Raw genomic sequence first — 72,089 nt, forward strand, 5'->3', positions numbered from 1 at the left:
AGCATAAACCATACTTCCATTATGATCAATTCGATAGAAAAAGTAGCATGATTAAGGATTTGTACTTTTTGAAAAGCATGCTTATATACCATAGCTGGGATTTGAACCCAGGACCTAGTGTGTAGTAGGTATCTGTCTTACCCTCTAGACCAGGGGTCCCCAAACGTTTTGGGTTGAGGGCCGGGTCAACATACTTCAGACCGCTGGGGGGCCGGAGTAAACATAAAATGATGTAGAAGTCTTTGCGGACCAGACAGTGAAGCATACCCAGGTGACAATCTGCAAGCCAATTGGACAGCAGTGTCACCTGATGTGGAATTTGATTGGAAACCAGCAAAATTTCTGCTTTCTGGCTTCCATGTGGATGGGGGGTGCTGCACTGCTATTCCATATGTGGACCACCAATATTCAAAGATGTAGCTGACTGCATTTATAAGCAATACATTTTCTGTGTGGGGGGCCGGCAAGAAAGCCTTAGGGGGCCACATTCGGCCCGCGGGCCTTAGTTTGAGGACCACTGCTCTAGACCATCAACCACACTCAGGGCCAGGCTTTAGCATGTAGCTTTAGCATGTAGCATGCAAGGCTGAGACGGCAAAGTGCGTCCCCCCATCCCTCCCACCCCAGCTGTCACACACTGATTGCTATTACACTAAGAGGTGCCCCAGGGCCCCCCCCCCCACCCCCAACACCTTAATCTCTACTTATCTGGCTTGCAGTCGCTGCCATGTATCACCTTTTCTTATTTCTTTCTGCTTCAAACACAATTGGGAATGACAGCTGAATGAATTGTGCACCCCCTCCTACACTGCGCCCTGAGGCTGCAGCCTCTCCAGCCTCAGCCTTACTAGTGGGTAAGACAGGTACCTACTACCATGCAGTGTGGGTCATGGTCTAGAGGTTAAGACAGATACCTACTACACACTAGGTCCTGGGTTCAAATCCCAGCTATGATATATAAGCATGCTTTTCAAAAAGTACAAATCCTTAATCATGCTACTTTTTCTATTGAATTGATCATAATGGAAGTATGGTTTATGCTACCGCCAGCTTTAGCATGTAGTGTGGGTCATGGTCTAGAGGTTAAGACAGATACCTACTACACACTAGGTCCTGGGTTCAAATCCCAGCTATGGTATATAAGCATGCTTTTCAAAAAGTACAAATTCTTAATCATGCTACTTTTTCTATCGAATTGATCATAATGGAAGTATGGTTTATGCTACCACCAGCTTTAGCATGTAGAGTGGGTCATGGTCTTTAGGTTAAGACAGATACCTACTACACACTAGGTCCTGGGTTCAAATCCCAGCTATGGTATATAAGCATGCTTTTCAAAAAGTACAAATCCTTAATCATGCTACTTTTTCTATCGAATTGATCATAATGGAAGTATGGTTTATGCTACCGCCAGCTTTAGCATGTAGTGTGGGTCATGGTCTTGAGGTTAAGACAGATACCTACTACACACTAGGTCCTGGGTTCAAATCCCAGCTATGGTATATAAGCATGCTTTTCAAAAAGTACTAATCCATAATCATGCTACTTTTTCTATCGAATTGATCATAATGGAAGTATGGTTTATGCTACCGCCAGCTTTAGCATGTAGTGTGGGTCATGGTCTTGAGGTTAAGACAGATACCTACTACACACTAGATCCTGGGTTCAAATCCCAGCTATGATATATAAGCATGCTTTTCAAAAAGTACAAATCCTTAATCATGCTACTTTTTCTATTGAATTGATCATAATGGAAGTATGGTTTATGCTACCGCCAGCTTTAGCATGTAGTGTGGGTCATGGTCTAGAGGTTAAGACAGATACCTACTACACACTAGGTCCTGGGTTCAAATCCCAGCTATGGTATATAAGCATGCTTTTCAAAAAGTACAAATTCTTAATCATGCTACTTTTTCTATCGAATTGATCATAATGGAAGTATGGTTTATGCTACCACCAGCTTTAGCATGTAGAGTGGGTCATGGTCTTTAGGTTAAGACAGATACCTACTACACACTAGGTCCTGGGTTCAAATCCCAGCTATGGTATATAAGCATGCTTTTCAAAAAGTACAAATCCTTAATCATGCTACTTTTTCTATCGAATTGATCATAATGGAAGTATGGTTTATGCTACCGCCAGCTTTAGCATGTAGTGTGGGTCATGGTCTTGAGGTTAAGACAGATACCTACTACACACTAGGTCCTGGGTTCAAATCCCAGCTATGGTATATAAGCATGCTTTTCAAAAAGTACTAATCCATAATCATGCTACTTTTTCTATCGAATTGATCATAATGGAAGTATGGTTTATGCTACCGCCAGCTTTAGCATGTAGTGTGGGTCATGGTCTTGAGGTTAAGACAGATACCTACTACACACTAGGTCCTGGGTTCAAATCCCAGCTATGGTATATAAGCATGCTTTTCAAAAAGTACAAATCCTTAATCATGCTACTTTTTCTATCGAATTGATCATAATGGAAGTATGGTTTATGCGCTGTTTATATAAGCTGTTTTGAAAATCTGCAATTCCCTGATGGATGGATGGATGGATGGATGGAGGAGGAGGGGAGAGAGAGAGAGAGAGAGATTAAAATTTTTCCGACGGAATTCCACGGAACTGCCCCGGTATACCGTCGGAATGGAACGGTAACGGAATTTCTATATGACGGAATGCGGAATTGTGCCGGAAACGGAAATGGGCTATTCTGACCATGCCTGGTGGCGGGTGCTACTGTGCTTAAGCAGGAGGGGGAGCGCACATGGGGGACCCAGGTGAGGGGGAGGTTTCCTGCTGAGCTTAAGCTGGAGCGGGAGCACACATGAGGGACCCAGTTGAGGGGGGGTCCGACCCCCCTCCCCGCCGCTGTGCCCAATACCCCCTTCCTACCCCCTTATGCGGCGTATGCTACGTCGCGGGTCGGCTAGTATGTATATATTTAGAAATGTTACACACTCTTTGGCTGTCCTCCAACTCCTTCTCAGTGAGAGAGATGAGTCACAATAAACACTTAAGATACATTTGTGTAAACAAAAAGTATCTAACTCAAGTTCGGATGCGTCTGCAAAAATCTCCAGGGACTTTAAAGCCCTGTGTAACCCTTCCAATGCTGGTCTAGTAAAAAAAAAATGCTGGTTGCATATAATATACTGTAAATAATGTTTTAGAGCAAAGTTGAAATGCAGGGTTATATTCCGCTTTAAGCAGAGACCAGCCAATGAGCCGTTGACAAACAACCGTATTATTTATTAGGGATTCTCCAGGTAATGCAACCTGGAGAATCCCTAATAAATAATACGGTTGTTTGTCAACGGCTCATTGGCTGGTCTCTGCTTAAGGGAGGTGAATCCACCCACATCCCTCCTTTTTTTAAACGTTTTTAAAAGAATTCCTTTATACTTACTGGCGCCTCTGCTGTTTTACGATTACAACAACAGGTAGTAGGTATATGCAGTGAGCTGGGTTCACTCAACACAACAGGTCATAGGTGTATGCAGTGAGCTGGGTTCACTCAACACTACAGGTAGTTATATGCAGTGATGAGGTGGGTTAAGTAAACACAACAGGTAGTAGGTATATGCAGTGAGCTGGGTTTACTCAACACAACAGGTAGTTATGTGCAGTGATGAGGTGGGTTAAGTAAACACAACAGGTAGTAGGTATATGCAGTGAGCTGGGTTCACTCAACACAACAGGTAGTAGGTATATGGAGTGAGCTGGGTTCACTCAACACTACAGGTAGTTATGTGCAGTGATGAGGTGGGTTAAGTAAACACAATAGGTAGTAGGTATATGCAGTGAGCTGGGTTCACTCAACACAACAGGTAGTAGGTATATGCAGTGAGCTGGGTTCACTCAACACTACAGGTAGTAGGTATATGCAGTGAGCTGGGTTCACTCAACACAACAGGTAGTAGGTATATGCAGTGAGCTGGGTTCACTCAACACAACAGGTAGTAGGTATATGCAGTGAGCTGGGTTCACTCAACACTACAGGTAGTTATGTGCAGTGATGAGGTGGGTTAAGTAAACACAACAGGTAGTAGGTATATGCAGTGAGCTGGGTTCACTCAACACAAAGCTAGGTATATGCAGTGATGAGGTGGGTTAAGTAAACACAACAGGTACTGGGTATATGCAGTACTGGGTAGTACAATGTGCAGCTCCCTGTCACACACACAGGCAGTCAGTCACTGAATGTGCTGGGCTGCTGGCAGTGGCACACACACACTATCAATTAGCAAAGCTGTGCATGCAACAAAAGTGTCAGTTTGACACACAGTAAAAAAAAAAAAAAAGTATAGGATGAGCTCTGACAAGAGCTAGGGTGCTAAAAAAGCAATAACAATCAGCCAGGAGCAAACTCAGCAGCCAAGAACCTAACTAATGTGTCCCTAGAAGAACAAGTCTGCAGCAGCTGTCCCTTTCCTCTCACTAGCAGGCACACGAGTGAGTGTAATGGCCGCCGGACCCTGCCTTATATAAGGTGGGGTGGGGCTCCAGGGCTTACTGTAGCCTGAATGGCTACAATGTGCCTGCTGACTGTGATGCAGAGGGTCAAAGTTGACCCTCATAGTGAAGTATGGGGCAAATCGAACTTCCGGAAAAGTTCGCCTGGCGCAGGCGAACGCGAACCCCCAAGGTTCGCCTGGAACCGTTCGCCAGCGAACCGTTCGCTACATCTCTACTAATTGGCTACAATGTGCCTGCTGACTGTGATGTAGAGGGTCAAAGTTGACCCTAATGGTGCATTACGGGGGCGAATCGAACTTCTGCAAAAGTTTGCCTTCGGTGGCGAACGCGAACCACCGAAAGTTCGCCTGGAACCGTTCGCCGGTCAACCGTTCGGGCCATCTCTACTTAGGGGTAACTCTGGACTCTGAGCTCTCCTTTAAACCACATATTAACACTTTAACTACTTCCTGCTACTTTCATCTCAAAAACATTTCCAGAATCCGTCCCTTCCTCTAACAAGAAGCAACTAAAATGCTTGTACATGCCCTAATCATCTTCTGTCTTGACTACTCCAACACCCTACTATGTGGTCTACCAAAGAGCAGACTGGCACCTCTCAAATCCCTACTAAACTTTGCTGCCTGTCTCATCCACCTCTCTTCTAGATCCTCTGAGGCAGCCCGTTTCTGCCAATCCCTCCATTGGTTACCAGTTGCCCAAAGGATGCAGTTTAAGCTTCTCATGCTTGCATACAAAGCTCTACACAAGCTATCACCTCCATACATTTTCTCTTTAATCTCCAGATACCTCCCCGCCCGGACCCTTCGTTCCTCACAGGAGACCCTTTTATCCTCCAGCCTAGTCACCTCCTCTCACTCTCGCATCCAAGACTTCTCACAGGCTATCCCTTTCCTTTGGAACTCTCTCCCTCAGCCGGTTCGTCATGCCACGAGTCTGGAAACCTTTAAACGTACTCTGAAAACACACCTGTTCAGACAAGCCTATAATTTGCTATAGGCAGCACTGAAGGCACACTGGCTCACCCACTAATCCTTATGTTACCTTCCCTTTTGCTTCCTCCCCACTACCTTCTAGATTGTAAGCTCGCAAGGGCAGGGACCTCCTCCTAGTGTTTCTAATACTACTGTAATTTTACATATGTACATGTACCAACTACACATCAACTATATACTGTATGTATTTGTATTCATTCTATTCAATGTCATGACTGTACAGTGTCTTGTATTTCTTATGTTTATTTGTTCCCCATTATTAGTTTGTATTATGTACAGCGCTATGGAAGATGTTGGTGCTATATAAATAATAATAAAAAAAAATAATAATAATAGTATGAGGTGGTGTAACTTGCTTAATGCCTTCATGAAACAATAATGGCTGTGAATCAGTGAATTCCCCATCAAATAACTCCTGCGAAGTGTCAAATGCAACGGATGTGGTGCTAGTAGTAGCGCTGGTGGCTGCGGAAGATGAGGTGTTCTGTTTTAAATAGTCAACCACGTTCTGACAATCTTGGGAGTTGATGGGATGTGCCTTCTTCTGAGCACTGTACTTTGGGCCAGGGCTGCACAAAATCACATCAACACGACCTCGCACAGACCTGCCAGGTGGCCTTCCTCTGGGTCTGCCTCTACCTCTTCCTCTATCTGTTTTGTCCGTTTTGTCCATATCTGAGGGGATGAAGTGAAAGGTATGCACTGACTTGACTAATACAATGTGCAGTCACACAGGTGCAGTTAACAGGTATGCACAGAGTGGTATATCACACTGCATGCACTCACGTAGGTAGGTGGGTGCACTGAACACAACAGGTAGGTATATGCAGTCATGAGGTGGGTGCACTGGAAACAACAGGTAGGTAGGTGTATGCAGAGATGAGTTTTACAATGTGCACCTGTCACACACACCGGTAGTCACTGAATGTGCTGGGCCTGGCAGTGGCACACACACAGTATGAATTATCAAGGCTGTCTATGCAACACAAGTGTCAGTGGGACACTCAGAAAAAAAATAGATCAGCAAGGAGCAAGCTAACAAGCCTACTAATCTTTCCCTATGAGAGTCTGCAGCAGCAGCAGCTGTCCCTTCTCTATTTAGTATATAGTACAATGGCCGGTGGTGCCTGCCTTTTATAAGGGGGGAGTGGCTCCAGGAGGGAGTGTAGCCTGATTGGCTACAATGTGCCTGCTGAATGTGGGTCAATGTTGACCCTAATGGTGCATTATGGAGGCGAACCGAACTTCCCGGAAAAGTTTTCGGTTCTCCGCAAACGCGAACCACCGGAAGTTCGTGGGGAACCATTCGCCGGTGAACAGTTCGGGCCATCTCTAATCAGAGTAATAAAAATTCAGTCTGTTCTATTACTGTATTTTTCACTCGTTAAAGAGACACTGAAGCAAATGAATTTTGCCCATTTTACGTTATAATTCGCTTCAGTGCTCTCATCACAAGTAAACCGCTGCGTCCCCTCCACAAAATGAGGGCTGCAGAGCCCCCAAGGCCCTCTGCAAATATCCATGGCCAATTTGGTTGTGGATTTTGCTGCTCTGAGAGGCAGTGCTATGAGCTGTAGCTCTGCCTCTCCTGCCGTCAATCGCCCCACGGATTGTCGCCTCTCCCCACGCCTCTCTGTTAAGGAAGAGAGAGGCGACGATCCACCGTGATTGACAGCAGTAGAGGCAGAGCTGAAGCTGAAAGCTCTGCCCCTTCCAGGAAATGCCGGCTAGATTGTCCCCCGGGGATTTGGGGGCTCTGCAGCCCTCGTTTTTCGGCGAGGACAAGGCGGTTTAGTTGTGATGAGAGCACTGAAGCGAATTATAAGGTAAAATGGGCAAAATTAATTTGCTTCAGTGTCTCTTTAAGATGCACTTGACCATAAGACACACATAGGTTTAGAGGAGGAAATCTAAACCAGGTGCATCTTCAAAAGGGGCGTCTTCTGCAGCACCAGTGCAGGGCTGACCTAAGTTACAGGGGTTTTTTTTTTCGATTGGTTACATGCTTAAATTAAAACTCTCCCACAATTTGCAAACCCTAACACTCAAGGAGCAAAATACCTTCCCAAATAGGCACAACTATAAGCACATTGTGCTTCGCATTTTTTGCAAAACACTACACACACATTGCATACATTTAAGAAATTAGTCTTAGGCCCGTAACCCACTAGCATTGCTTTTCTAAACCTTTTTTTAAAGGACACTCAAGGCGAAAATAAATTAATGAAATAAACAATTGTAACTATCTTCCTTCTCTTTCTAAGATATTCCACAGTTTTATTTTATGTTTAAATCTACTTTTTAAGTTTTAACTGTTTTATTGTTTTTGCTCAATGACACATTCCTTGAAGTATGCCAGAGCTAAAATCTATGAACTATTGACCTTTTTATCTCTTTCCTGCTCTCAGAAGTTATTTTCTGCTAGGAAAGTGTTTTATAGTTGGAATTTCTTATCAGTCATACCTGATATTTAACTCTTTCAGGCAGAGAAATTAAAAAAAAGGAACACAGCCTAGTTATTTGTGTGCTAGGCACTGTACATACACATGTCTATCTCATCATGTCACATGTCACTTCGGGTATCCTTTAAACGCTGTGATTTTGTTATTATTTATTATTATTATTATTATTATTATTATTATTATTATTATTATTATTATTATTGATTTATAAAGTGTCAACATATACCGTGGTGCTGTACAAAGTAAGAAACAAACATGGGTTACATAATAATACAGACAATGGTGTACACCAATATACAAGATACATAATTAGTGACACAATGCAAAAAATGATACACAATACAGAATACAAAATACAGAAGTGGTAATGACAGTGATAAAAGTAACATGATAAAATGTATAATGATTTCCAAGACACAAAAGGGGGAGTGAGCCCTGCCCTTGCGAGCTTACAATCTTGCTAATGTAATACTACTACTTGAAAGATGTGATTTTTTTTTTTAAATACTCCATAGCATTACATTATTACATCTACCGTATATACTCGCATACAAGCCAAATTTTTGACCCCCCAAAAGTGGGTCAAAAGTTGGGGGGTCGGCTTGTATGCGAGCCATGTGGACCGCGTCCCCCCCCCCCCCAGCCTCCCAGCCACTGCTGCTATTATGGTCAGACCACCACACCATCCACTTCTCTCTGACAGCACCAGCGATAAAACACAGAGGGAAAGAACTCATAAAATACCGTCCACTGAAAGATGTCTCACCCCAGCACGTTCAGAATACCCTCAACTTTGACGCATTAACCAATCATTGCGCAGACCCAGACTCCATGGTCCTGATGTACAACCATGCAGTGTCATCTGCCTATGACGCCCTTGCTCCAGTTCGCATTAAACAGTCTACACCACTTCACCATGCACGGTGGTTTGACAGCTCACTAAAGGACATGAAGAAAGAAGTGCGCAGACTAGAAAGGAAGTGGCGAAAATCCCAGAATTCAAAAGATAAACACACCCTTGTCTCTCACCTGGAAAACTACCAAAATGCGATCACCAAGAAAAAATCCTTCTACCTATCACAGGAGATCGCAAAGGCCGCCAACAGACCAGCCCAACTATTCCGCACAGTTGATAGACTATGTAACCCATCCTGTCTAAAACCTACTATAACTCCCTCAAAGGAGCTATGTGAGAAATTTGCGTGCTACTTTGCTGACAAAGTATCCTCCATTCGGTCTCTCATTCAATCCACAGCACCCAAGACTCATGCAACTCCTGGAAATAGCTGCAAAAACAACCTAACACCCTGGACTGACTTCAAAAGTATTAGTGTGGAAGAGATCTCAGACATCCTCCGTCGCCTCCGCCAGACAACCTGCGACCTGGACCCTGGACCAACTAAACATATGCTGAAATGCCCTGACCTGCTTGGTCCAGCATTTCACAAAATAGTAAATTGCTCTCTACAAGCAGGGAGGTTTCCTACCTCTCTAAAAGAAGGAATCATCAAGCCCCTTCTTAAAAAACCTTCCATGGATCCAGATGCTATGAGCAGCTACAGACCTGTCTCCAACCTCCCCTTCTTAGGTAAAGTTATTGAAAAGGCTGTCTATCTGCAACTTGAAACCTGGCTGTCAGTAAACAACATCCTGGACCCTTTACAATCTGGCTTTAAGAAACACCACAGCTGTGAAACAGCCCTCATCCAAGTCTGCAACGATCTGCTCATGGCAAGGGACAGAGGGGAATGCTCCATCCTAATCCTGTTGGATCTCTCAGCGGCTTTTGATACAGTTGACCATGAAATCCTGCTTAACAGACTGCAGGAGTACTGTGGCATCAGTGGATCAGTCCTCCAGTGGTTCAGATCATTCCTGACTGACAGAACACAGAGAGTATCCCTAGGACCCATAATGTCCAAACCTGCACCTCTACAATTCGGAGTGCCACAAGGATCAATCCTATCCCCTCTGCTGTTTGCAATCTACATGTTGCCACTCGGCACACTTATCCAACGACATGGCCTGACGTACCACTGCTACGCCGATGACACACAGCTATACCTGTCCTTCAAACCTGGTGGAACAGACCCTACCCCAAAAATAAACTCTTGCTTAGCTGAGCTACAGGCATGGATGAATGATAACTGGTTGAAACTGAATGCTGACAAAACTGAGGTCCTGTTTGTCCAAAGCCAGTACCCGCCATCAAAACAGCTCTATCCTAAAGCAACACCAATCAGGATTGGGAATTCAGACATAAACAGCTCCAACTTTGTGCGCAGCCTTGGCGTACTAATCGATGGGGAATTGAGTTTCAGAAACCAAATTTCATCTGTAGTTAAATCCTCCTTCTTTCATCTGAAGAACATTGCAAAGATTAAACATCTGATTCCCCCAGAGGATCTTCCAACCCTAGTCCACGCCTTCATCACATCACGTCTGGACTACTGCAATGCCCTTTATGTTGGCCTCCCCAAAAAGGACCTGCGCCGCCTGCAATTAGTGCAGAATTCTGCTGCCAGATTGCTAACAAACCAGCCTCGCCACTGTCATATTACACCGATCCTTCGCTCACTGCACTGGCTACCAGTAGAATGGAGAATACTCTTCAAGATTGGACTGCTGACATTCAAATCCCTGCACAGTCTAGGCCCTGGATACATGAAGGACTTGCTGAAGCTGCACCACACCTCTCACAACCTCAGATCAGCAAGTTCTATAAACTTGGTCACTCCCAGAGTGCACCTCAAAAAATCTGGAGATAGAGCCTTCTGCCATGCTACCCCTACTCTCTGGAACTCCCTACCACACCCAGTAAAGACAGCACCATCCCTGGAGCTATTCAAATCCAGACTGAAAAGCCACCTGTTTAGCCTGGCATTTCCAGATTTATAAAATTTCTTCCTCTGTACCACGATGGTCTGAGCCATGCTTATGCGCTTTGAGTCCCACGGGAGAAAAGCGCTTTACAAATGTTATTTGTTGTTGTTGTTGTTATTACCTTAGCCGGCGCCGCTTCTTCTATTCCCCTCTCCTGCTCGCTCTGTAATTCACAGCAGTGCTCTTCACGGTTGCTTTCTGTTATGAGGCAGAGAGTTGTTCCCATAGCAACGACGATATACATCACCGCTACAGGAAGCTGCGCTCTCTGCATCCTACCTCATCACAGACAGCAGCCGTGAAGAGCACTGCTGTGAATTACCGAGCAAGCAGGAGAGGGGAATAGAAGAAGCGGCGGCCACGAGGGGGGGGGGGGGGGATGGGGGCATTGGGCACTATACTGGGCACTACCTACCTATACTGGGCACTATACTGGGCACTACCTACCTATACTGGGCACTATACTGGGCACTACTTAACTATACTGGGCACTTTACTGGCTATACTGGGGCACTTTACTAGCTATACTGGGCACTATACTAGCTATACTGGGCACTATACTAGCTATACTGGGGCACTACCTACCTATGCTGGGCACTATACTAGCTATACTGGGCACTTTACTAGCTATACTGGGCACTATACTAGCTATACTGGGGCACTTTACTAGCTATACTGGGCACTATACTAGCTGTACTGGGCACTATACTAGCTATACTGGGGGACTGCCTACCTATGCTGGGCACTATACTAGCTATAGTGGGGCACTTTATTAGCTATACTGGGCACTATACTAGCTATACTGGGGCACTACCTACCCATACTGGGCACTTTACTAGCTATACTGGGCACTATACTAGCTATCCTGGGGCACTACCTACCTATACTGGGCACTATACTAGCTTTACTGGGGCACTTTACTAGCTATACTGGGCACTATACTAGCTATACTGGGGCACTAACTACCCATACTGGGCACTTTACTAGCTATACTGGGCACTATACTAGCTATACTGGGCACTATACTAGCTATACTGGGGCACTAAGTACCTACCTATATTGGGCACTGTACTAGCTATATTGGGGTACTTTACTAGCTATACTGGGCACAATACTAGCTACACTGGGCACTATACTAGCTATACTGGGGCACTACCTACCTATACTGGGCACTTTACTAGCTATACTGGGCACTATACTAGCTATACTGGGGCACTTTACTAGCTATACTGGGCACTATACTAGCTGTACTGGGCACTATACTAGCTATACTGGGGGACTGCCTACCTATGCTGGGCACTATACTAGCTATAGTGGGGCACTTTATTAGCTATACTGGGCACTATACTAGCTATACTGGGGCACTACCTACCCATACTGGGCACTTTACTAGCTATACTGGGCACTATACTAGCTATCCTGGGGCACTACCTACCTATACTGGGCACTATACTAGCTTTACTGGGGCACTTTACTAGCTATACTGGGCACTATACTAGCTATACTGGGGCACTAACTACCCATACTGGGCACTTTACTAGCTATACTGGGCACTATACTAGCTATACTGGGCACTATACTAGCTATACTGGGGCACTACCTACCTATATTGGGCACTATACTAGCTATATTGGGGTACTTTACTAGCTATACTGGGCACAATACTAGCTACACTGGGCACTATACTAGCTATACTGGGGCACTACCTACCTATACTGGGCACTTTACTAGCTATACTGGGCACTATACTAGCTATAATGGGCACTATACTACCTATACTGGGCACTATACTAGCTATACTGGGGCACTACCTACCCATACTGGGCACTATACTAGCTATACTGGGGCACTACCTACCCATACTGGGCACTCTACTAGCTATACTGGGCACTATACTAGCTATACTAGGGCACTACCTACCCATACTGGGCACTTTACTAGCTATACTGGGACACACTAGGGGAATAAGGCGGCCAGCATTTCCTACCTCAGGCTTATATTGGGATCAATCATTTTTTCCTGTTTTTTTTAGGTAAAAGTGGAGGGGGGGTCGGCTTATATGCAGGTCAGCTTATATGCGAGTATATACAGTATTTTTTTCCTATGTATGGTAAAAAATTTAAAAGAACAATACGATTTTCTAACTCTTTTGTGGTCATAGTTCTCATGTAGATCCGGTCTACGTGATTTAAAATCTATCCTATTGTATTAGTGCAGGTTGAGCAGCTGCAGCTTGGTAATTATAAATGATAAATGATCAGAGATTTTGGGGAATAATTTTAAAATTTTAATTTTGATTCGATCTTGTATTTTGAACCTTTATTATACTCAAAATGTATACTAGACCCTTCAAGTACACTGCAGAAAAAACAACACTCGGCACTCAAAAGTCTGTCCTATGAGGGGAGAGGGGGGATCAGTCTACACTTGTGCAGGTTACATTGAAACACACTCCATTAGGCACTTGTATGGTGGCTTTGCCGAGCAAGCTTGGCGACGTGCAGCCGGGGGATTATGGACGGAAAATGTTCATTATGGATGCTGTACACTGAAACAGACCGGGCACTGTCACTCTTATTGCTTTATTGCCTCTTGTTGCCATAAAAACATATAAAAACGTGATTTTATGGCAACAAGAGGCAAGAAAGCAATGAGAGCGACAGATCCCAGTCTGTTTCGGTGTACAGTACACTAGACCCCTGCTTGACACATTTTGGTAAGTTACAGGAAAAAAGGTTATGAAAATGAACAGGATCACTTTTTGCACACAAATCCAGAATGCCAGAGTAGTTTAGGGTAATATTGGGAACAAGTGTTTTTTTTTTTTTTTAAAGATTCATTTTTTTCATTATAATCAAGTTTGAAAATGCAAAGGAAAAAGGCTTTTTATATATAGCTGAAAGAACTGACAGACTCCGGCACTCCTCATAGAATCTTCTTTTATTGAAGCCACAAAGCACAGGTACAAACGAAAGCCCCTATGTCTACAGCTGTTTCACGTGTAACCACGCCTCTTCAGGACACGTGGGGCCTGACACCTTCTCTTCCTACCCCACTTATATCCAGGTATCCCCTCCCACCACCCACCTCTCTCTCACAAAGGGGGCGGGGGGGAGACAACCATGAACATATTACAGGTTAAGGTGACAGTGTAGTATAACTTGAAATCCTACCTAGAGCTTTTACTTAAAAAATGCATTTACCTCATCCCTCTCATTAAAACCCAGATTCCCCAGAGCCTCAGTATGTGAAATCATCCAGGCCTCCCTTTTAGAGAGTTGATCATCTCTCAAACCTCCCCTGCCGTCGCCTTGTACAATTTCCAAGCCTGCAAAGGAGAGACACTCTGCATTGCCACCATGGCTCTCATTTACATGCTCTATCAAACGGGTAGCACCTACCCCGTTTTTGATAGATCTTTTATGCTGGAGGAAACATTCCTTTAGAGGCTGGACTGTTTTCCCGATGTAATAACGACCGCAGGGGCACCAAACACAGTACACAACATATTTTGTCCGACAATTGATGAATTCTCTAATTCTCCAGGTGACTGGTCCAATCTGGACTACCTTACCCTTTCTAACAGAACGAGCTCTAGCAAGGGCTTTGCCCACTGATTCTACCTCATAACCTCTATTCCTGAGGCGGTCATACAATTCCTCCGCTTGTCTCTCAAAGTCAGTGTCATTTTTATTATTTCTCCGAAGGCAGAGAAATTGGCCATACGGAATGGCGTCCTTGACATGTCTGGGATGGTAACTAGCATAATGGAGCAAACTATTAGTGGCGGTTTCTTTCCTGAACCCTTTAGTAGTAATCACCTGATTCTCAATCACCACCCTGAGGTCCAGGTACTCCACTTCCCTGTCCCCAAAATGTGATGTAAAGCTCATATTTATCCGGTTGGAATTAATCCACTCCATGAATTGAGCAAACTCCATGCTGTCCCCATCCCAGACTACAAGGACGTCATCCACATATCGACGCCATAACTTCAATTTAGCACGAAAGGGGTTAACGGGGGACTAGATAGTTTCATCCTCCCACACAGACAAGAAAAGATTAGAATACGTGGGTGCTACCGGGGTCCCCATGGCGGTCCCTGATACCTGCTTGTACCACTTCCCATTAAACATAAAGGAGTTCTGTTCTAAAATGAAGCTCATACATTCACATAGATAGTCAGAGAATTCATCGCTTTTACCGTATTTATCCAAAATGCTACGCAACGCTATAAGTCCCGCCGTATGTGGAATGCGGCTATACAAGCTGACCACATCAATTGTGGCCAAATGATAGCAGTCCTTCCACTCAAAATTTTCCAGGACATTCAAAATGTCCACTGTATCCTGCACCAATGATTAACCTATAATCTAAATATCTTGAGAGAGCTTCAGTTAGAGAGCCCACCCCGGAGACAATAGGTCTCCCGGGTGGGTTCTCCAACGTTTTATGCACCTTAGGTAGATAATACCAAAGGGGGAACCTGGGTTTTTCCGCAAACAGCTCCATCCCCACCTTCCGACTTAGGAATCCCAGTTCCACCCCTCTTTTCAAAAGAGCTCTTAATTTCCCCTTATCTTTCTCAACTGGATTTGATTTAAATTCCACATAGGTCAAAGTGTCCCCCAGTTGGCGATATGCCTCTTCCAAGTATTTTTCCCTGGACAAGATCACCAGGTTTCCCCCCTTATCGGCGGGTTTACACACAATATCGGTCCTGGATCTCAGCCATACCAGTGCCTTCCTCTCGCCTTCAGTGATAAAAGGCTTTTTATACTTTATTTTTTCTGAGTTTGAAAACCATTTTTACTTTCCACTTTCAAAAGCAATTTTCTCAAAAACTACAAGTTTTTTATTTCTTTTTTTCTTTTTCTTTTTTTTAATTCTTGTTTCCAATATTCACCTTAACATGCATAGCAATTTGGTGATGATAGCATCTATGGGGGCTTTTGAGGACTTACGCAAAATTACGGATAGATTATATTTACATGTGAAATCTGATTAAAATTTGTCATAAAATATCATCAATATTTTAACATTGAAACAAGAGAATGCCTATCAATTTTCAGCAAAAAAAAATGTATTTACATACTCCAGTAAAATAGAGCGCGTTTCGTGGGAGTGACCCACTTCCTCAGACAATAATCTCCCCACCTGCCTATACAGTGTTTGCCTATGCAATAATCCTGACTTGTGAGAATATTACATATACTTTTTCCACGCACCTTCATTTACCAGTGCTTACTACACTATATTGGGCTCCCATTGTCCCTCTTTTTGTTTTTAATATTTTAACATTGGGAGTCATATAAAAACTTACAACCATTCAGAATCCTCAATCATCATAAACCATTGAAATAAATAAATAAATAAATAACGAAATGTTGGTAATCTTACAGATCCAACAACAGAACAGGTAATGCAAGACTACTAGAAGATAATATCACAGTATTATGTTATCTTCAAACCTCGTAAAAAGATAGAAACAAATGAAAATTGCAGCAGATTCCACATACGTCTACTAGCTAAGAGGGCTACCATGTGCTGTATATGTCACACCTATGAAATCTTAATTATGATCAGAATCAATTGCAAAAATTAACAAAAACTTGCAAAACTTACAAAAGCAGCCAATTGTGCTGGACATGTACTGGGGTTGGACAAAATAATGGAAACACCTAACATTTTGGCATTATAATCTTTGAACATGATTTAAGCAATCAAAACTTGACATAGGTTAATTTTTTTGTTTATTATTTTTGTTATTTGATTTGTTTAATTAAACAAATTGCTTTTTACAGATATTTAAACAAAAGTTGGTTATAATTTTTAAAAATGGCATATCTCTCAGACTTTCAAAGAGGCCAAATTGGTGCGCATATGTAACAGAAACTGCCCGAATGTTTGGCATTTTAAGAGGTACTGTCTCAAAAGTAATGACTGCCTTTGAAAGAGAAGGAAAAACATCCTCAGCAAAGCACAGTTGTGGTCGAAAGTCGAATGTTGTCTGAGAGAGACCATCAGACTCTAAATCAAATTGTTAGAAAAGCTTTCAAGACCATGGCTCCTAAAATCACTGCAGAGCTGAATGAACACCTACAGAACCCAGTTTCCACAAAAACTGTTGTATTCCACCGAAAAACTGCAATTAGAAAACCTCGGTTCTCAACAGGCATGGGCTTCCGGAATTCCGCGGAATCTAAAATTCCGAATTCCGTCGGAATTTGGGTTTCCGGATCGTTCTGCGGAATCCGGAATTTACAATCCGGAATGCGGAATTCCGCGGAAATCCGACCAAACGGAACCGGAATGAATTGACCAATGAGGAGATGCGGAATGAGTTGACCAATCATGATCAGAGGAAATTTAGCGCGGTAAAAAAAAGCGTAATTCCGTGTATGTAATGCGGAAATCCGTATAAATATACGGAAATTTGATTTAAACGGAAAAGTACTGTCCAATAACTGTCCTCATAAATTTACACCAATCACAGGCCCTAGCAACCACATCCTAGCAACCTATCAGAGTCTATCCCACCCCTCTAGTATATAAGACAGGCTTATGCTGATGTCATGTGTGGGTTATAGTTAGAGGAGAATTGTGAAAGAGAGAGCTCAGAGCTGCATTATTATATTGTGTGCTGTTGAGACATTTTTTTTCACTGTGATTGCTATTATTGCTATATATATTAGATAGATACTAGTAGTAGTGAGAGATAGATTAGATTGTAGTGTGATTGTAGACAGTGTGAGAGCAGTTTGAAGTTAGATCAGGCCTGTATTAGTAGTGTGAGTGAGAGACAGATTTAGTGTGATAGATATAGTATTGAGTGACAAGTGACTGAGAGTATTTTGAAATTAGTAAGTCAGTGAGAGTGGTTAGATAAAGCTAGATAGTGTAGTGTATTTTATTTCTTTTTCATAGTGTCAGTTTTTCATTTATACTTTTTTTCTTCATTTATTTCATTGATTTTCTTCATTGATTGCCTGTAAGTCCCCTCCCTTCTTCTTTAATTTCATTACTGTCCCCGACCCCAAAAAAAAAATTTAAAAAATGAGGCACATCAAGAGTGTTGGTGGACGAGGTGGCTCCTCCTCATCAGGACGCCAGCAGCAGGCAGGGCCCAGCAATGTAGCAGAAACAGATCAGGTTGAGGTTCTTCCTGGGCGCAGCAGGGGAACTCCCCGGATCACTTCTATGTTCCCAACCACTGGGCGCCGCATCATTGGCAAGCAGGATGCGGCCTCATTGGTTGACTGGATCGGTGCGGAGCCCTCCACCCAATCTGAAGAGCTGATGTGCAGTGGCAGCAGTGCAAATAGCAGGGAAGACTCTGTGGCAGCTGGTCATGTTGCAGAGTCTGGCTTCTCCCCCAATCTTTTTGAAGGTAATGCTGACGAGGGTAATATTGGACAATTGTGGGGAGAAGCCCTGCATGAGACTATGGGACCCAATTCACAAAGTTTGGTGGAGGATGTGGTGAATGAAGTGGGTCCAGTTTTTTCTCCATCCACTCCACCAAGAAATGCCCCAGTCACTCGTCGTCGGGAATTGTCAAGTCCCCATTTGGAGGACGATTTGTCTTGTGTGGGTGATGATGAGGTGGCCGACAAAAATTGGACGCCAACTAATTCACCGAACAGCAGCAGTGAAAGTGAACCTGTTAGGCGTCCATCGGTCAGGAGGGTGCATCAGGTGGAGTCTAGGGGGGGCATGGACTCCGCTGGTGGTGTGATAGGCAGCAGCAGCAGCATGCTTAATCAGCAGGGCCAAACACAGCAGCAGCAGCAGCTTGTCCAGCAGCCTGCAGCACCATCTGTGAGCACCCAGTCCCATGCTGGTCAGCGACCGGTCAACACCAAGAGAAAGGGCCGGACCTCCCAAGCATGGGACTATTTCACTGATCACTCACAGGATCCTTCCCGTGCAGTGTGTAACCTGTGCAGTGTGACGGTGAGCAGAGGGAAAGCAGCATCTGGGTTTGGGACATCAGGTTTGCGTTCCCACCTTAAAACAAGTCATATTGTGCAGTGGGACTTAATAAAAAAAAATACCAGCCAAGGTAAAGGCAGCAGTGCACAGAGTGCGGCAGGAGGAGATGCAGCAGTTCCTCTCAGCCGTTCCTCTGTGCGTCCTGTGCAACCTGCGCAGTCCCACTGCATGGCTGTTCCCTCTGCACGCCAGGCTGGTGGCGGCAACCAGACCTTGACGGTGTGCTCATCACCAGCTGTATCCTCCCCACAAAATGTTGCCGCCCAGCGCCAGGCCTCTCTCACTGAGATGGTTGCACGGAAGAGGCCTCTCCCCCCTAATGATCCCATAGCGCTGCGCAACAATGGGCTCGTGGCAAAGCTGTTGGCCCAACAGCTCTTGCCCTATCAGTTTGTGGAAAGTGCCCCCTTCCGCCAACTGATGAGCTGTTTGGCTCCACAATGGCGGGTCCCCAGCCGCCATTACTTTTCCCGAGTTGCTATCCCTGCCCTACACCTGGATGTAGCTGGGCGTGTATCCCTTTCGTTGGACTACGCGGTTTGTGGAAGGGTGCACCTCACTACCGATGCCTGGACCAGCAGGCATGGGCAGGGACGCTATTTGACTGTGACAGCTCACTGGGTCACCCTTCATGGCGCTGGGGAGGGTATGAGCTGTGGGGCTCTGGTGGTGCCGCCCCGGGGGGTCAAGGGGAGGCCCGTCTCCCTCCCTTCTGCCACTTCTTCTGTAGCAGGTCAGGCCGCTGCTGAGCCTCCCAGCAAGCGGCCACGCTGTTACGCTAATCTACAGCACAAGCGCTGTCAAGCTGTGCTGAGGATGGAGCCAGTGCAACACAGGAGTCTGACGGGAGATGTGATCCTGTCTGTCCTACAGGAGCAGATCCAGCATTGGCTGACCCCCCGAGATCTGTTGACAGGTAATGTGGTGTCAGACAATGGCACCAACATTCTGGCCGCCATTCGTACTGGTGGCTACACACACCTGCCTTGCCTCGCACATGTCCTCAACCTCATCGTGCAACGGTTTCTGCGAACCTATGAGGGTTTGAGTGACGTCGTGCTTTTGGCACGTAAAGTGTGTGGCCACATTAGACGCTCCGCAACCGCCACCGCGTCCTTGGCCAAACTGCAGCGCATCCACAGCTTGCCGCAGCACAAGCTGATGGTTGACTGCCAGACGCGGTGGAACTCCACACTGTACATGTTGAGAAGGTTGTTGGAGCAAAAAATGGCGGTCATCCATTACCTGTCTTCAGCCTCCTCCTCCCATTCGTCAAGACCACCTCCGGAGAATCTGACTGGGGACCAGTGGCGGCAGATCAGGGAGGTCTGCAATGTTTTGGCGCCTTTTGATGAGGCTACTAAGGTGGTCAGCATGGAGCACTGCAACATTTCAGAAGTGCTCCCCCTTGTGCTAATGCTGGACAGGACACTGGGTCACCTGATAGAATTGGCGGAGGAAGTCCATGCTGGGGCAAGTGGTGGAGAGCCCCAGGATGCTCAGGCCCAGGAGGAGGAGGAGGAGGAGGAGGTGGTGGTGACAGAGTCAGGGCCTGAACATGCGGGAGAGCTAATCGTCCGGGGGTGGGACGACCTTAATGAGCAGCAGGAGCATGAAGCAGAAAATGCCCTTTCTGACAGCCAGGAAGAGGTGGAAAGCGGTCATCTCTCCCACATGGCTGCTCACATGCTCCTCTGCCTCAGGAAGGACCCCCGGATAATCCGACTGAAAGCGAGGGATGATCTGTGGGTGGCCACCATATTGGACCCACGCTGCAAGGGGAAAGTGGGGGAGTTAATGGGATGTACCCAACAATTTAGCTCCCGAATGTCAGCGATCCGGCAGGATTTAATCAGGCGAGTGGAGCAGGCCTTTCCACCACCACCTGAACCTCCGCTTTCCCATACTACTCAGCGACAGCCAGCTAGTCACAGCCAGCAGAGGTGTGGTGGCGGTAATACGAGCACCAACCCCACCCGACCTGTTAATCTGCTGGCTGTGATGAGGGGATTTTATACGCCCCAATCACCCAATACTCCCACCAGCAGCAGCACTATCGGCAGCAGTAGTCATCACCACCAACGGCTGGTTCGCATGGTGAATGACTACTTGGGGTCATCCAGTGCAACAGACAATATGGATACAGATGACCCCATGGAGTATTGGGTGAAGAAGCTGGACACCTGGCCTGAGCTTGCTCAGTACGCACTGCAGGTTCTGTCATGCCCCGCCTCCAGTGTGCTTTCTGAGCGGGTATTCAGTGCCGCAGGTGGGGTGGTCACCGACTACCGGACCCGTCTGTCCGCAGAAAATGTGGACAGACTCACATTTATTAAAATGAATGAGTCCTGGATCAATGACCAGTTCAAAGGCCCTGTCACTGATTCCAGAGAGTGAGTAAAAGGGTCTGGTCATAATCCCTCGCACGCTCTCCCGCAAAATTATATATTAATTGGATACAATCTCCCAAAATTTTTTTAATGTAAAGCGGATCCGAGATGAAAAACTAAATATAATAAGTCACTTGTCTATATACTCTATCTTGTCTAAAGTTTAGATGGTTTACACAGCAAATCTAGCTGTAAACAGCTTCAACGGTATATTTTTCATCAATATTATTTTTTCCTGTGATACAATGTGAGCAGAAATGTTTTCTGCTTGTCACTATTACACAATTACACACATAGGCAGGCACGCTTATCTGTGTCTAGGCATGCAAATCTGCATATCTGAATTTTGTGAGAAAACTGCACTCCTATTTCCTCCATTACAAAGGCAATTGATCTGTATCTGCACTTCATCTCTCAGATTGTGAAACTATGCCTCTGAAAGCTATAGATATTAACACCTTTTTCACCTGCCCAGACTGAAATTCCACAATCCCTTGCAAGCGCCAAGGTTCTATTAAGAAGTTGTGTGTGTGCCTTGTTTAGTTTATAGGAAATTAGGGTATTTAAACAAAACAAGTATATTTGCCTTAAAGGGAACCAGAGACGAAGCACCCTTGTGTATTTTACCATATATATCAGTAAGAACATGAGAGAAAACACTTACCATGCTCTCTGTTTCATCATCACTGCTAAAAGTGTCTGTTATCTGCTGTGATAAGAATCCCGGACTGAGCATTCACTCTCTCTTTGCAGGGAATAATTATAGCTCAGTCATTATAGCAGAGCCACAAGGGGGCAGGCTTGGGCTTGAAAAGACACCAGAGAAGACAGACTCGGCTATAATCTTTCCGTAGCAAAGCTAGACTGAGCTCAGTCGGGGATTCTTATCAGAGGTGATAACAGTCAGATTAAACAGAGAACAATGAAACAAAGAGCAGATTAGGTGTTTACTGTCATGTTCCCACTGATTTATAAGGTAAAATACATGAGGGTACTTCATCTCTGGTTCTCTTTAAGGAATGCCCTTTAAACTATATGTAACAAACACAATTATGCAATGAGAAAAAGTTCATCTCGGATCCACTTTTATCCAAAAAACATCTATTGCAGCATTTATTTTTAAAAAATTCATAACTCTATGCGGTGTCCAGGTAGAAAAATAGTGATGTCCCACCTGTGGCAAGGGCACAACTGGTGTAACAAATTAAAAGTAAAAAGAAAAAAAAAGAAAAAAAAAAGGCTTGGGTGCTACAATACATACTCGGCTGTCCAAAAAAATTACTCCTGCTGAACCCAATTATTTTGTTATAAAAATAAGTGCCGTGGTACCACAGTGAGGGTTCACGGCCTGCTGATACTACTCCAACACTGTCTGCTGACTGCTGCTGCATTTAAAAAAAAAAAAACTCTGTGTGTTGTCCGGGTTGAAAAATAGTGATGTCCGAGCTGTGGCGAGGGTCGAACTGCGGCTTCGCAACCGCTGCCTGGCTGGAACTAATGTATTTTATTTAAAAATAATTTCTGCTGCCTCTAACCAAAACAAAATTACTTCTGCGGCTGCCAACTCAGCTACCTGACGTTATACTTTTCTGCCCAGGTCTCTAGTGTTTGAGGGCCTGTACTGCTGCCATTACCTGCTGTGTCAAACCTCATGATACCTACAACTGCTGCTGTGACAACTTCAACTTCTGGACATTATAGCCTTCAATGCTGACATTATTACCTGCTGCTGTGTCAAACCTTATGATACCTACTTCTGCTGCTGGGACAACTTCAACTGCTGGACATTATATCCTTCAATCCAGGTCTCTCTAGGGTCCGAGGACCTGTACCGCTGCTGACATTATTACCTGCTGCTGTGTCAAACCTTATGATACCTACTTCTGCTGCTGGGACAACTTCAACTGCTGGACATTATATCCTTCAATCCAGGTCTCTCTAGGGGCCGAGGACCTGTACCGCTGCTGACATTATTACCTGCTGCTGTGTCAAACCTTATGATACCTACTTCTGCTGCTGTGACAACTTCAACTGCTGGACTTTATAACCTTCAATCCAGGTCTCTCTAGGGGCCGAGGACCTGTACCGCTGCTGACATTATTACCTGCTGCTGTGTCAAACCTTACGATACCTACTTCTGCTGCTGGGACAACTTCAACTGCTGGACATTATATCCTTCAATCCAGGTCTCTCTAGGGGCCGAGGACCTGTACCGCTGCTGACATTATTACCTGCTGCTGTGTCAAACCTTGCGATACCTATCGCTGCTGCTGTGACAACTTCAACTGCTGGACTTTATAACCTTCAATCCAGGTCTCTCTAGGGGCCGAGGACCTGTACCGCTGCTGACATTATTACCTGCTGCTGTGTCAAACCTTATGATACCTACTTCTGCTGCTGGGACAACTTCAACTGCTGGACATTATATCCTTCAATCCAGGTCTCTCTAGGGGCCGAGGACCTGTACCGCTGCTGACATTATTACCTGCTGCTGTTTCAAACCTTGCGATACCTATCGCTGCTGCTGTGACAACTTCAACTGCTGGACTTTATAACCTTCAATCCAGGTCTCTCTAGGGACAGAGGACCTGTACCGCTGCTGACATTATTACCTGCTGCTGTGTCAAACCTTGCGATACCTACTTCTGCTGCTGGGACAACTTCAACTGCTGGACTTTATAACCTTCAATCCAGGTCTCTCTAGGGGCCGAGGACCTGTACCGCTGCTGACATTATTACCTGCTGCTGTTTCAAACCTTGCGATACCTATCGCTGCTGCTGTGACAACTTCAACTGCTGGACTTTATAACCTTCAATCCAGGTCTCTCTAGGGACAGAGGACCTGTACCGCTGCTGACATTATTACCTGCTGCTGTGTCAAACCTTGCGATACCTACTTCTGCTGCTGGGACAACTTCAACTGCTGGACTTTATAACCTTCAATCCAGGTCTCTCTAGGGGCCGAGGACCTGTACCGCTGCTGACATTATTACCTGCTGCTGTTTCAAACCTTGCGATACCTATCGCTGCTGCTGTGACAACTTCAACTGCTGGACATTATATCCTTCAATCCAGGTCTCTCTAGGGACAGAGGACCTGTACCGCTGCTGACATTATTACCTGCTGCTGTGTCAAACCTTGCGATACCTATCGCTGCTGCTGTGACAACTTCAACTGCTGGACTTTATAACCTTCAATCCAGGTCTCTCTAGGGGCCGAGGACCTGTACCGCTGCTGACATTATTACCTGCTGCTGTGTCAAACCTTGCGATACCTACTTCTGCTGCTGGGACAACTTCAACTGCTGGACATTATATCCTTCAATCCAGGTCTCTCTAGGGGCCGAGGACCTGTACCGCTGCTGACATTATTACCTGCTGCTGTTTCAAACCTTGCGATACCTATCGCTGCTGCTGTGACAACTTCAACTGCTGGACATTATATCCTTCAATCCAGGTCTCTCTAGGGACAGAGGACCTGTACCGCTGCTGACATTATTACCTGCTGCTGTGTCAAACCTTGCGATACCTATCGCTGCTGCTGTGACAACTTCAACTGCTGGACTTTATAACCTTCAATCCAGGTCTCTCTAGGGGCCGAGGACCTGTACCGCTGCTGACATTATTACCTGCTGCTGTGTCAAACCTTGCGATACCTACTTCTGCTGCTGGGACAACTTCAACTGCTGGACATTATATCCTTCAATCCAGGTCTCTCTAGGGGCCGAGGACCTGTACCGCTGCTGACATTATTACCTGCTGCTGTGTCAAACCTTATGATACCTACTTCTGCTGCTGGGACAACTTCAACTGCTGGACATTATATCCTTCAATCCAGGTCTCTCTAGGGACAGAGGACCTGTACCGCTGCTGACATTATTACCTGCTGCTGTGTCAAACCTTGCGATACCTACTTCTGCTGCTGGGACAACTTCAACTGCTGGACTTTATAACCTTCAATCCAGGTCTCTCTAGGGGCCGAGGACCTGTACCGCTGCTGACATTATTACCTGCTGCTGTTTCAAACCTTGCGATACCTATCGCTGCTGCTGTGACAACTTCAACTGCTGGACTTTATAACCTTCAATCCAGGTCTCTCTAGGGGCCGAGGACCTGTACCGCTGCTGACATTATTACCTGCTGCTGTGTCAAACCTTGCGATACCTACCGCTGCTGCTGTGACAACTTCAACTTCTGGACTTCTGGAAGGGCATGTCTACCCTGCAGCCGTTACCTGCTGCCTCAAAACCAATATTGACTTACGCTACTGCCAAGCCATCTTATGGAAGTTATACCCTGTGCCTCGAACAACGAGTGATGTCAGAGATTTATTAAAGTGGATCCGAGATGAACTTTTACTCATTGCATAATTGTTTTCATTACATATAGTTTATAGGGCATTCCTTAAGGAAAATACTTGTGTTTTTTAATACCCTAATTTCCTATAAACTAAGCAAGCCATGCCCACAGCTTCTCGAAAACGCCTTGGTGTTTGCAAGGGATTGTGTGATTTCAGTCTGGGTTGTTTAAAAAGGGTGTTGCTAGCTATAGATTTCAGGGGCAGAGTAATCACAATCTGAGAGTTGCAGTGCAGATACAGAATACAGATCAGTGTTCTGTGTAATAGAGGAGATAGGAGTGGAATATTCAAAGAATATGCAGATATGCAGAATAGCATGCCTAGATACAGATAAGCTTGCCTTGAGTGTAATTGTGTAATATTGACTGACAAGCAGAATACATGGTTGATCCCATTGTATCACAGGAAAAAATAGTACTGTTGAAAAATACACTGTTGAAGGTGTTTGCAGCTAGATTTGCTGAGTAAACCATCTAAACTTTAGACAAGATACATAGACAAGTGACTTGTTATTATATTTACGGTTTCATATCGGATCCGCTTTAAACAAAATCATATAATATGGCATGAAAGATTTTGTTTAAAAATCTGAACAAAGACTTTACATCTTGGCTACTTAATATTGTATCCAAGGGTGAATTTTGATATCCTTAAACAGGATAGGGCGCCTGGTAGAGCACATATATACACACTTCGGCGACAAATAATGCACCAGGTGTAGCCCATATAACAACTTCGGGTCTGGCCATGGATAGCGGGGATTGAAATAATTTGGGCTTGTAGCCTATATCAAAACTCAGGTGCACTTTTAGACACCTTGTAGAAGCCCATATTTCCAGAAATAACTTTGATCTCTATGGCGTCGCACTTTTCATAGATGGAGGCCAGGTGCCCTTTTCAACCGATACAGTGAATTCTTTGTTAATAACTAGGAGAGGTGTTTGACCCCCATATCATCAAATTTGATGTAAGGCAAGAAACAAATTATGCTTGAAAAATATTGCAAATCTCTAAACCTTGACAAATGAACATTTGTGTGTTACAGTAAATATATTTTGTGGTGCATACAACCGACATAAAAATATGCCAGGCAAGCAAGAGCCTGATGGTTATCAATCGTCACCAGCTAGTAGTTATACATACATTGTTCAATACATAGAATCCAACAGTGAACATGTTATAATAAATATTTTATTGCAATTTGCAACAACTTTGTTAAACTTTTTTTTAAAAAGTGAACAAATATAAAACACATAAAACAAAATTTAAACTTTTGTTTCTTAAAACAGAAAAAAAAAAATAATCTGAGGGAAGTTATTTGCCCATAGACATTACTTGATGTCTGAGTGCTAATGACTAAATAGAGTGCACCTGTGTGTAATCTAATGTCAGTACAAATACAGCTGCTCTGTGAGGGCCTCAGAGATTGTCTAAGAGAATATTGGGAGCAACAACACCATGAAGTCCAAAGAACACACCAGACAGTTCAGGGATAAAGTTATTGAGAAATTTAAAGCAGGCTTAGGCTACAAAAACAATTCCTATGCCTGGAACATACCACGGAGCACTGTTCAAGCGATCATTCAGAAATGGAAGGAGTATGGCACAACTGTAAACCTCCCAAGACAAGGCCATCCACCTAAACTCACAGGCCGAACAAGGAGAGCGCTGATCAGAAATGCAGTCAACAGGCCCATGGCGACTCTGGACGAGCTGCAGAGATCTACAGCTCAGGTGGGAGACTGTCCATACGACAGCTATTAGTCATGCACTGTACAAAGTTTGCATTTATGGAAGAGTGGCAAGAAGAAAGACATTGTTAAAGAGACACTGAAGCTTAAAAAAAAGATGATATTCTGATTTGTATGTGTAGTACAGCTAAGAAAAAAAACATTAAGATCAGATACATCAGTCTAATTGTTTCCAGTACAGGAAGAATTTAGAAACTCCAGTTGTTATCTCTATGCCAAAAAGCTAGTAAGCTCTCCCACTAACTTAGTTGTGGAAACGGCTGTTATCTGACTTTTATTATCTGAACTGTAATTGAACTGTTTACTTTTCCTCTGCTAGAGGAGAGTTCATTACTTCACAGACTGCTCTGAAAGACTCATTTTGAATGCTGAGTGTTGTGTAATCTGCACATTATTATAGGATAATGTAATCTGCGAAAAAACACTATATAACTGAAAATAAAAATATGAGAATATTTTCTTTGCTGCTAATCTTCTAGTAATTATTCATAGTACACAACCAATTCATTATATCATATATATTTTTTTCGCTTCAGTGTCTCTCTTTAACAGAAAGCATAAGAAGTTCCATTTGCAGTTTGCCACAAGCCATGTGGGGGACACAGCAACTATGTTGAAGAAGGTGCTCTGGTCAGATGAGACCAAAATTGAACTTTTTGGACAAAATGCAACACTCTACGCTCTGTGTGGCGGAAAATGAACACTGCACATCACTCTGAACACACCACCCCCACTGTCAAATATGGTGGTGGCAGCATCATGCTCGGGGGATGCATCTCTTCAGCAGGGACAGGGAAGCTGGTCAGAGTTGATGGGAAGATGGATGGAGCCAAATACAGAGCAAACTTGGAAGAAAACCTCTTGGAATCTGCGAAAGACTTGAGACTGGGGTGGAGGTTCACCTTCCAGCAGGACAACGACCCTAAACATAAAGCCAGGGCAACAATGGAATGGTTTAAAACAAAACATATATACAGTGGTTTGCAAAAGTATTCGGCCCCCTTGAAGTTTTCCACATTTTGTCATATTACTGCCACAAACATGAATCAATTGTATTGGAATTCAACATGAAAGACCAACACAAAGTGGTGTACACATGAGAAGTGCAACAAAAATCATACATGAGTCCACATTTTTTTTACTAATAAATAACTGCTAAGTGGTGTGTGCATAATTATTCGGCACCCTTTGATCAGAGTGCATTTAGTTGCCTATAGACAGTGCCTGATGAGTGCTATTGACTAAATAGAGTGCACCTGTGTGTAATTTAATGTCAGTACAAATACAGCTGCTCTTTGAGGGCCTCAGAGGTTGTCTAAGAGAATATTGGGAGCAACGAGACCGTAAAGTCCAAAGAACACACCAGACTGGTCAGGGATCAAGTAATTGACAAATTTAAAGGAGGCTTAGGCTACAAAAAGATTTCCTATGCCTTGAACATCCCACGGAGCACTGTTCAAGCGACCATTCAGAAATGGAAGGAGTATGGCACAACTGTGAACCTCCCAAGACAAGGCCATCCACCTAAACTCACAGGCCGAACAAGGACTGCGCTGATCAGAAATGCAGTCAAGAGGCCCATGGTGACTCTGGACGAGCTGCAGAGATCTACAGCTCAGGTGGTGGAATCTGTCCATAGGACAACTATTAGTCATGCACTGTACAAAGTTGGCCTTTATGGAAGAGTGGCAAGAAGAAAGGCATTGTTAACAGAAAGCATAAGAAGTCCCATTTGCATTTTGCCACAAGCCATGTGGGGGACACAGCAACCATGTGGAAGAAGTTGCTCTGGTCAGATGAGACCAAAATGGTATTTTTTGGACAAAATGAAAAACGCTCTCTGTGGCGGAAAACTAACACTGCACGTCACTCTGAACACACCATCCCCGCTGTCAAATATGGTGGTGGCAGCATCATGCTGGGGGTGTGCATCTCTTCAGCAGGGACAGGGAAGCTGGTCAGAGTTGATGGGAAGATGTATGGAGCCAATTACAGGGCAAATTTGTAAGAAAACCTCTTGGAGACTGCAAAAGACTTGAGACTGGGGTGGAGGTTCACCTTCCAGCAGGACAATGACCCGAAACATAAAGCCAGGGCAACTATGGAATGGTTTAAAACAAAACATATATATGTGTTAGAAAGGGCCAGTCAAAGTCCAGATCTAAATCCAATCGACAATCTGTGGCAAGATCTGAAAACTGGTGTTCACAAACGCTGTCCATTTAATCTGACTGAGCTGGAGCTGTTTTGCAAAGAAGAATGGGCAAGGATTTCAGTCTCTAGATGTGCAAAGCTGGTAGAGACATACCCTAAAAGACTGGCAGCTGTAATTGCAAAAAAATGGTGGTTCTACAAAGTATTGACTCAGGTGACCGAATAATTAAGTACACCCCACTTAGTTATTTATTTGTAAAAAATGTTTGTAATCATGTATGATTTTCAGTCCACTTTTTCTCACGTGTACCCATACAAAAACTTTGGCTACAAAAAAAGCCCAGGGCCGTGTTAATTACTATTCCCCCTCCAGGCCGCCATGGATAGTGGCGAATGAAATATTTCGGCTTCCAGCACTTGTAGGCTATATCAAAACTCGGGCGGCCTTTTCTACACCTTGTAGCCCATATTTCAAGAAATACTATTTATGTCTACCACTTTGTATTGGTCTTTCACGTGGAATTCTAATACAATGGATTCATGTTTGTGGCAGTAATATGATATAATGTGGAAGACTTCAAGGGGGCAGAATACTTTTGCAAGCCACTGGATATAATTCGGAACCCAGGAGGAGTCAGGACCAACATTACATCCTCCTTGTACCTGCCAGTTGTCCAAAATAGTCATGGAGCTGTCCTGCCTCCTCCCTGAAAGCGAGGATGCGTTGCCTTTGCTCCTCAATTTGGCCCTCCATCTCCTGCCTTTGTTGCAGCAGTTGGTGGCGGAAAGCTGCCTCTTGCTGCCGAAGTCGCTCCTCAAAGTCCGCCTGCTGCTGCTGAAGAGTCGTTTGTTGTTCTGACTTCCACTGTTCTAATTGTTGAACAGTGGAAATCAGAACCACCACTTCCTGCTGCAGGGTTGAGACTTGGCCGGCCAGAATCTCGAAATGAGAAGAAGCTGTAAAGAAAAAGATGGAGAAAAATAAAATATTACACTACGCATGAACAAAAACTGATAATAAAAGAATAAACAGTAGAGTGTGGTACCGTATCAGCCATCAGTAAAAGCAAGGCATTATGAAACCCAGTGATAGCATTGATTGGATAGGCTAGATTCGAGAAAAGTAAACAGTGATTTTTCACATTATAATACTTTCGTTGTACTTTTTCATGACAAACACATTGAAAACACAACTTATACATTGACATTCACTGTATTCATGGGTGGCTTCTAAAGGAAAAAATGAGATGTACACAAGATTCAAAATGTACACATTTCATGAAATCTGTACAACCTGGTTTAAACTAGGACTCTTGTTAAGAACCTCTCATGCTTGTACAATGGGTTTATCAATGCGCAAAATGATTGATTTATTTAAATTTTTTACTTCATTGTTTGTGTCATATGTAGGGATGAGCGTAATGACCTAATTACGAATTTCCGAAATTTCTACAATTACGATTTTAGCAGTAATCGAAATTTTGTAATTTTCGCAAATTACGCAAATTTTCGTAATTACGATTATGAGATTTAGTATTTTAAAGTTTGCAAACGTTTCTAGAGTTAGGTCACAGCTAGCCTGGCTGTGGTGCAATTGGTTAGTGTGTCTGGCTGGTAACAGCAAGGTTACAGGTTCGATTCCATCCAGGCATGTCTTTTCCTTTTGCGTTCAACAGTTGTCCAAACAGAGCCAACAGAGCCCCAGATAGCCACGTAGAGTTAGGTCACAGCTAGCCTGGCTGTGGTGCAATTGGTTAGTGTGTCTGGCTGGTAACAGCAAGGTTACAGGTTCGATTCCATCCAGGCATGTCTTTTCCTTTTGCGTTCAACAGTTGTCCAAACAGAGCCAACAGAGCCCCAGATAGCCATGTAGAGTTAGGTCACAGCTAGCCTGGCTGTGGTGCAATTGGTTAGTGTGTCTGGCTGGTAACAGCAAGGTTACAGGTTCGATTCCATCCAGGCATGTCTTTTCCTTTTGCGTTCAACAGTTGTCCAAACAGAGCCAACAGAGCCCCAGATAGCCATGTAGAGTTAGGTCACAGCTAGCCTGGCTGTGGTGCAATTGGTTAGTGTGTCTGGCTGGTAACAGCAAGGTTACAGGTTTGATTCCATCCAGGCATGTCTTTTCCTTTTGCGTGCGCGCGCTGCGCCATTGAACCCCATGGGGTATTTTGCGTGCGTAAAACTTTACGCATGCAAAACTTTGTGCTCGGTGTTTGGACAACTGTTGAACGCAAAAGGAAAAGACATGCCTGGATGGAATTGAACCTGTAACCTTGCTGTTACCAGCCAGACGCACTAACCAATTGCACCACAGCCAGCCTAGCATTTAGCATTGTGAAACCATCCTCTGCTAGGCATGATTTCATTTTTGCACCTCACTCTATCGCATGGTCCATGGTCCAATCACAAAGCCCTGCACCCAGCATGTGTCTCATATGACTGTCTACAAGTAAGATTTAGGTTAGCAGTCTATTTAGTGTGTGTTTGGTGGTATGGTGGTGAGCATAGCTGTCTTCCATGTGGTTGGCCTGGGTTTGATCCCTGGACATGTCATGAATGTGAGTATGGTTTTGAAATACTACAGATCTCTGGAGAGAGAGAGGAGGAGGAGGAGCTGGCTGGGCTATTCATTTTAGGCATCTAGAGGGATAGAAACCCTTACAAACCTGAAAAAGTAAATTTTCGGTTGGAGACACGAAATTCGTCATTACGGGAGTGAAATTTCGATTACGAAATTGTAAATTACGATTTGAAAATTAATTACGAATTTGGGTCGTAATGTTAAATTTCGCATTCATAATAAAAGCAGTTCGAAATTTCGAAAATTTCGGCTCATCTCTAGTCATATGCTTTGTAAGATGGTGTTTACTGGCACTATTCTTTTTTTTCCCCATGCATACGTTGGTTTGAAATGCCACAATTCTCTTTAGCTTAGAATTAATGGTGCATGTGATGTGATGTGACTAGCCCAGTTTCAATTTGAACTTGGAATTTACAATGGCTAGCCAGTCACCAGAGTGTACGTTACGTTTCATTCAGGGCAATGTTGATCTTATCAACTCAGCTTGGATAGCAGGAAAAGTGTTCTCTGACTGAGTAACATTTAAGTCATGTATAATTACATTTATCTTTGCAGAAAAATTGTTAAACTTTATGTCAGTGTACAGAAAGTGTGGTTTTCATTGTTAGTCAGGAACCACTCCGATGAATGCTTTTTATAAGCCGAAAAGTCACTGTTTACTCATGTCTAAGTCATCCAGAATCAAAATACATACTCATTGTTTTTCAAAAAGTATGACTAATGAAATATGACTGCCAAAATTAGTGTATCGCAAAATCACAATCCAAAAAAGACACATAAATGTTGAAGAAATTGTTGTGGCTAGTGGATAAGGAATACCTTTAAACTACCATTACACACGTGCATACTGCCATAGTACTGAAGCTTGTCAACATTTCTTAAATTGATATGTTGGCCCAGTATGTACAATTTATTTATGGCCACTTAGGGATAAAGTTTCATTTCAAGTTGTGAAATTAAACCATGGGCTTCCCGGCTTACATAATATTTAGGGATGATACACTAGTTTCACTATGGATGGACATAATCACTGGCTGGATGAGGTATTGTAATCTGGAAGCAGGGTGATGTGGTGGTGGGTCAGTGCTCTTACTTTTCTACGATTCCAATCCATTCAACTTCGGGCTGGAGTTCTTCAAGGACAACTATCTTGAAATAAGTAGGCAGTAAACATCTGACAGAACCGACGGCTTTTGGCACAATCCATCACCGTCATGGGGTGATTCTCATGGATTTCTTTGTTTTCAAAAGCATTTCATGAACAGCAGTTGAACTGCCAAAATGGCAAGATAACAGCCGGTCTCCCTACTCGTCACTTGCACACTATGTTGTCAGTTATATTTGTAAACTGTTGTTCAGTAAATGCTGTTGAAAACAAATAAAGCCTTGGGAATCACCCCTAAAAACAGGTAGACTGGCCCAAAACCTGTCATCTGTAACATGTTAACTGCCGAGTTTTTTCTAGATAGTGTTCCTTTAATTTCTTCCTTCTGTCTGTATTGTTTTCCTCCTATAACTCATTCTTCTAGACTACCATACGATACATGCACTACAACGTCCGCAAATCAATACACTGCATCAAATACCATGTAAAAGGTTTAATAATGTAACGCACAAGCAAAATATAATTTTGCATTAAGTAAGGTGTTACATATTTATTGAATGTTTTCTAGATGCAACGTTATACACATCGATAAGACTTTCTCAAAAGCAAAATTTGATGTGGTAAATTATGAGAAACTTTGTACACTGTTTGATAAAAGTAGTTGAATAGAGGGCAATACAGACATAGGTGTAAGGAAACGCGGAAATGCCGCCGTCTCTCAAGGTGAGGCGGCTGTTTCCGCGTCCAGCATGGCGTCACAACGCGGAAAAAACGCTGCATGCCGCATAGGCAGTGCGGCGGAATCCGCATTGGGAACGGCGGAATCCGCATCAGAGGCGGCCCCCGCACTAGATACATTGCATGACAGTACTGGTGTGGCTGGGACTGATAGTCCACCAAGATTCAGACTAACACGCGCGAGCAGAAAGGCAGAGTTTAAATAGCAGTTAGAAGGGTGTCGGCTGACCAGCTGGGTCAGCTGACAAATTCCACTGCTCTCATTGGACCAGCAATTAGGGAGGTCCTGGAAAGGTCCTAGAGTATATATACTGCTGGTTGTTCACTTGCTCTTTGTCTGGCGTGCGATCACATACGTGGGAGCACCCAGATCCGTAGTCAGACCCTGAAGTGTGCCGGGACCAGCTGGAGCTGTAATCCTACACTTAGCTAGATATTTGATAGCTAAAGTACTAGTTTGATTGTGATTATATGTTATGACTTTTGCCTGCCTCGACTATCCTCCTGAACTCTGACCTTGTACCTCGATATTTCTGATACTCTGTTGCCGAACCTCGGCTCGTTCCAAGACTCTGTTTCTGCCTCCTGATTTTGTACCCCGATATATCTGATACCCCGTTGCCGAACCCTGCCTGTACTTTGACTCCGCCTTTGCCTACTGTATTTGTACTTTATCTGTCCGTGTGTGTACGACCTGGCTTGTCTGACCTCGAGAACCGACCTCACGATTGGAGGCGGTTCCCAGTCCTGTTAGTGACACTTCTTCCTGAGTGTCACTCTCGGACTTTCCTTCCTACTGTCAGTCTGACTCCTCCCGTCTTGGAGAGCTCAGGTCTGCGGAAGGAATACGTGCAGTTCTCCTTGCTGCACTGAGGCCTAGGCCTCCTAGTGTTACTGTTACACCAAAACACTACACTCTACTCAGGCGAACAGAGGTTAGTTTGTATATCGGATTATCGGTGAGACTGCAGATCACTTATAATCTGGTATATATCTGTATTTCCGGCGATACTGCAGATCACCGGTAATCAGATACTCTCTGCGCCCACCGATCGTTACAGAACGCCAGACCCAAAAAATGCAAATGGACGCACATACTGACCGTCTGGGCGCACTTGCCACTTCGGTGGAAAACATCAACCAAGTGCTGGGTAGCCACAAGACTATGATTGATGTCCTGTCAGGCTCTGTGCAAACCCTCCAGACGTCAGTTGATTCAGTGCGATCCTCTCCTAGTACTGACATACGTATGCCTGTACCTGATAAATTTTCCGGCCACAAGTCTGACTTCCGGAATTTCAGGAGTAGAGTGTTATCGTATTTCGAGTTGAGACCCCGATCCTCGGGGACTGAGACCCAACTGGTCACCTTTATTAAAACTTTGCTGTCTGGTGACTCCCAGTCATGGGCATACAACCTGCCTTCTACCGATACTGCTCTGACCTCGGTAGAGGAATTTTTTAAGGCCATGGCCGTAATCTACGACGACCCTGACCTTGCTGCATCCTCTGAGCGGAAGCTCAAACTTTTACGGCAAGGCAGGGGTCCAGTCGAGGATTATGCGGCCGAATTTCGTAGGTGGTCAGTTACGGCCAGGTTTGGCACTTATGCCCTGTTAGATTACTTCCTGTCTGGGTTGTCAGATGAGGTCTCCGACCTAATGTTAAGCCAACCCGAACCCAAAACAGTCGACGAGGCCATCTCATCGGCCATTCGAATCGACCGTAGGCTACGCCATCAGAGACAGACTAGGGGCAGTCATCGGCTTAGGCCGACCTCTTACACAGTGCCTCCCGCTGCACCCCTAGTAACTCCGTCTCCTTCTGTCTCATCATCTCCGGTCTTGCCTCCACCTGAGCCGATGCAGATCGGTCGGTCTAAATTGACCCAAGTGGAGAGAAGACGGAGATTGTCGGAACAACTATGTTTATACTGTGGTGAAGGGGGGCATAGGGTACGAGACTGTCTCATTAAGCCTAATAAGGATAAGCCGGGAAACGCTACCGCCTAGGAGTGATAAGGGGTGACACCCTAGGCGCCCAGCTCGCACCCCTGAAAGAAAGACGATTGCTCCTCCCCTGTACGATTACATGGGGGGACAAATCTGAAGCCACAGAGGCCTTTATTGATTCAGGCTCCGCGGCTAACTTCATGAGTTCCGAATTTGCAGAGAAGTTGGACATTCCTCTCACCCCAGTAAAACCACCTATCCAGGTTACTGCCGTGGACGACTCCCCGTTACAAAGGGACCGTCCGCTGTCCCAGACACCAGAGGTGGAAGTCATTACTGGGGTACTGCATAGGGAGAGTTTACGTTTTTTTGTGTTACATATGACCACCTCCACCATTGTCCTAGGTATGCCTTGGCTGCAGCTTCATTCGCCACAGATCAATTGGGCGACAGGACAATTAACCAGTTGGTCAGACTTCTGTTCCCAACAGTGCCTAGGAAAAGTGGTATTAGGTCAGACCAAGGTACATGTGGAGGGTGTTCCCGAGCAATACTCCGAGTTCTCGGATGTATTCTGTCCCAGGGCTGCTGATAGGTTACCTCCTCATCGCCCTTTCGATTGCCCCATCGATCTCCGTGCCGGTTGTATGCCCCCTAGGGGTCACCTGTATAATTTGTCTGGACCAGAGAAGGTGGCTATGCAGGAGTACATCCGTGACAATCTGGCCAAGGGATTCATTCGCCCCTCCCACTCGCCTGCAGGGGCCGGTTTCTTTTTTGTTAAGAAAAAAGACGGAGGTCTTCGACCTTGCATCGATTATCGGGGCCTAAATAAAATCACGGTGAAGAATCGTTATCCGTTGCCATTAATAGACGATTTATTCACGCAGGTCACAGACGCTAAGATCTTTTCAAAATTGGATCTGAGGGGTGCATACAACCTGATCCGCATTAGAGAGGGCGATGAATGGAAGACGGCCTTCAACACACCCGATGGGCATTACGAGTACTTAGTGATGCCCTTCGGGTTGTGCAATGCGCCAGCCGTCTTCCAGGAATTGATTAACGAGGTATTCAGGGAGGTGTTGGGTAGGTTTGTGCTTGTATACCTTGACGATATACTAATTTACTCCAACAACCTCTCCGAGCACAGGGTCCATGTCAGATTTGTGCTAAACAAGTTGAGACAAAATCTGCTGTACGCCAAGTTGGAAAAATGTATTTTTGAAGTTACATCTGTCGCCTTTCTGGGGTACATAATCTCCACCTCGGGCCTGTCTATGGACCCTGCCAAGGTATCCGCTGTTCTGGAGTGGCCTCAGCCGGTGGGGTTAAAGTCGTTGCAACGTTTTCTGGGTTTTGCAAACTATTATAGGAGGTTCATAAAGGGGTACTCCACCGTTATTGCACCTCTCACCAGTCTCACTAGGAAAGGGGCGGATACTACTCACTGGTCGCCTGAGGCCCTACAGGCATTTTCGACCTTGAAGGAGCTGTTCTGCACAGCACCCATACTAAGACACGTAGACACTTCCTTCCCTTTTATTGTTGAGGTAGACGCCTCAGAAGTCGGGGTGGGGGCTGTGCTGTCTCAACGTTCAGGCTTACAGGGTAGATTGCACCCATGTGCCTATTTTTCTCGGAGATTCTCTCCAGCAGAGAGAAACTACGATATAGGCAACAGGGAACTCTTAGCCATTAAACTAGCCTTTGAAGAATGGCGTCATTGGTTAGAAGGAGCGGAGCATACTATCACGGTTTTTACCGACCACAAGAATCTGGAATACATCGAGGGGGCTAAGAGGTTAAGCCCTCGTCAGGCTCGATGGTCCCTGTTTTTTTCAAGGTTCACATTCGTGATTACGTACACCCCGGGCAGTAAGAATACTAAGGCAGATGCGCTATCCAGGTGCTTTGAGCCAGAAACAGCACAGGCCTCCGTCCCTGAGACGATTGTTCCGCGAAAATTGGTGCTGGCTGCAATTGATACTTGGGAAGACTGGAAGGAGACGTTGAGCCCCTTCCAGCAGGACATCCCGGAAGGGAAGCCTGAAGGGGTCATGTTTATTCCCTTGCCCTTTCGTCTTCAGATCCTTGAAATGTTCCACGCACATAAAAATGCTGGACATCCTGGAGTTGCCAGAACACAGGATCTTGTAGCCAGGTGTGCCTGGTGGCCTTCCCTGTCTGTTGATTGCAGGGAATTTGTTAGGGAATGCGCAGTATGTGCTAAGAGTAAACCCTCCCGGCTGGCACCTGTCGGTACCTTACAGCCTTTGCCCGCCCCGAGTGAGCCATGGACCCACTTGTCCATGGATTTCGTGGGTGAGCTCCCCAGGTCTGAAGGCATGTCGGTCATTTGGGTGGTAGTCGACCGCTTCAGCAAGATGGCCCATTTCGTGCCCTTGAAAGGACTCCCCTCGGCTCAGGAATTGGCCGACCTGTTCATCATCCACATTTTCCGGCTGCATGGCATTCCGGAAAACATAGTGTCGGATAGGGGAGTCCAATTCATTTCTAGATTCTGGAGGGCATTTTGCCACCAAATGGGCATGAAGCTGTCTTTCTCGTCCGGCTACCACCCACAGACTAATGGCCAGACTGAAAGGATAAATCAGTCTCTAGAACAATTTTTGAGATGTTATGTTGCGGAGGCACAAGACGACTGGGTCAGATTTTTGCCCTTCGCAGAATTTGCTCAAAATAACTTGAGAAATTCCTCCTCCGGATTTTCGCCTTTTCAGGTGGTAACGGGGAGATCGCCCAAGTTTTCCCCCTTGCCAGTTGCCTCCTCTCCGTTTCCAACCCTGGAAGCCTGGCACAGGGCATTTAAAGTCATCTGGGGGAAGGTGAAGAGTAATCTGGAAAGGGCATTCCAGAGTCAAAAGGGTCAGGCTGACAAAAGACGCTCATTGGAGTGGAAGTTCCAGCCAGGAGACTTGGTCTGGGTGTCCACACGTCACTTAACCCTGAGACAGCCCCAGGTTTGTGGGTCCATTTTCAGTGGCCAAGAAGATCAACAACGTTACGTATTCCGTTGATCTTCCCGCCAGCATGCGTGGGGTAAAGTCCTTCCACGTATCCCTGCTTAAACCAGCAGTCCATGTGGGTCCCACTCCTCCTCCTCCTGTGGTGGTGGACGACCAACCTGAGTACGAGGTAGAAAAGATATTGGATTCACGCATGGTACAGAATTCGGTACAGTACCTCGTACATTGGAAAGGGTACGGCATTGAGGAGAGACAGTGGGTACCGGGTTCACGCATGCATGCAGACGAGTTAAGGAGGGAGTTTCATGCCTTACATCCCGAGAAACCTGGTAGGAGTTGTCCGGAGTCCACTCCTCGGGGAGGGGGTACTGTAAGGAAACGCGGAAATGCCGCCGTCTCTCAAGGTGAGGCGGCTGTTTCCGCGTCCAGCATGGCGTCACAACGCGGAAAAAACGCTGCATGCCGCATAGGCAGTGCGGCGGAATCCGCATTGGGAACGGCGGAATCCGCATCAGAGGCGGCCCCCGCACTAGATACATTGCATGACAGTACTGGTGTGGCTGGGACTGATAGTCCACCAAGATTCAGACTTACACGCGCGAGCAGAAAGGCAGAGTTTAAATAGCAGTTAGAAGGGTGTCGGCTGACCAGCTGGGTCAGCTGACAAATTCCACTGCTCTCATTGGACCAGCAATTAGGGAGGTCCTGGAAAGGTCCTAGAGTATATATACTGCTGGTTGTTCACTTGCTCTTTGTCTGGCGTGCGATCACATACGTGGGAGCACCCAGATCCGTAGTCAGACCCTGAAGTGTGCCGGGACCAGCTGGAGCTGTAATCCTACACTTAGCTAGATATTTGATAGCTAAAGTACTAGTTTGATTGTGATTATATGTTATGACTTTTGCCTGCCTCGACTATCCTCCTGAACTCTGACCTTGTACCTCGATATTTCTGATACTCTGTTGCCGAACCTCGGCTCGTTCCAAGACTCTGTTTCTGCCTCCTGATTTTGTACCCCGATATATCTGATACCCCGTTGCCGAACCCTGCCTGTACTTTGACTCCGCCTTTGCCTACTGTATTTGTACTTTATCTGTCCGTGTGTGTACGACCTGGCTTGTCTGACCTCGAGAACCGACCTCACGATTGGAGGCGGTTCCCAGTCCTGTTAGTGACACTTCTTCCTGAGTGTCACTCTCGGACTTTCCTTCCTACTGTCAGTCTGACTCCTCCCGTCTTGGAGAGCTCAGGTCTGCGGAAGGAATACGTGCAGTTCTCCTTGCTGCACTGAGGCCTAGGCCTCCTAGTGTTACTGTTACACCAAAACACTACACTCTACTCAGGCGAACAGAGGTTAGTTTGTATATCGGATTATCGGTGAGACTGCAGATCACTTATAATCTGGTATATATCTGTATTTCCGGCGATACTGCAGATCACCGGTAATCAGATACTCTCTGCGCCCACCGATCGTTACAATAGGACTTTGGTATGATGTACATTGTGTGCACGTACAGTCTTTGTCAGATAACTGACAACACAATATACTCTGTGCATCGAAGAGGAAGATGTTGGCACTATATACATAATGAAAATTAGCAATAACGATAAAAACACTTCTCAAAGAACCTCTACTATATCATTGTAACTATCAAATTTACTACATCGCATGTTAGTTCCCTGGGCCTTGTAGTGGCAATCAATATTTGTAATAAATATTGACTTTTAACAACAAACAGTGTACAGAAAACAAACTGGTCAGTGGTCACTGGCCAGCAGATGATTTGAAAGTGGAATTTTTTTCACATTAAACACTCGGTACAACTTTTATTTCCCCCTCCACACACAAAAAAAGAGTTAAGTTAGTACTGTTATAAATATGTGGATACATTCTGTCTTGTGTGTACTTCTTTGTACAACAGTACATTTTACTTACACACAGTTGTGCCACTTTGACCAGATTCTGGCCTGCTGGAAGACTTCTGTCGTCTTCCGCGCCTGCGCCTGCGAAGTCGCACAGAGATAGATGCTACGATAAAAAGAAAACATGGCATCATGCAACTTTTTTTTTTTTTTCTTGGAGAGAAAAAAAAAAAAACATAGTTCTGTGCAAAATTAAATTATGTACTAATCTCCTTCCTTACAGACGTACCACTTTCATTTGATTAATGTTAAAACTTTGTTATAAAATACTTACATGCCACAGACAGGCTCCGGCCACGGGCACGCCTTTGCCCACGGCGCTGCCGACTTCTTGATCTGTGGCTGGTGCTGGGTCCAGCCTCCTCATCATTATCTTCAGGGGAGGGGACAGCAGCAGGATCCAATCCCTGTCTGGAAGAGGGAGGAGCAGAGGCACGACGGGACCGCCTGCGGCGCTGAGACCCATCCACTAAAAAAAAATGTGAGATTGTTTTAAAAATACAGATAGAAGAAGATATTACCTAAGGTTAAACAGTGCATTGCATAACAATAAGAGTATAAAGCCACTGATACATTGGAAAATCGTGAGGATTAACAAGGTTGAAAAAAAATTACACATCCCGCTACATATATGAAAAAAAACATTTGTTACTTACACTCAAGGTCAGACTTTATTTTCGCCACCGCACGTGGGGTCTTGGACTTAAAGTCAGACCACATTGTCTGAATTTTTTTAACCGACCACGTGCGGTGGTAAGTAGTCTGAAGGACTTGCAGCAGCCGGTCCATCACCTCCCTCTTCGCCGCCCTCTTCGCAGTGTCATACCCCCCCCCCGTAACATAGTCTGCAACATAAAAAAAAATAAAAAATTAATGATCAACAAAAAAATAACCTTTACAATACATACATCTCTTGCTATGGTACTAACAACACTGCTGAAAGTAAATTAAATGTTGAATTGACTTATTATCAGTATTATCAACTGTGTGAACAATACAAGGAGATTATCTGTAAGTGAATTTTAAATCAAAGTTATGAGAGCCTAAAAGAACGATGTTGAGTTGACTTGAGTGTGTGTGGGGCGTAGTTGTGTAGTCTGAACATTAAGCCCTTCCATTGCAAATCTTCGGGGTACTACAGGGAGTTGTAAGGAAACGCGGAAATGCCGCCGTCTCTCAAGGTGAGGCGGCTGTTTCCGCGTCCAGCATGGCGTCACAACGCGGAAAAAACGCTGCATGCCGCATAGGCAGTGCGGCGGAATCCGCATTGGGAACGGCGGAATCCGCATCAGAGGCGGCCCCCGCACTAGATACATTGCATGACAGTACTGGTGTGGCTGGGACTGATAGTCCACCAAGATTCAGACTTACACGCGCGAGCAGAAAGGCAGAGTTTAAATAGCAGTTAGAAGGGTGTCGGCTGACCAGCTGGGTCAGCTGACAAATTCCACTGCTCTCATTGGACCAGCAATTAGGGAGGTCCTGGAAAGGTCCTAGAGTATATATACTGCTGGTTGTTCACTTGCTCTTTGTCTGGCGTGCGATCACATACGTGGGAGCACCCAGATCCGTAGTCAGACCCTGAAGTGTGCCGGGACCAGCTGGAGCTGTAATCCTACACTTAGCTAGATATTTGATAGCTAAAGTACTAGTTTGATTGTGATTATATGTTATGACTTTTGCCTGCCTCGACTATCCTCCTGAACTCTGACCTTGTACCTCGATATTTCTGATACTCTGTTGCCGAACCTCGGCTCGTTCCAAGACTCTGTTTCTGCCTCCTGATTTTGTACCCCGATATATCTGATACCCCGTTGCCGAACCCTGCCTGTACTTTGACTCCGCCTTTGCCTACTGTATTTGTACTTTATCTGTCCGTGTGTGTACGACCTGGCTTGTCTGACCTCGAGAACCGACCTCACGATTGGAGGCGGTTCCCAGTCCTGTTAGTGACACTTCTTCCTGAGTGTCACTCTCGGACTTTCCTTCCTACTGTCAGTCTGACTCCTCCCGTCTTGGAGAGCTCAGGTCTGCGGAAGGAATACGTGCAGTTCTCCTTGCTGCACTGAGGCCTAGGCCTCCTAGTGTTACTGTTACACCAAAACACTACACTCTACTCAGGCGAACAGAGGTTAGTTTGTATATCGGATTATCGGTGAGACTGCAGATCACTTATAATCTGGTATATATCTGTATTTCCGGCGATACTGCAGATCACCGGTAATCAGATACTCTCTGCGCCCACCGATCGTTACAGAACGCCAGACCCAAAAAATGCAAATGGACGCACATACTGACCGTCTGGGCGCACTTGCCACTTCGGTGGAAAACATCAACCAAGTGCTGGGTAGCCACAAGACTATGATTGATGTCCTGTCAGGCTCTGTGCAAACCCTCCAGACGTCAGTTGATTCAGTGCGATCCTCTCCTAGTACTGACATACGTATGCCTGTACCTGATAAATTTTCCGGCCACAAGTCTGACTTCCGGAATTTCAGGAGTAGAGTGTTATCGTATTTCGAGTTGAGACCCCGATCCTCGGGGACTGAGACCCAACGGGTCACCTTTATTAAAACTTTGCTGTCTGGTGACTCCCAGTCATGGGCATACAACCTGCCTTCTACCGATACTGCTCTGACCTCGGTAGAGGAATTTTTTAAGGCCATGGCCGTAATCTACGACGACCCTGACCTTGCTGCATCCTCTGAGCGGAAGCTCAAACTTTTACGGCAAGGCAGGGGTCCAGTCGAGGATTATGCGGCCGAATTTCGTAGGTGGTCAGTTACGGCCAGGTTTGGCACTTATGCCCTGTTAGATTACTTCCTGTCTGGGTTGTCAGATGAGGTCTCCGACCTAATGTTAAGCCAACCCGAACCCAAAACAGTCGACGAGGCCATCTCATCGGCCATTCGAATCGACCGTAGGCTACGCCATCAGAGACAGACTAGGGGCAGTCATCGGCTTAGGCCGACCTCTTACACAGTGCCTCCCGCTGCACCCCTAGTAACTCCGTCTCCTTCTGTCTCATCATCTCCGGTCTTGCCTCCACCTGAGCCGATGCAGATCGGTCGGTCTAAATTGACCCAAGTGGAGAGAAGACGGAGATTGTCGGAACAACTATGTTTATACTGTGGTGAAGGGGGGCATAGGGTACGAGACTGTCTCATTAAGCCTAATAAGGATAAGCCGGGAAACGCTACCGCCTAGGAGTGATAAGGGGTGACACCCTAGGCGCCCAGCTCGCACCCCTGAAAGAAAGACGATTGCTCCTCCCCTGTACGATTACATGGGGGGACAAATCTGAAGCCACAGAGGCCTTTATTGATTCAGGCTCCGCGGCTAACTTCATGAGTTCCGAATTTGCAGAGAAGTTGGACATTCCTCTCACCCCAGTAAAACCACCTATCCAGGTTACTGCCGTGGACGACTCCCCGTTACAAAGGGACCGTCCGCTGTCCCAGACACCAGAGGTGGAAGTCATTACTGGGGTACTGCATAGGGAGAGTTTACGTTTTTTTGTGTTACATATGACCACCTCCACCATTGTCCTAGGTATGCCTTGGCTGCAGCTTCATTCGCCACAGATCAATTGGGCGACAGGACAATTAACCAGTTGGTCAGACTTCTGTTCCCAACAGTGCCTAGGAAAAGTGGTATTAGGTCAGACCAAGGTACATGTGGAGGGTGTTCCCGAGCAATACTCCGAGTTCTCGGATGTATTCTGTCCCAGGGCTGCTGATAGGTTACCTCCTCATCGCCCTTTCGATTGCCCCATCGATCTCCGTGCCGGTTGTATGCCCCCTAGGGGTCACCTGTATAATTTGTCTGGACCAGAGAAGGTGGCTATGCAGGAGTACATCCGTGACAATCTGGCCAAGGGATTCATTCGCCCCTCCCACTCGCCTGCAGGGGCCGGTTTCTTTTTTGTTAAGAAAAAAGACGGAGGTCTTCGACCTTGCATCGATTATCGGGGCCTAAATAAAATCACGGTGAAGAATCGTTATCCGTTGCCATTAATAGACGATTTATTCACGCAGGTCACAGACGCTAAGATCTTTTCAAAATTGGATCTGAGGGGTGCATACAACCTGATCCGCATTAGAGAGGGCGATGAATGGAAGACGGCCTTCAACACACCCGATGGGCATTACGAGTACTTAGTGATGCCCTTCGGGTTGTGCAATGCGCCAGCCGTCTTCCAGGAATTGATTAACGAGGTATTCAGGGAGGTGTTGGGTAGGTTTGTGCTTGTATACCTTGACGATATACTAATTTACTCCAACAACCTCTCCGAGCACAGGGTCCATGTCAGATTTGTGCTAAACAAGTTGAGACAAAATCTGCTGTACGCCAAGTTGGAAAAATGTATTTTTGAAGTTACATCTGTCGCCTTTCTGGGGTACATAATCTCCACCTCGGGCCTGTCTATGGACCCTGCCAAGGTATCCGCTGTTCTGGAGTGGCCTCAGCCGGTGGGGTTAAAGTCGTTGCAACGTTTTCTGGGTTTTGCAAACTATTATAGGAGGTTCATAAAGGGGTACTCCACCGTTATTGCACCTCTCACCAGTCTCACTAGGAAAGGGGCGGATACTACTCACTGGTCGCCTGAGGCCCTACAGGCATTTTCGACCTTGAAGGAGCTGTTCTGCACAGCACCCATACTAAGACACGTAGACACTTCCTTCCCTTTTATTGTTGAGGTAGACGCCTCAGAAGTCGGGGTGGGGGCTGTGCTGTCTCAACGTTCAGGCTTACAGGGTAGATTGCACCCATGTGCCTATTTTTCTCGGAGATTCTCTCCAGCAGAGAGAAACTACGATATAGGCAACAGGGAACTCTTAGCCATTAAACTAGCCTTTGAAGAATGGCGTCATTGGTTAGAAGGAGCGGAGCATACTATCACGGTTTTTACCGACCACAAGAATCTGGAATACATCGAGGGGGCTAAGAGGTTAAGCCCTCGTCAGGCTCGATGGTCCCTGTTTTTTTTCAAGGTTCACATTCGTGATTACGTACACCCCGGGCAGTAAGAATACTAAGGCAGATGCGCTATCCAGGTGCTTTGAGCCAGAAACAGCACAGGCCTCCGTCCCTGAGACGATTGTTCCGCGAAAATTGGTGCTGGCTGCAATTGATACTTGGGAAGACTGGAAGGAGACGTTGAGCCCCTTCCAGCAGGACATCCCGGAAGGGAAGCCTGAAGGGGTCATGTTTATTCCCTTGCCCTTTCGTCTTCAGATCCTTGAAATGTTCCACGCACATAAAAATGCTGGACATCCTGGAGTTGCCAGAACACAGGATCTTGTAGCCAGGTGTGCCTGGTGGCCTTCCCTGTCTGTTGATTGCAGGGAATTTGTTAGGGAATGCGCAGTATGTGCTAAGAGTAAACCCTCCCGGCTGGCACCTGTCGGTACCTTACAGCCTTTGCCCGCCCCGAGTGAGCCATGGACCCACTTGTCCATGGATTTCGTGGGTGAGCTCCCCAGGTCTGAAGGCATGTCGGTCATTTGGGTGGTAGTCGACCGCTTCAGCAAGATGGCCCATTTCGTGCCCTTGAAAGGACTCCCCTCGGCTCAGGAATTGGCCGACCTGTTCATCATCCACATTTTCCGGCTGCATGGCATTCCGGAAAACATAGTGTCGGATAGGGGAGTCCAATTCATTTCTAGATTCTGGAGGGCATTTTGCCACCAAATGGGCATGAAGCTGTCTTTCTCGTCCGGCTACCACCCACAGACTAATGGCCAGACTGAAAGGATAAATCAGTCTCTAGAACAATTTTTGAGATGTTATGTTGCGGAGGCACAAGACGACTGGGTCAGATTTTTGCCCTTCGCAGAATTTGCTCAAAATAACTTGAGAAATTCCTCCTCCGGATTTTCGCCTTTTCAGGTGGTAACGGGGAGATCGCCCAAGTTTTCCCCCTTGCCAGTTGCCTCCTCTCCGTTTCCAACCCTGGAAGCCTGGCACAGGGCATTTAAAGTCATCTGGGGGAAGGTGAAGAGTAATCTGGAAAGGGCATTCCAGAGTCAAAAGGGTCAGGCTGACAAAAGACGCTCATTGGAGTGGAAGTTCCAGCCAGGAGACTTGGTCTGGGTGTCCACACGTCACTTAACCCTGAGACAGCCCTCAGATAAACTGGGCCCCAGGTTTGTGGGTCCATTTTCAGTGGCCAAGAAGATCAACAACGTTACGTATTCCGTTGATCTTCCCGCCAGCATGCGTGGGGTAAAGTCCTTCCACGTATCCCTGCTTAAACCAGCAGTCCATGTGGGTCCCACTCCTCCTCCTCCTGTGGTGGTGGACGACCAACCTGAGTACGAGGTAGAAAAGATATTGGATTCACGCATGGTACAGAATTCGGTACAGTACCTCGTACATTGGAAAGGGTACGGCATTGAGGAGAGACAGTGGGTACCGGGTTCACGCATGCATGCAGACGAGTTAAGGAGGGAGTTTCATGCCTTACATCCCGAGAAACCTGGTAGGAGTTGTCCGGAGTCCACTCCTCGGGGAGGGGGTACTGTAAGGAAACGCGGAAATGCCGCCGTCTCTCAAGGTGAGGCGGCTGTTTCCGCGTCCAGCATGGCGTCACAACGCGGAAAAAACGCTGCATGCCGCATAGGCAGTGCGGCGGAATCCGCATTGGGAACGGCGGAATCCGCATCAGAGGCGGCCCCCGCACTAGATACATTGCATGACAGTACTGGTGTGGCTGGGACTGATAGTCCACCAAGATTCAGACTTACACGCGCGAGCAGAAAGGCAGAGTTTAAATAGCAGTTAGAAGGGTGTCGGCTGACCAGCTGGGTCAGCTGACAAATTCCACTGCTCTCATTGGACCAGCAATTAGGGAGGTCCTGGAAAGGTCCTAGAGTATATATACTGCTGGTTGTTCACTTGCTCTTTGTCTGGCGTGCGATCACATACGTGGGAGCACCCAGATCCGTAGTCAGACCCTGAAGTGTGCCGGGACCAGCTGGAGCTGTAATCCTACACTTAGCTAGATATTTGATAGCTAAAGTACTAGTTTGATTGTGATTATATGTTATGACTTTTGCCTGCCTCGACTATCCTCCTGAACTCTGACCTTGTACCTCGATATTTCTGATACTCTGTTGCCGAACCTCGGCTCGTTCCAAGACTCTGTTTCTGCCTCCTGATTTTGTACCCCGATATATCTGATACCCCGTTGCCGAACCCTGCCTGTACTTTGACTCCGCCTTTGCCTACTGTATTTGTACTTTATCTGTCCGTGTGTGTACGACCTGGCTTGTCTGACCTCGAGAACCGACCTCACGATTGGAGGCGGTTCCCAGTCCTGTTAGTGACACTTCTTCCTGAGTGTCACTCTCGGACTTTCCTTCCTACTGTCAGTCTGACTCCTCCCGTCTTGGAGAGCTCAGGTCTGCGGAAGGAATACGTGCAGTTCTCCTTGCTGCACTGAGGCCTAGGCCTCCTAGTGTTACTGTTACACCAAAACACTACACTCTACTCAGGCGAACAGAGGTTAGTTTGTATATCGGATTATCGGTGAGACTGCAGATCACTTATAATCTGGTATATATCTGTATTTCCGGCGATACTGCAGATCACCGGTAATCAGATACTCTCTGCGCCCACCGATCGTTACAGGAGTGCAGAATTATTAGGCAAATGAGTATTCTGACCACATCATCCTTAGACCTCTTTACCACGAACTGTTGAGCTGTGTGCTCAGCAAGCAGTTACCAGGCAGCAGTGAGCAGTTGCCAGGCAGCAGCCAGCAGGGAGCACTTACCAAGCGTCAGCGAGCGGTTGTGAGAGTTTGAAAGGCATTTCACTGCCTATCAACAGTTCGTGGAAAAGAGGCCTCATGCATGTTGTCTTACTCCAAACTGTATAGGTTCAAAAGCCTACTACCAATTAAGCATATTAGGTGATGTGCATCTCTGTCTGTAATTAGAAGGGGTGTGGTGTAATGACATCAAAACCCTGTATCAGGTGTGCATAATTATTAGGTAACTGCCTTTCCTTTGTCAAAATCGGTCAAAAGAAGTACTTGACAGGCTCAGAAATGTCCAAAATCGATGAGATATTTTGCTGAGGGATGCAGCACTCGTACAATTACAAAGCTTCTGAAGCGTGATCATCGAACAATCAAGCGTTTCATTCAAAATAGTCAACAGGGTCGCAAGAAGCGCCTGGAAAAATAAAGGCTGGGCCAAGAAATATATCAAGACTCATTGTCCTAAGGTTTTATAGACTGATGAAATCAGAGTGAGTCTTCTTCATGGGCCACAGGGACAGATGGATGGGCCCGTGGCTGGATTGGTAAAGGCCAGAGAGATCCAGTCCGACTCAGATGCCAGCAGAGTGGAGGTGGAGTACTGGTTTGGGCTGGTATTTATCACTGGAGAGAGATGTTATATTGGTTTCACAGGTAAAATTAAATAATTGAAATGGGTATATATTTGTTTTTGTTAAGTTGCCTAATAATTGTGCACAGTAAAAGTCATCTGCACACACAGATTGATATCCCCCTAAAATCGCAAAAATTAAAAACAGAATAAAAACTACTTCCAAAAATATTCAGCTTTGATATTAATGAGTTTTTGGGTTCATGGATTAATACAGTAAGGAGAAATATAAAAAAAATTACTTTAATGATGAAGGTTTTCTCCTTCTTTCTTAGTCGCCGAGTGTTGGACGACCTGCTCCTCCCACCGTCAGCGGCTTCAGCTGCAGACGCCCTGCTCCTCCCATCATCAGCGGCGTCTTCAGCAGCAGCAGCAGACGCCCTGCTCCTCCCTCCATCAACGGCTTCAGCAGCAGCAGCCATCTAGAAGTCAATGAAAAATAACATTGAAAAATATAATATGTTTTTGCACATACGAAAACATTTTTCTGATCAAAACATGTTTAATTGCTATGAGTTTTCTGTTTAGAGACAAAGACAGCAACATAGCATTATATAATATAGTCTGTACAATGACTATTGTATAAATGCTTATCTATAGAGATGTCCCGAACGGTTCGCCGGCGAACGGTTCAAGCCGAACTTCCGGGTGTTCGGCATTGCGGCGAAACGCGAACTATCCAGGAAGTTCGATTCACCCTATAATGCTCCATTACGGTCAACTTTGACCCTCTACATCACAGTCAGCAGGCCCAAACTAGCCAATCAGAATACGCTATCCCCTGGAGACAATGCCCCCCTAATAAAAAGCACGCAGCGGCGGCCATTACGCTGACTCGTGTGCCTGCTTTAGTGAGTGTAGGGCGAGCTGCTGCAGACTGTCTCTCATAGGAAAATATTAGTTATGCTCCTTGCTTGTTAAGTTGCTCCTGGCTAATTGATGTCGCTATAACAGCCCCCCACAACAGTTCTTTTGCAAACTAATCCTCTTTTTTTTTTATGTTGATTTGAATTCAACTGTATATATTACTGCACTTGTGTTACTGCTGGCTGCCAAAGCTGTTGCAATTTATACTGCCTGCTGCCACCACTGTTAGGCCCACCACACACATCCCAGTGACTATTAGCAGTAACAACCTTATCAGTGCACTTGTCTACCGCTGACAGCCGCTGCAAATCATACTGGCTGCCACTGCCAGGCCAACCACATCCAGTTACTAACTGTATCAGTAGTGTAATACCCATTATTACTGCACTTGTGTTGATGCGACAGCCGTTGCAATTCATACTGCATACACAAACAGCTGTTTGCAGTGTATTATACAGTGAGTTTGGTGTGTCAGTGTGAAGCAGTACACTAATTAATTATACTACCTGATTGATGTATACACATGCAATATGTTTTAAAACACTTTAGGCCTGTCATTTAGCACTCAAGGTGATTTCTGCCCTTACAAAGCTGCTTTGCGTCAATTCCAGATTTTTCCCGGGGACTTTTGGCATGTATCCCGCTCCTCCACCTGAGGTTGTAGGTGTTAGACCCTTTAAAAGATGTTTAGCATCACTTTTATGGCCATAGTAATGTTTTTTACATTTTGCAATTCGCCTCCCCATTGAAGTGTATTGTGGTTTGTGGAGGTTTGCGCTAATCGAACCTTACGTGGAAGTTCGCGGACCGAAAATCGGCGGTTCGCGACATCTCTACTTATATAGTTACAAATCACTACTACGGAAGTGGATATCTATTATCTACTACTTTCATATGCTTCTACAGTGCTAGAAATTACGGACGTGGCTAGGGATCTGTAATGAATAAGAAAATTACCGTTGTGGCGGAATACAGCACTGCCGCTGCTTTCTCCTCTGGGAACGCGGAGGGAGAGTTGGTGTCATCTGGAGCTGGCGACGTGCGGTGTTCTGCCTTGTCCACACTGCATAGGAGGACTCGGCATACACGCACGCGCAATCAACGCAGCTGTCTTCTTTATGCGTTGAGAAGGAATATCAGCTGACAAGACGGTCAGCTGACTTCGGGACATGCCTGTCTGATAACGGAGATTGGCTGGGAGATCATGGTCGGGGATTGTAAATATACTCTGACATATAAGGCCGCCGCTCACAGTTGCCAATTGTCTACTGTTGCGAATGCACACATAGCACTCAGACCTAGTAGTCAGATCATAGTGCAGTGGAGTAAAAATGGGAGAAAAAACGGCCTATCTGCACATAGCTTAGCTAGTATTGTTTGTTATTTTATGATCTACTCAGATCCTAGTGCACCACTGAACCCGGGAGGAAACCGGCCTATCTGCACATACAAAAATAGCACTGCACTTTGTGGGAAGATCAGCGAACAATCTTACTGCATTTTGTAGGCACATGTTTCAACCAATCGGACTGCACTTGTGCGCACGTTCAGGGCCGGATTTAGGCCTAGGCCACCTAGGCCATGGCCTAGGGCACCACAGGAGGAGGGGCACCAAAGCAGCAGGCTAAACTGGTGGAGCATTTGCAAGCTTGCAAATGCAGCAATGCAGGTAGATCAGGCTAGCTCCTGACTGCGGTACTCTGCTGCTAGCCGCCTGTGCAGCATCCACCTTGCTCTCTGTGCACGTTTGCATTGTGGCCAACGGCTATGGACTTGGGCAGCATTGGAGACGGAAAGGAAGAGGAAGCTTGTGCACTGGAAACGAGCTAGGAAATGAGTGACACTGATGGCTGCTGCAGTGTGAAAGCGAGCTGGCTACCTATACTAGAGGGAAGGGGTCATCTGGCTACCTATACTGGAAGGGTCATCAGGCTACCTATATTAGAGGGAATAGGGGAGGGGTCATCTCGCTACCTATACTAAAGGGGGGCGGCTAGTGACAGTGGCCTAGGGCGGTAAAGAATACAAATCCGGCCCTGCGCACGTTACGACCAATCTGACTGCACTTTGTGGGAACATCAAGGATCAATCTTACTGCTATTTGGGCACATGTTTTTCAACCAATCTGAATGCACTTGTGGGCACAGGTTTCAATCAATCTGACTGCATTTTTTTGGACACATCTGCAAACAATCTGAGTGCACTTGTGGGCAAATCTGCTGCCAATCTGGTTGTACTCTGTGGGGGTTGTTGTGTCGGTCTGCCGGCCCTCCTCCACCATGGGCTCTGGAAAAATAAAAAAGGCCCAACATGCCCAGCTTGCCCGCGAAGGGAACTTCATGCCGTGAAAGTGCATGCCACAAATCGCCATCAAATGCAACATGATTGCGTTTTAACCACAATTTCGCGTGCAATTTTAACCAGGACACTGCCAAATTAACCATGACACTGCCAGGGTAGTTTAAGATTCGAAAAGGTGCGAAATCGCACGCAAAATCGCGGGGGAAAACTAATGCAAGAAAACGCATGCGTTTTTCCTATTAAATACATTAGCGGCGTTTCGCACGGATTCCAGAAGCACGCAAAATCTGCAATACCGTCGTGCAGATTTGGCCCGCCGCCAAATCAAGCACGCACGACGCACGCGTGCAAACAGCCCCAGCCACTTCAATACACTAAGCAAATCTGCATGTCGACGTCGCATGCGAATTCGCTATGGTGGAAACAGGGCCATATACAAATGATGTACAGGTCAGGGAGGGTCAAAAACAAAAATGGTAACATTTCTCTAACTAAAACAAAATGGACTAATTGCATTAATCACATCATAAACATATATGTAAAAGTATACTACTCACTTACCACAATAACAGTTTGCAGTGCAGACAGTCTCTCTCAGGTCACTCTCACTGGGCCACTCCAAACACTGCATGGGCTGGAAGTAAAGAATGACGAACTTCCGCAACGGTACCTCCGCCCCCAGCGCACGTGGGCGGAATTCCCGGTGGGGACCGACTTAGTCTTGGGGCAGGCAGTCACACGGAGTGCAGGCAGAGATGCTGTGTGTGGGGACTGACTTAGTCTTGGGGCAGGCAGTAGCCCTCCGGGATCCATGCCTCATTAATTTTGATAAACGTGAGGTACTGAACACTTTTGTGTCTGATCTCCCCAGAGTGTGTCCTTCTACTGTAGTTGTAGAGGTACTGGGTGATGACTTTCTCCTGGTCTAGCAGGTGGTCGAACATCAGCAGGGTCGAATTCCAGCGAGTCAGGCTATCGCAAATCAGGCGTCTCACCGGAAACTTGTGTGTGCCATGGCCTTGTAAGACAGCCTGAAATGCCCACACACCTTCCTGGCCTGCTTCAGGACGTCCTCTAAGCCTGGGTACTTTGACACAGATCTTTGAATGGCTAGATTCAGCACATGAGCCATGCAAGGTACATGTGTCAGCTTTCCCAAATTTAAAGTGGAAATGAGATTGCTGCAGTTTTCACACACCATGTTGCCAATCTCCAGTTGTTGCAGGGTTAGCTACTAATCCACCTGTTAAGAGCAGCCAGGAGAGCTGCTCCAGTGTGACTCTCCACTTTGAGGCAAGACATGTCTAAGATGGTGTGACATCGTCGTACCTGGCATGAAGCATAGGCCCTGGGGAGCTGGGGCTGTGTAGCTGGAGAGGGGATCGCAGCACCAGTAGAGTTGAACTGCCACTCAGCCAAGGAGGAGGAGGAGGATGACAGCAAAGAGGATGTAGCAGGAGGAGAGGAGGTGGCAGTAGGCCTGCCTGCAAGCCATGGAGGTGTCACAAGTTGGTCTGCTGCACAGGCACGTACTCCAGGTTGACCCAATGGGCTGTGTAAGTAATGTACCTGCCCTGACCATGCTTGGCAGACCAGGCATCCGTGGTCAAATGGACCCTTGATCCAAAGCTGTGTGCCAGAGATGACACCACTTGCCTCTCAACTTCACTGTACAGTTTGGGTATCGCCTCTTTAGAGAAATAATTGCGACCTGATATCTTCCACCGCGGTGTCCCAATGGCCACAAATTTACGCAAGGCCTCAGAGTCCACCAGCTGGTATGGTAACAGCTGGTGGTCTAACAGTTCCGCCAAGCCAGCTGTCAGACGCCGGTCAAGGGGGTGACTGGCAGAAATTGGCTTCTTCCGCTCAATGATTTCCTTCACAGACACCTGGCTGCTGTGGGCAGAGGAGCAGGAACCGCTCAAGGTCAGAGGCAGAGTGGAGGAGGGTGGCTGTGAAGTTGCAAGGGAGAACGCGGCTGTAGAAGATAATGCACCTGAAGGAAGAAGAGGGGAAGGAGGGTGGCTTTTCTTTTGTGTGCTGCTTTTGCTCAGGTGGTCTTCCCATTGCAGTTTCTGCCTTTTCTGCATGCGCCTTCGTAAGGCAATTGTCCCTACGTGGGTGTTGGTCTTTCCACGGCTCAATTTTTGGGGGCAGAGAGAACAGATGTCATTGCTCTGATCTGAGACAGACACATTAAAAAATTTCCAAACCGATGAGCCCCCTTGGGGTGATGGCACTATGGTGGCATCACCAGCTGAAGTTGAAGGGCATGTTGGCTGGCTGTCCATAGGTGGCGATACATGGCACGGACACTGCCACCAGTTGTTTCTGACAACGAGCTCACCCTGCTTCTTTAAGCAACTCGTCTCCTCCTACTCCTCTCTGACTCCCCCTCTGAACAGTCCCGCTGTTTATCTCCTCTATTGGGAACACACGTGACATCCGTAGCATCATCATAATCAGCTTAATCATGCTCCCCAGCTTCGCTTGCATCATACACCTCCAAAACTGCAGCAACAGCAGATACTTCATCATCCACCGCCTCACACGTTATGTCCATAGTGACGCCTAACTCACACATATGAGGTGGTGTAACTTGCTTAGCGCCTTCATCTCATTTTAACAGTAGTGGCTGTGAATCAGTGATTTTCCCACCAAATAACTCCTGTGAAGTGTCAAATGCAGCGGATGTGGTGCTTGTAGTAGCGCTGGTGGCTGCGGAAGATCAGGTGTTCTGTGTTAAATAGTCAACCACGTCATGACAATCTTGGGAGTTGATGGGATGTGCCTTCTTCTGAGCACTGTATTTTGGTCCAGGGCCGCACGAAATCACATCAGCATGACCTCGCACAGACCTGCCGGGTGGCCTTCCCCTGGGTCTGCCTGTACCTCTGCCTCTATCTGTTTTGTCCGTTTTGCCCATATCGGGGAGGATGAAGTGAAAGGTATGCACTGACTTGACTAATACAATGTGCAGTCACACAGGTGCAATTAACAGATATGCACAGAGTGATATATCACACTGTGTGCGATCACATAAGTCAGTGGGTGCACTGAACACAAAAGGTAGTTATATGCAGTGATGAGTATTACAATGTGCACCTGTCCAAGTCAGCAGCACGGATGCCTGGCTCTGTCTTCCACCGCCTCGCTCTACCACGCTAGTCAACAGCGGGGAGCAGCGGTTCAGCAGCTCGGGTCCACAAAACTTTGCCAGCCGGAAGTGAGACGCTCACACAGGACGGGACATGACCCCACCCATCCGGACAGGCACAGTGCCACTGTGTGCGCTCACGTTGGTAGGTAGGTGGGTGCACTGAAGTGAACAACAGGTAGGTATATGCAGTGATGGGAATTACTATTTGTACCTGTCACACACAGACAGGTACTGGACAGGCATAGTGACACTGCGTGCGCTCACGTAGGTGGGTAGGCTGGTGCACTGAAGTGAACAACAGGTAGGTATATGCAGTGATGGGTATTACAATGTGCACCAGTCACACACAGTCAATTACCGGACAGGCACAGTGCCACTGCGTGCGCTCACGTTGGTAGGTAGGTGGGTGCACTGAAGGGAACAACAGGAAGGTATATGCAGTGATGGGTATTACTATTTGTACCTGTCACACACAGACAGGTACCGGACAGGCACAGTGACACTGCGTGCGCTCACGTAGGTTTGCACTGAAGTGAACAACAGGTAGGCATATGCAGTGATGGGTATTACAATGAGCACCTGGCACAGTAGTAATTATACCACCAAGGGACCAAAGGCCAGCTGCGACTGACTGAGCTGAGTGGGCCACAAAAAAAAATAAAATAAATAAAAATAGAACACAAGAACAAGATTAGCTCTCAAAAGAGCTGTTGAGAGGTGCTTCTTTAGCAATAGGAATCAGCAAGGAGCAAGCTAACAAGCCTACAAAAGCCTAACTAAGCTTTCCCTATGAGAGTCTACAATGTGCCTGCTGACTGTGATGTAGAGGGTCAAAGTTGACCCTAATGGTGCACTATGGGAGGCGAATCAAACCGCCATAAATTTTGCGATCACTGGCGAATCACGGAAGTTCGCCGGGAACCGTTCGGGCCATCTCGGGAAGGGGGCGCGGATCCATCTGAAAATGGCGCTTGCGAATAATGGCGCACGGTGTTGCCGCTAATCCGTTTGCCACTTATCGCTATTTAACGTTAAAGCCTTATTGTTATTTAGCATTAACACACAGAACCCTCTCTGTACCTGTCCCTAACCCCTAAACCACCCCTGGTGGTGCCTAACCCTAACCACCCCCCTAGTGGTGCCTAACCCTAAGACCCCCCTGGTGGTGCCTAACCCTAAGACCCCCCCAGTGGTGCCTAACCCTAACCTTGACAGTGTTACATTAAATCCATTTACCATTTTGCAGTTAAATAACGTCTGCAGTTTGGCTTATGTAGGGCGCTATTGATAAACAATGTTAGTGTGTGCCACTATTGATAAATAACGTTAGTGTGTGCCACTATTGATAAATAATGTTAGTGTGTGCCATTTTTATTCTTTTTTCCCTGTGTACCATTATTATGCAGTACTAACGATAAATAGCGATAAGCGTATCTTTTTAATCCGGCGCCATTTTTATGCAGAGGCACTGTGCGCCATTATTCACGGATCCGACAGCAAACTAATGGAAGAAGTGAAGGAGCGATCGGCGGCCCAGGACAAGGTAATGTATGCATATTACACACATCCTCCACCTATGCCTATTCCCTCCAGTGTCCCGCTGCCTCTCTCCCACCGACCCCCACTGCCCTCTGCAGTTTTTAAGCCTTATAACGCTATTTATCATTATAAGTGTAAGGCACACTGCCTGCGCCATTATTTTTAACACTTATAACGCTAAGTAGCGTTATATAATTAAAGTCAATGCGGCACCATTTTCATTCCCCTGGCGCTGTGCGCCATTTTTATCTGTCACGTTTTAAATCCCAATTCCACATCTTTATAGTTGTTCCCTATATTTTACACCACATTCCTGTTGGGGGAGGGGGTGCCACTAAGTTCTGCTGGAGGGCTCTTTGATGTTTTTGTAATTCTACTGCTTTCTCTGACACTTTCAATTATTTATCATTACTTGCAGACATTAAGACTTGTGTGAAATGTCCTGATGAAGAATGGCCAAATGAGAAGAAGAATCAGTGTCTTCCAAAACTGGAGGAATTTCTCTCTTACACTGATGACACAATTACCGCAGTATTTTCAGCTCTCTCCATTCACTGTTGTCTTCTGACTGGTTTCATATTTGGAATTTTTGTATATCAGCGGGATACCCCCATTGTTAAAGCTAATAACAGGAACCTGAGCTATGTTCTCTTGGTCTCCATCATGCTGAGCTTCCTCTGTGTCTTCTTCTTCCTTGGACCTCCAGTAGATGTAACCTGCAGGCTGCGTGTGACATCTTTTGGGATTATCTTCTCAGTAGCTGTGTCTTGTCTGCTTGCCAAGACTGTCATGGTTTTTTTTGCTTTTAAAGCCAGCAAACCAGGTAATTCCTGGAAGAAATGGATGGGATCCAAACTGTCCAACAGTATAATGCTTGTGTGTTCATCTGTACAAGTCATAATCTGTGTCACCTGGGTGTCTACTTTTCCTCCCTTCCAGGAACGAGACATTTACTCCTATCAAGAAAAGATTGTCATTCAGTGTAATGAAGGGTCAGTTATCGGGTTCTACTCTGTTCTAGGTTATTTGGCAATTCTGGCAGCTGTAAGTTTCATAGTAGCATTTTTAGTCAGGTCATTACCGGACAGTTTTAATGAAGCCAAGTACATCACGTTCAGCATGCTGGTGTTCTGCAGTGTCTGGATAGCCACGATTCCGGCCTATCTGAGCACTAAAGGGAAATACATGGTGGCTGTGCAGGTTTTTGCTATTATGGCATCAAGTGCTGGACTTCTTGGTTGTATCTTCTTTCCAAAATGTTATATAATACTGTTGAAGCCTGACCAGAACACAAAAGCTCACTTGCTTGGAAGCAGAATGAAATGATAGTCTTACTATATCTGTATGTTTTTTCAGCTCTGTTGTAGATTTGCTACTGTGCTTGCAACCACTGTCCTGTTCTATGACCCAATCTTGGCCAAGCTTTAGCTGTCGCACATATGGCTTTACAATTTACCCTAGAATTCTTTGGTATACAGAGAAGATTATGTTTTTTCAATAGGGATGCTCGTTCTGATTTTGCAGAATTGAAATTTTCACATTTCTGATCGGAAATCAGCATTTCTGATCAGAACTCTGAAATTGGAAAACAAAACTTGGAAATCGTATTCCTGTGGTAATCCTGTTGTAAGATGGGAAATCCACAGTATCGGTAATTGGCATTGGCAGAAATCAGTATTTCTGCAGAATCGGAAATTGGCATTTCTGACCATCTCTCTCCCCCCCCCCCAACCCCCTATTGCTCAATAACTGTAAGTTAATATCTGTTGACTATAAGATGTTAGTAGAAAAGCCACACTTACTCCACCACCCTGGCCTCTGATTCAAGACCATTTCACCGGTGCCAGGCTCCAGCAGGTGCACCACTCCTGCAACACACTGGATAAAGAACAGGGACAGCATGCTACTGGCTCAGCAATGCAACTGTATTAGGAGCAGACAGAGGTACACACAACATGTTTCGGGTGTTGCCCTTCCTCAGGTGTACCACGCTTAACCCTTGTGACACCTTTATACCCATCCTCAGGAACTAATTATCATGCAAATAAACCACATGTTTGAACCCATTTACATTAATTATGTACAAAAACAATAATCTACATCTGGGGAACTACACTATCTGGTGTCTAACCCAGCCAAGGATTGAGGAAAGCATCTGTCGGAACAAAATAGCTACAGTTTTTATATGATACCAAACTTAAATTTTGATAATTCCTGTTTGAGGTTCTCAAAGACAGTCCATATTGATTCCTAAAAGAGCAGAATCAAAGAAAGCACTTCAGGCTTAAATACTCATTAAGACCATTAGCATATACACTATTACACTTACTGATCCACCTGGCTTCATGTTGTAGCAGCAATTTCCTTCTGTCCCACACCCTAATTGGAGCTGGAACTCCTTCTACCACAAACCATTGTAAATGGGCAGCAGTATGATGCATAGAAATAACATTTTTCAAGACCGAAGAGTCATATTCTTTTTTCCCTTCAGTCAGGTTTATTATACTCATTTTATGTTCTTGAATTCGCTGCTTCACAGCTCTCTCCATCTTCACCACTTGAGGACCGCAGTGTTAAACCACCCTAAAGACCAGGCCGTTTATCACAAAAAGGGCCACTGCAGCTTTAAGGTCTTGCTGCAGGGCCGCACAAAACAACACACAAGTGATCCCCCCTTTTCTCCCCACCAACAGAGCTCTCTGTTGGTGGGGTCTGATCGCTCCCCCAATGTTTGTTTGTTTTTTTATAAATATTTATATGTTTTATTTTTAATTAAAATTATGTATTTTTTTTTTAATTTACACCATGGCCCAGCCCTCCCTCTGCCGCCCAGCCAGTCACTGTTATTGGCTGTCATAAGCTTTAGCCTATGACAGTGGATCACCTCCGAGCCCACAGAGGGGACAGCTGTGTCACACGGCTGTCCCCAGTAGTGGTGCTCAAATACCCCTTTTTAAAATTCGAGTTTGGTCGAATTCGAATAGTAAATTATTCGAGGTCAGTCGAATATTCGAGTCGAATAATTTTTACTATTCGATTCGACCTCGGACTTCGAGCTCACTATTCGAGTCGGTATTCGAGCTCATTATTCGAGCTGACTATTCGAATTGGCCTTAAATAGCTTCCAACACTTGTTTTGAGGGTGAATGATGCAAGAAACATCTTTTTTTCCAAGTAACAACAGCAAGTGATTATGTGGGGATGTTCCTTTAAAAAAAAAAAGGTGGAAAGAGAAGTTGTGTCCAGAATTTTGTTCAGTACTGTATATACTTCTTCTTATTATTATTATTATTATTTATCTTCTATATCTTCTTCTTCTTCTATATCTTCTTCTATATCTTCTTCTTCTATATCTTCTTCTATATCTTCTTCTTCTTCTATATTGTCTTCTTCTTCTTCTTCTTCTTCTTCTTCTTCTTCTTCTTCTTCTTCATCTTCTTCTTCTTCATCATCTTCTTCATCTTCTTCATCATCATCTTCATCTTCTTCATCATCATCTTCTTCTTCATCTTCTTCATCTTCTTCATCTTCATCTTCTTCTTCTTCATCTTCTTCATCTTCTTCTTCTTCATCTTCTTCTTCTTCTTCTTCTTCTTCTTCTTCTTCATCTTCTTCATCTTCTTCTTCTTCTTCTTCTTCTTCTTCTTCTTCTTCTTCTTCTTCTTCTTCTTCATCTTCTTCATCTTCTTCATCTTCTTCTTCTTCATCTTCTCCATCTTCTTCTTCTTGATCTTCTTCTTCTTGATCTTCTTCATCTTCTTCTTCATCTTCTTCATCTTCTTCTTCTTCATCTTCTTCTTCTTCTTCATCATCTTCTACATCTTCTTCATCTTCTTCTTCTTCTTCATCTTCTTCATCTTCTTCATCTTCTCCATCTTCTTCTTCTTCATCTTCTTCTTCTTGATCTTCTTCATCTTCTTCATCTTCTTCTTCTTCATCTTCTTCTTCTTCATCTTCTTCTTCTTCTCCTTCTTCTTCATCTTCTTCTTCTTCTTCTTCTCCTTCTTCTTCTTCTCCTTCTTTTTCTATATCGTCTTCTTCTTCTTCACTTATTTCTCTTTCCAAATTTTTTTTTAAAGAAATGCAGCTATTTTTGAGCGTAACAAATAGCTGGTGGCGCACGCATGTTGGAAGCGCCATTGTATGTGCTCCCTGGCAGTGGAAACACACAGACAGCAGGAGGTAAATTCAGCAGCAGGAGAAGGAGGATGAGTGTGTGGCAGCAGGCAGTCAATGAGGCAGGCAGCGTGACATAATAGCCCTGGTACCTAGCGGTGATACCAGGGCTGTAAATAAACACAGCAGGAGGTCCCAGACAGCGGTCGTGCAGCCCACATCGTGTCCAATACACAACTGGGACAACACAGTTTTCAACCCGGGCACCTCAAATTAAACCTTTTTTTTTTTTTTATGGTTTTTTGGTTTTGTTTGTAAAACAAATTACACAGATATATAGCTATTTTTTGACGTAATAGCTGGTGGCAGAGTGGCAGCAGAATTTAATTCTGTGTACCCTGGCAGTGGGAAACACAGACCGACAGCAGCAGCAGCAGGAGGAATGGAGGAGTAATGTAAGCAGCTATTGTTTGACGTAATAGCTGGTGGCAGAGTGGCAGCAGAATGTAATTCTGTGTACCCTGGCAGTGGGAAACACAGACAGACAGCAGCAGCAGCAGGAGGAGGAATGGAGGAGTAGTGTGAGTGTGGCAGCAGGCAGGCAGCGTGACATAATAGCCCTGGTACCTAGCGGGTGATACCAGGGCTGTAAATAAACACAACAGGAGGTCCCAGACAGCGGTCGTGCAGCCCACATCGTGTCCAATACACAACTGGGACAACACAGTTTTCAACCCGGGCACCTCTGAAAAATTAAACCTTTTTTTTTTATGTTTTTTTGGTTTTGTTTGTAAAACAAATTACACAGATATATAGCTATTTTTTGACGTAATAGCTGGTGGCAGAGTGGCAGCAGAATTTAATTCTGTGTACCCTGGCAGTGGGAAACACAGACCGACAGCAGCAGCAGCAGGAGGAATGGAGGAGTAATGTGAGCAGCTATTGTTTGACGTAGTAGCTGGTGGCAGAGTGGCAGCAGAATGTAATTCTGTGTACCCTGGCAGTGGGAAACACAGACAGACAGCAGCAGCAGCAGGAGGAATGGAGGAGTAGTGTGAGTGTGGCAGCAGGCAGGCAGCGTGACATAATAGCCCTGGTACCTAGCGGGTGATACCAGGGCTGTAAATAAACACAACAGGAGGTCCCAGACAGCGGTCGTGCAGCCCACATCGTGTCCAATACACAACTGGGACAACACAGTTTTCAACCCGGGCACCTCTGAAAAATTAAACTTTTTTTTTTTTTTTATGTTTTTTTGGTTTTGTTTGTAAAACAAATTACACAGATATATAGCTATTTTTTGACGTAATAGCTGGTGGCAGAGTGGCAGCAGAATTTAATTCTGTGTACCATGGTAGTGGGAAACACAGACCGACAGCAGCAGCAGCAGGAGGAATGGAGGAGTAGTGTGAGTGTGGCAGCAGGCAGGCAGCGTGACATAATAGCCCTGGTACCTAGCGGGTGATACCAGGGCTGTCAATAAACACAACAGGAGGTCCCAGACAGCGGTCGTGCAGCCCACATCGTGTCCAATACACAACTGGGACAACACAGTTTTCAACCCGGGCACCTCTGAAAAATTAAACCTTTTTTTTTAATGTTTTTTTGGTTTAGGTTTTACAACCAATTACACAGATATAGCTATTTTTTGACGTAATAGCTGGTGGCAGAGTGGCAGCAGAATGTAATTCTGTGTACCCTGGCAGTGGGAAACACAGGCAGACAGCAGCAGCAGCAGGAGGAATGGAGGAGTAGTGTGAGTGTGGCAGCAGGCAGGCAGCGTGACATAATAGCCCTGGTACCTAGCGGGTGATACCAGGGCTGTAAATAAACACAACAGGAGGTCCCAGACAGCGGTCGTGCAGCCCACATCGTGTCCAATACACAACTGGGACAACACAGTTTTCAACCCGGGCACCTCTGAAAAATTAAACCTTTTTTTTTTTTTATGGTTTTGTAGTTTTGGTTTTCCAACCAATTACACAGATATAGCTATTTTTTGACGTAATAGCTGGTGGCAGAGTGGCAGCAGAATGTAAATCTGTGTACCCTGGCAGTGGGAAACACAGACAGACAGCAGAAGGGCAGTACACAGCAGCCCACTGTAGTTGTAAAATGTGTGGCTGCAGGCGACGTAATAGTTAAAGTGAACCAGGCTGGCTTAGTGAGCAGGAGCCAGGAGGTGGTAAAGGGTGGTAAGGCACATTAACGATGGTTCTAAGTTCCGGCAGCCAGTTCATGTTCCCCTCTTGCCGACAACAGGGGCCAGGAACTCGCCTTCCACCCACGCCTGGTTCATCTTGAGAAACGTCAGTCTGTCCACAGACTTGTGAGACAGACGTGAGCGTTTCTCGGTGACCACGCCACCAGCTGCACTGAAGCAGCGCTCGGACAGCACGCTGGAAAGGGGGCTGGACAGCACTTCCAGGGCGTACTGCGCCAGCTCACTCCAGATCGCCAGGCGCTTGACCCAATACTCCATGGGATCAACAGGGGCATCGCTGTCAAGCCCGCTGTAGGACCCCATGTAGTCAGTCACCATGCGGGTCAGGCGCTGGCTGTGACCGGAGGAGGATGCTGCTGCATGCACCTCTTCTCTAGTCACTGCTGCCGGAGCCTCTACAGTCCTGTAGAGCTCGTGGCTGAGAGACAGCAGGTCTGTGGGGCGCTTGCTGCTGGATGCAGGCACCTGCTGCTGCCTCTGTGCTGGCTGCTGGACAGTGGGGGTGGAAGGCTGGGGGAAGGCTTCCTCCAAGCGCTCAACAAGGGCCTGCTGCAAGCTCCTTATTTGTTGCGCTGGGTCTCCTCCTGCAGGCGGCAGGAACTGGCTCAACTTCCCCTTGAGGCGTGGGTCCAACATCATGCTGATCCAGATGTCCTCCCTCTGCTTCATCTGGATCACCCTGGGGTCCTTGCGCAGGCACGCCAGCATGTGCGCTGCCATTGGGAAGAGGCGGGCCACGTGTGCTGGCACATCGATGGCAGTGCAGTCCTCATCCTCCTCCTCTGCCTCATCAGCCTCATCCTCTCTCCACCCCCGCACCAACTCAGCTGCGCTGTGCTGCTCGCCCTCATCAGCAGCAAGGTCAGGGACCTCCACCAAGTCCTCCTCCTCCTCCCCCTCAGAGGTGGACTGTGCAGCTGCTTGCCGCTCCTGCTGGTCCAAGGCTGCCGCTCCCTGTTCCAGCAAAGCATCGAGGGCCCTGTTCAGCAGACAAACCAGGGGCACCCACTCGCAGACCATAGCATGGTCCCTGCTCACCATGTTAGTGGCCTGCAGAAAGGGAGCCAGCACTAAGCACACCTGCTGCATGTGCCTCCAGTCATCATCGGGGACAATGGACGGGATGTTGCTGGTCTTGTCCCTTCTCTGAGCGGCGGAAACAGTGGCCAGGGCAAGGTACTGGTTGACAGCGTGCTTCTGTTCAACCAGACGCTCCAACATCGCCAGGGTGGAGTTCCAGCGAGTTGGAACGTCAAGGATCAGCCGATGGCGTGGCAGCTCCAGCTCCTTTTGCACGTCTTCCAGGCTCGCACAGGCTGCAGCCGAGCGCCGGAAGTGACGCACAACGTTCCTTGCCGTTTCCAGCAGTTCGCCCATCCCCTGGTAGGTGCGCAAGAACTTCTGCACCACCAGGTTCAGCACGTGGGCTAGACAGGGGATGTGGGTCAGGTTTCCCCTGTCTATTGCGGCAACCAGATTGGCCCCATTGTCGGCCACCACCTCTCCGACTATGAGGCCTCTGGGGGTCAGCCAAATCCTCTCCTGCTCCTGGAGTTTGGCCAACACATGGGTTGCCGTCAGCTTGGTCTTCCCAAGGCTGACCAAGTGCAGCAGCGCTTGGCAGTGGTGGGTCTTCACGCTGCTGCTGAGGCGGGGGGTTTGGCCAGGTGTGCCGGAGGATGGCAGAGGATCGGAGGAACCTGCTGCAGTTCCCCCGACCCTGCGGGGTGGCACCACCCACTGTGCAAAGTTTCACGGGTAGTTCCCGTCCTGAAAGAGAACACGACATGGGACAAAGGGGAACAGGTTTTGATCCAAGATGACCACATTTTGTTACAAAGGTTAAACAAACAGTACACTAAGTTAGAGGTAAGATTTCACCATGATACAGGTGATCTTAACGAGGTAGAACACAAAAATGAGCAGGTGAGTGCCAGTCCGACCTGGTGGACAAGGGTTCCGGTGATGTTCCAGGGACACTCGGACTGGGCCTCTGCAGTTCCAAAGTTCTTTCTACACCCACTGGTCGTCTGGATGGGGATGACAACTTTAGGCATCATTATCCAGGTGAGGTTGCGTGTTAAAATTACGTAAAACAAATTAACCTGGTCCAGAGATTGGTGCCTCATAAACAATCTCCTGAACCAATAGTTTAAATTAAGGGATATACAGGGTTAGGGGTATAGGTTTAGTAGTACCTGTGATGGAGCTGATTGTATAAAGGCGCTCTTTTAGAAGGCACCTGGCACTGCTCCGTTTTGTAACAACCAAACGAGTTTCACTTTTTTGTGGTCATGCAAGTTTGTGAGTGATACGTAAGTGACGCAAATGCTGAGCATGTGGTATAGAGGGACTTAGAAGTAGGGCCTCCCCAGAGAGCCTGGTTACAGGAAGACCAAGAGGTCTTGCTCTCTCTCTTCCAGGGGTAATCGCCTAGAGCAGAGAAGTTGTGTGAGCACGAACATCGAAAAGTGAAACATAAAAGAAAAGAAACCAGGTACTGGGAGGTTCAGACGCTGGGATCTGCGGGTCAAGCCGTTTTAGGGGGGATTGTTATAATTTAAGTAGGCCTCAGTTACTTGGCCTGAGTTTTAGGTAAAAGGCTTGTCCGCAGTGTATGCCTTTAAAATAAATAGAGGTTTTGTGATGCAGGCAGAGGCATCTCAGGGTCTGCGTGTAGCAGAGGATACACGCAGATACTGAGAACATGTTCCTAAAAGAAGGCCATCGGACTACTCTGACCTTAACACTACACCACAGGAACAGAAAACATTGGCCATATTTACTTATCATCCATGTTCCTGCATATGGGTCAAATGCCTCATTGATTATTAATCAAGTAGGTGTGTATGATGACACCACGAGTGGGTCCACCAATAATCTGGTCTAGGGGGTGGCGAAGATGATGTCATATTTAACTCTTTCCTAGTCGGTATAAAAGGCTGAGGGAGCTACGAGAGCTCACTTCTGCTTCTTCCTTCCGCACTAGCTAGCAAGGCTGACTGGGACGACTTCTAAGCATGTTCTTCCTTTCTGTAATCTGATATAATGTATGCTGTACATAGGTAGTTTAGTGTAACGTAGTTAGGAAGAAGGTACCTGATAGACTTCAGCAGGGAGTCTCATCACGAGCTTGTAACACAACATGAAGATTGGCATAGCTAGGATATGATGACTGTATCTATCTGTTTTTCTGTGACTTGAATAAATAACGTAAACATTGAAGAAGCCTGAGAAAGTCTATCTCCTGTTTGCCGTGTGGAGAATCAAGTGATCTCACTGTCTGTGAGACGATGGTGTCGAAGCAAGGTGATAAGAACAGTTTATAACAAAGGACAGGTAGCGGCCTGTCCCGAAGTGGCTGCTCCAGGAGTCCATGGTGACGTGGACCCTTTCACCAACCGCGTGCTCCAGCCCTCGCTCCACATTGGCCATCACAAAGCGGTGCAGTGCAGGAATGGCCTTGCGGGCGAAGAAGTGTCTGCTGCGGAGCTGCCAGTCTGGGGCTGCGCAAGCAAGCAGCGCACGAATGTCGCTCCCCTCCTGCACGAGCGTGTACGGCAGGAGTTGGGAGCACATGGCCCGTGCCAGCAAGCCGTTCAGCTGCCGCACGTGACGGCTGCTGGGAGGCAGAGCCCTAACCACCCCCTGGAAGGACTCGCTCAAAAGGCTCTGGCGTGGCCTTTTGCTGGCACGGGAATCAGCAGACACAGCAGAGGAGGCCACTGAGGACTGGCTGCCAGAACAGGCCTCAGTGTCGGCGGCAGGAGTTGCAGAGGGGGGAGGAGCAGTGCGTTTCTGCACTCCTGCTGGTGCTGCTGGAGGAGCAGGAGGGCGGGTGGCTGCTGTTGCTGCTGCTGCTGAAGGCTGTGCAGTTATGGGTGTGGTGCCACTGCCAGCACCAGATGCCTTCAGCCTCTGGAACTCCTCATGCTGGTGGAAATGTTTCGCAGCAAGGTGGTTGATGAGTGAGCTGGTGCTGAACTTTAAGGGGTCTGCACCTCTGCTCAACTTCCGCTGACAGTGGCTGCAAGTGGCGTACTTGCTGTCCACAGTGGGCATGGTGAAAAAGCGCCAGATTGGTTACAAAAACAACCCCCTACGGCATGGAACCGCTGCTGCCTGTCTCCCTGTGGTGGTTGGGGTGGGGGGGGGCTTAGGTGCGGCTGGTGGTGGTACTGGCAGATGCTGCTGCTGCTGAGCCTGAGACACCAGCAGGCTGGGGGACCTGCCTACTGCTGCCAATGCTTGCAATGGTGCGCCTCCTTGCAAGGCCCACAAGCGCATCCTCCTCCTCCTCCTCAGAGCTGCTGATGACGACATCCCCTGGAGCTGGTGGCACCCAGTCTCTGTCTGTCACCGTGTCATCATCATCCTCCCCCTCCTGAAACATGTCCTGCTGGGATGATGACCCCCCAAACTCCTCTCCTGATGCATGGATGGGCTGCTTGACTGTCGCCACAGTCTTGCTGTCCAATCCCTCATCCCCCAAAGTGCCCATCAGCATCTCCTCCTCAAGATCGCCAACAACAGCAGACAATTTACTCATGATGCCTGGGGTCAAAAGACTGCTGAATGACAGGTCGGCGAGTGACGGTGAACTGGCCTCCTCACCAGGCCCTACTGGGCGGCTGCTGCGAACAGGGGTGGTGGTGGTGGTGGTGGTGAGGGTGGAGGCCTCGGATGCAGAGCTGATGGCGGGCTGCTCATCCTCCGTCATCAGTTTCACCACAGTGTCTGCATCCTTTTCCTCAATAGGACGTTTCCGACCCGGCTGGAGGAAAATCGGAGCAGGTGCTACACGCTGCTGCTGCTGTGTCTCTGCAGCGTGAGTTGCAGATGCTCCTGCTGGGCGGCACCCAAGGCGTCCACGGCCAGTGGCTATAGGAGGAATGTTAGCCACCGACGCTGCTGCTGCGGAACTGTGCATGGTGGCGCGGCCGCGCCCGCGGCTTACCACAATGCTGCTCCCTCTCCTCCTGATTCCCTTGCTGCCCTTCCCCTTGCCCAAACCGCGCTGGCTGCCACTTCCAGACATCTTCGATGTTTTGGGGCGTAAACACAAAAGTTTTTTAAAAGGGCGGGTGAAAAGTAGGGTACTTTAATGGAGTGGGTTGGTGGGCGAGGTGACTGAGTGAGTGTCTAGTACAGTAAGTAAGTAGTTACAGAGTCAGTAAGTACAACTAGAAGTTACAATAATCAGTAGTAATAATCACAAGGAAATAGAGTGTGTACAGTACACAGACAGTGAGTGCACGCACACGCAGGAGCTAGTAGCCTATGAACAGTGACGGTGAGTGTCCTAGTACAGTTACAGTATATAACTATTCAGAAGGAAATAGAGTGTGTGTACACTACAGTACACAGACAGTGAGTGCACGCACACGCAGGAGCTAGTAGCCTATGAACAGTGACAGTGAGTGTCCTAGTACAGTTACAGTATATAACTATTCAGAAGGAAATAGAGTGTGTGTACACTACAGTACACAGACAGTGAGTGCACGCACACGCAGGAGCTAGTAGCCTATGAACAGTGACAGTGAGTGTCCTAGTACAGTTACAGTATATAACTATTCAGAAGGAAATAGAGTGTGTGTACACTACAGTACACAGACAGTGAGTGCACGCACACGCAGGAGCTAGTAGCCTATGAACAGTGACAGTGAGTGTCCTAGTACAGTTACAGTATATAACTATTCAGAAGGAAATAGAGTGTGTGTACACTACAGTACACAGACAGTGAGTGCACGCACACGCAGGAGCTAGTAGCCTATGAACAGTGTCAGTGAGTGAGTGTCCTAGTACAGTTACAGAATATAACTATTCAGAAGGAAATAGAGTGTGTGTACAGTACACAGACAGTGAGTGCACGCACACGCAGGAGCTAGTAGCCTATGAACAGTGACAGTGAGTGTCCTAGTACAGTTACAGTATATAACTATTCAGAAGGAAATAGAGTGTGTGTACAGTACACAGACAGTGAGTGCACGCACACGCAGGAGCTAGTAGCCTATGAACAGTGACAGTGAGTGTCCTAGTACAGTTACAGTATATAACTATTCAGAAGGAAATAGAGTGTGTGTACACTACAGTACACAGACAGTGAGTGCACGCACATGCAGGAGCTAGTAGCCTATGAACAGTGTCAGTGAGTGAGTGTCCTAGTACAGTTACAGTATATAACTATTCAGAAGGAAATAGAGTGTGTGTACAGTACACAGACAGTGAGTGCACTGCACGCACACGCAGGAGCTAGTAGCCTATGAACAGTGACAGTGAGTGTCCTAGTACAGTTACAGTATATAACTATTCAGAAGGAAATAGAGTGTGTGTACACTACAGTACACAGACAGTGAGTGCACGCACACGCAGGAGCTAGTAGCCTATGAACAGTGTCAGTGAGTGAGTGTCCTAGTACAGTTACAGTATATAACTATTCAGAAGGAAATAGAGTGTGTGTGTACAGTACACAGACAGTGAGTGCACTGCACGCACACGCAGGAGCTAGTAGCCTATGAACAGTGACAGTGAGTGTCCTAGTACAGTTACAGTATATAACTATTCAGAAGGAAATAGAGTGTGTGTACACTACAGTACACAGACAGTGAGTGCACGCACACGCAGGAGCTAGTAGCCTATGAACAGTGTCAGTGAGTGAGTGTCCTAGTACAGTTACAGTATATAACAATTCAGAAGGAAATAGAGTGTGTGTGTACAGTACACAGACAGTGAGTGCACTGCACGCACACGCAGGAGCTAGTAGCCTATGAACAGTGACTGAGTGAGTGTCCTAGTACAGTTACAGTATATAACTACAATACAAAATACAATCAATCAGTACTAAAGGACAGCAGAAATACTGGTATAGATGAGAAATAAACAGAGGACAGGAGAGAACAGCTGCCCACACAGGCAAGGCCCTGAGGCCTAAAGCTGTAAGCCTGCAGCAGCTGTCTGAGTCTCTCTCTATGTAACACAAAAGCTACTAACTAAAATACAATGTCTATCTAACTAACAACAATATAGGTGTATATAGCAGGTGTATGTGAGCAAAAACGCTAGGTAAATGACCACAATAAAGCTCTTGCTAAGCCAACGCACAAAGGAGCAGATCTCTCTCTGTGCAAAGTCAGGCAAGGATGGAGAAACACAACATGGCGGCCGCTATTTATAGGGTAGGGGCTGGCCAGGGTCCCCCTCAGTGATTGGCTGCCGTCAGAGGGCCTGGGAGCCCTCTGATTGGCTCTAAGGACATCAATCTGGGCTATGACGCTATTCGAGCTCGGTATTCGAGCTCGAATAGCGCTGTTAGCTCGAATAGCGCGAATAGTGAATGGGCTATTCGAGTTCACTCGAATAGCCCATTCGAATAGCTCCAGCTATTCGGAGCTCGAATACCGAGCTCGAATAGCTGAAAAAGAGCTCGAATATTCGAGCTACTCGAATATTTGAGCTCTGCTGAGCACCACTGGTCCCCAGTACAGCGCTGCCGTGGATCGCAGTGATCTACAAGCTAATTAGATGGCGGTTTCGCCGTCTAACAGTCTCCTCCTAGCCGCGATCGCCACTGGGAGGCTGAAGGCGGAGCAAAACAAAACAGGCCTCAATGACTTTATGCCAAACGGCATTAGGCGGTCCTGGGGCTGGTGCCGTGGCCACGCCCATCGGCGTGACGCAGTCTGCAACAAGTTAACAATGTAAATGAGACCACAGGGGCACTTGAGACCGCATACACCACGTATGGAATCAAGCAGGTAAATCTGCCCCTGATCTGTACTATCTCACCAGTAGACGGATGAGAGATGTGGTTCCCTTTCACTAATGCGTTGCAACAATTGCAGCTCAGGCACGGTACTGTACCCCTTTATGCTTCTGGCACAATCGTTTTTTCTTTCTTTACAATATCAGTACTGCACACCCTATCCTTAATGGTTCTCCCTCTGCGGTAAGCAAAACTGGCGGCTCACTGAATAACCTCCCAAAATCAGCCAGAATTTGTGCACCACAGACATGACTTTCTCATACAAGTGGCCATAATTTTATACAAATTGTATGCAACCTGAGTACTTTTTCATTTTGGGAAGAAATAAGCTTTGTCTATCCAGGGATCTCACCTCCTCACTGACCTTTCTCAGGACATGCTCGTTCTATCCCTGCTCCAAGAACTTCTTGATTAAATTGTCCAACAAACGGTTGTAATCCTCACACACGATAAGATACACCTGGACCTCAGGAACTGCCCCTTGGGAAAGCCTTTCTTAACCAAAAATGGAAGAAAACTATCCATTCTCCACAAAAATTGTAACATCAAGATAATTAATACTGCTCATTCAGCATTCTGCTGCAAACTTGATGGTTGGGTAGGCCAAATTAGCTTCATCCACCATCTCTTGGAACAGCTCCTGAGGGCCATTCCACAAAATCAGGACGTTGTCAACAAACAAAAAATAGGCCATGATGTGGTCCTTGTATTGTGGATAGTTGGTAAACATGTCCTGCTACAGATCAGTGAGGAAAAGGTTAGAAAAGGATGGAGCTACTGGATCAGGGGTGACTTCAATGCTTGTGTGGAACCTCTGTTAGATACTTCATTGTTTCAAAGAGCTTAAGATACTAAGATTAACCCTATACCATGGTCAGATCCCTCATCTACAGTAGGGTGCGAAAGTTTGGGCAACCTTGTTAATCATCATGATTTTCTTGTATAAATTGTTGGTTGTTTTG

General features: G+C 46.3%; 1 protein-coding gene across 1 annotated transcript; it reads right to left on the reverse strand.

Moving 5' to 3' along the window:
• Positions 1 to 30,110: 30,110 nt before the first annotated feature.
• LOC137547980 (uncharacterized) lies at positions 30,111 to 41,550 on the reverse strand. Its single transcript, XM_068271131.1, has 4 exons — positions 41,413 to 41,550; positions 41,031 to 41,225; positions 40,770 to 40,862; positions 30,111 to 30,421 (listed from the first exon to the last, which is right to left on the reverse strand). Exons 1-4 carry the CDS (start codon positions 41,543 to 41,545, stop codon positions 30,111 to 30,113), a joined length of 732 nt encoding a protein of 243 aa, XP_068127232.1. The 5' UTR covers positions 41,546 to 41,550.
• Positions 41,551 to 72,089: the final 30,539 nt, after the last annotated feature.

Source organism: Hyperolius riggenbachi, chromosome 1 (assembly GCF_040937935.1).
Source record: "Hyperolius riggenbachi isolate aHypRig1 chromosome 1, aHypRig1.pri, whole genome shotgun sequence".
Taxonomy (NCBI): Eukaryota; Metazoa; Chordata; class Amphibia; order Anura; family Hyperoliidae; genus Hyperolius; species Hyperolius riggenbachi.

Coding starts and splice junctions, on each gene's coding strand:
- LOC137547980 (XM_068271131.1), bottom strand. CDS start 41,545: ATGGACCGGCTGCTGCAAGTCCTTCAGACTACTTACCACCGCACGTGG. Junction 40,863..41,030: donor CCGGAGCCTGTCTGTGGCAT/GTAAGTATTTTA, acceptor TTTTTATCGTAG/CATCTATCTCTGTGCGACTT. Junction 30,422..40,769: donor TCAAAGTGGCACAACTGTGT/GTAAGTAAAATG, acceptor TTTTCTTTACAG/CTTCTTCTCATTTCGAGATT.